Source organism: Nicotiana tabacum, chromosome 10 (assembly GCF_000715075.1).
Source record: "Nicotiana tabacum cultivar K326 chromosome 10, ASM71507v2, whole genome shotgun sequence".
Classification (NCBI taxonomy): domain Eukaryota; kingdom Viridiplantae; phylum Streptophyta; class Magnoliopsida; order Solanales; family Solanaceae; genus Nicotiana; species Nicotiana tabacum.
Genome location: NC_134089.1, coordinates 1,772,991 through 1,845,079, shown reverse-complemented (window position 1 = coordinate 1,845,079; position 72,089 = coordinate 1,772,991). Strand labels below are relative to the sequence as shown.

Sequence of the window (72,089 nt, the reverse complement as noted above, 5' to 3'; positions counted from 1 at the left end):
TCCCAAAGTAAATATGCAAGGTAGGGGGATCTCCCGGAATATCGTTCTGTAGTCCTAAAGTAAATATGCAGTACAGGAGGATCTCCTGGAATACCGTTCTGTAGTCCAAAAGTAAATATGCAGTACAAGGGGATCTCCCGGAATACCATTCCGTAGTCCCAAAATAAATATGCAACGCAAACGATAGAAATACAACTACATCACAAAATTCTTACGATTTAAACTAGGTACCAGTCACGGAAGAAGCAGAAAATTCACTAAGCATGCTGCACATAGTTCACATAAACAATTAATACATGTAGACATGTTGTATTATACTAAACATGATAGCTACACATATTGGAATAACTCAATTAAGAATGAAAATATATTAGTACTCATTAAAATGGTATAGCGCAAAATAACAGGAAAACATGTTGCTGCTCAGTAAGAAAATCGGGTTTTTTACCACAACTAGCCTGTGTACGTACTCGTCACCTCCCGTACACGGCGCTCACATATCACAATAGTTTCAGATCTTAAGGGGATTCCTCCCCCCCCCCCCCATAAAGTTACCTCAAACCAAGCTAAATCAATAAGTAAGAATGCCTTTCCCATGAATATCCGGCTCTGAATGGCCCAAATCTAGCCAAAAGAAATTACATATCATAATTACAATCATAATAGACTCATCTAATTAATTAAATCAATAGTTTAACAAAAATTTCGAAATTCGCCCTAAAATGTCGACACGGGCCCACATCTTGGAATCGGGTAAAAGTCACAAAATCCTAAATCCTATTCACTCACGAGTCTAACCATATCAAATTTACTAAAATCCGACACCAAATGGTCCTCCAAATCCACAATTCAAACTCCCAAATCCCTAGCCTCCACCTTCCAATTTCCACCTTAAATACACACTAACTAGGTGGAAATATACATGGGGAAGCATGAATATTGATCAAAAATAAGCACAAGGGACTTACCTCAAGAAATCTCTCAAAAAGGCTCCCAAACATCGCCCTAAACTGAGTTGCAAAGTCCAAAAATGACAAAACATTGCGAAGCCCTTCGGTTTTAACCACTGCCCAGGTATTTTCGCACCTGCGGAGCCTGGGCTCGCACCTGTGGGTGCGCTTGTGCGGCAAACTGTGTGCATCTGTGCAAATCACTTACCCCCTCTTCCTTCGCATCTGCGACAAAAGCGTCGCACCTGCGGAAATCCCTTCCGCTTCTGCGGACCTTGCGCACCTACGATGACCCCAACACATCTGCGGGCATCGCAGATGCGAAATTCACCTCGCACTTGCGACCCCTGGTACTCCTCCAATTTTCGGCTTCTGCGCTCGCTTCTCCGCACGTGCGATCACGCACCTGCGGTCTCTTCACCGCAGGTGCGAAAATGACAGATGCCTCAAGACTTCAGCAACAACTCAAATCCACTTTTGATGCATTAAGCACTTGAAACTCACCCGAGGCCCCCGGGACCTTAACCAAACATACCAACCAATCCTAAAACACCATACAAACTTAGTCGAGCCCTCAAATCACATCAACAAACGCTAAAATCACGAATCACCCTCCAATTCAAACTTAAAGAAAAACTTCAAATTCCTACAACCGATGCCGAAACCTATCAAACCACGTCCGAACGACCTAACATTTTGCACACAAGTCATATTCCACATTACGGACCTACTCTAACTTCCGGAATCGAAATCGGAATCCGATCCCGATATCAAAATTTCCACTACCGGTCCAAATCTCCAAAAATTTAACTTTCGCCATTTCAAGCCTAAATAAGCTACGGACCTCCAAAACATAATCCAGACACTCTCCTAAGTCCAATATCACCTAACGGAGCTAATAAAACCGACAGAACTCCATTTCGGAGTCTTCTTCACACAGTTCCGACTACAGTCAAAATCCTAAGACTTAAGCTTTTGTTTAGGGACTAAGTGTCCTAAATCACTCCAAAAACCAAAACGAAACCTCCCGGCAAGTCACAATAGCAGAAATAGATATGGGAGAAGCAGTAAATAGGGGATCGGGGATATTACTCTCAAAACGACCGGTCGGGTCGTTACGTCCTTCCCCTCTAAAAACAATCGTTCCTCCTCGAACGAGCATAAAGACATACCTGAAGTGGTGAAATGGTGAGGATAACGGCTACGGATATCCTGCTCGGTCTCCGAAGTCGCCACCTCGACCAGATGTCCCCTCCAATGAACCTTCACGGAAGCAATGTTCTTTGATCTTAGCTTTCTGACATGCCTATCTAAAATAGCCACTAGCTCCTCAACATAAGATAGATCCTTGTCCAATTGAACTGAGTTGAAATCCAACACATGGGACGGATCGACGTGATACTTCCGGAGCATAGAAACATGCAATACCGGATGAACTCCTACTAGACTGGGAGGCAAGGCAAGCTCATAAGCAACCTCCCCAACTCGACGCAACACCTCAAATGGACCAGTGAACCTTGGGCTCAGCTTGCCCTTCTTTCCAAACCTCATAACGCCCTTCATAGGCGAAACCTGGAGCAAGACTCCCTCTCCAACCATGAATTCCACATCTTGAACCTTCCGGTCCGCATAACTCTTCTAGCTGGACTGGGCTGTGCGAAGTCTATCCTGAATCACCTTCACTTTTTCCAAGGCATCCTGAACCAAGTCCGTACCCAATAATCTGGCCTCGTCGGGTTTGAATCAACTCACTGGGGACCGAACTAGTCCCAAGCACCCCAAAATCTATCACACACGCACAAAGCATATCCTCTAATATCTGAATAGTGCACTCGGACTACCCATCCGTCTGAGGGTGAAATGTTGTGCTCAACTCAACCCGAGTACCCAACTCATGTTGTACAGCTCTCCAGAACTGTGATGTAAACTGCGTACCCCGGTCAGATATAATAGATACCGGTACGCCATGAAGCCTGACGATCTCACGAATATAGATTCGAGCTAGCTGCTCGGAAGAATAGGTAGTCATCATAGGAATGAAATGAGCCGACTTGGTCAGCCTATCCACAATCACCCAAACTGCATCAAACCTTCGCTGAGTCCGTGGGAGTCCAACAACGAAATCCATAGTGATCTGCTCCCATTTCCACTCTGGAATCTCTAACTTCTGAAGCAATCCACCTGGTCGCTGATGCTCATATTTTACCTGCTGGCAATTCAGACATCGAGCCACAAACTCTACTATGTTCCTCTTCATTCTCCTCCACCAGTAATGCTGTTTCAAGTCCTGATACATCTTTGCGGCACCTGAATGAATAGATTATCGCGAACTGTGAGCCTCCTAGAGAATCAACTCACGTAAACCATCTACATTGGGCACACATAGCCTGCCCTGCATCTTCAATGCACTATCATCTCTAATAGTGACCTCCTTAGCATCACCGTGCTGGACCGTGTAATTAAGGACAAGCAGATGGGGGTCATCATACTGACGCTCCCTGATACGATCATAAATAGAAGACCGAGAGACCACACAAGCCAATACTTGACTCGGCTCAGAAATATCCAATCTCAAAAATTGGTTGGCTAAGGCCTGAATATCCAATGCCAATGGCCTCTCTACTGTTGGTAGATATGCTAAACTCCCCAAACTCTCTGCCTGGCGACTCAAAGCATCGGCCACTATATTGGCCTTCCCATGGTGGTATAAAATAGTGATATCATAATCCTTAAGTAGCTCAAACCACCTTCGCTTACGTAAGTTAAGGTCTTTTTGCTTCAATAGATGCTTCAAACTCTGATGATCAGTGTAAATCTCACAAGGAACACCGTACAAATAATGTCGCCATATCTTCAAGGCATGAACAATAGCTGCTAACTCAAGATCTTGGACAGGATAGTTCTTTTCGTGCACCTTCAGCTGTCTGGATGCGTAGGCAATCACCCTACCGTCCTGCATCAACACCGCTCCGAGACCAATCCGCGATGCATCATAATATACAGTATAAGACCCCGAACCTGTAGTTAATACTAATACTGGGGCGGTAGTCAAAGCTATCTTGAGCTTCTGAAAGCTCTCCTCACAGTCCTCTGTCCACCTGAACGGAGCACCCTTTTGGGTCAGCCTAGTCATAGGTGCTGAAATATATAAGAATCCCTCTATAAAGCGACGGTAATACCCCGCTAAACCAAGAAAACTCCGGATCTCTGTAGCAGAGGACGGTATGGGCCAACTTTGAACTGCTTCAATCTTCTTCAGATCCACCTGGATCCCCTCATTTGATACTATATGACCTAAGAATGCCACTGAGTCTAGCCAAAACTCACACTTTGAAAATTTTGCATATAACTTCTTTTCTCTCAGGGTCTGAAGTGCAGTCCTCAGGTGCTGCTCATAATCCTCTCGACTCTGGGAGTATACCAGAATGTTATCAATAAACACAATGACGAATAAGTCAAGATAAGGCCGGAACGCACTGTGCATCAAGTGCATAAAAGTTGTTGGGGCATTGATCAGCCCAAAAGACATAACAAGAAACTCATAGTGACCACATCTGGTCCTGAAAGCAGTCTTCAGGATATCCGGCTCCCGAATCTTCAACTGATGATAACCTGAACGTAAGTCAATCTTGGAAAACACTCTAGCACCCTATAACTGATCAAATAAGTCATCAATACGAGGCAATGGATACATGTTCTTCACTGTGACTTTGTTCAACTGGCAGTAATCAATACACATCCACATAGAACCATCTTTCTTCTTCACAAATAAGACAGGAGTACCCCAAGGTGACACACTAGGCCGAATGAAGCCCTTATCAAGCAATTCCTGTAACTGCTCTTTCAACTCCTTCAATTTAGGAGGCGCCAAATGATATGGAGGAATAGAGATGGGCTGAGTGCCCGGCAGCAAATCAATGCCAAAATCAATATCTCTGTCGGGCGGCATGCCCGAAAGATCAGCTGGAAACACATATAGAAAGTCCCTCACTACTGGAACTAACTCAATTGTAGGGGTATCAATACTGACATCTCTCACATAATCTAGATACGCATCACACCCCTTCTCAACCATTCGTTGAACTTTAAGAAAAGAAATAACTCTGCTGGGAGAATACTCTAAGGTACCTCTCTAATCTAATCGCGGTAAACCTGGCATAGTCAGCGTTATAGTTTAGCGTGACACTAAAGAATAGCATAATGGGGCGACAACCAGTCCATGCCCAAAATAATATCAAAATCCACCATGCTGAGCAATAATAAATCGATGTTGGTCTCAAAACCCCTAAGAGAAATCAAACACGACTGATACACGCGGTCCACAACAAGAGAATCTCCTACAGGAGTAGACACATAAATAGGGGAACTTAAAGAATCCCGAGATATGCCCAAATACGGGGAAAAATAAGAGGACACATAAGAATATGTAGATCCCGGGTTAAATAATACCGACACATCTCTATCACATACCGGAACAATACCTGTAATGACAGAATCAGAAGCAATTGCCTCTGTACTAGCAAGAAGTGCATAATATCTATCATGGCCTCCTCCTCTAGGGCGACCTCTATCTCCCCGACCTCCACCTCGAGCTGGCTGAGCAGGTGGGGTGGAAACCAGTGCTGTAATCATAGCCTGGGGACCCAATAGAGCATGTTGTGGATGAGAAGTCTATGGAGGCACACCCCTCCTAATCCTGGGGCAATCCCTTACCATATGACGAGTGTCGCCACACTCAAAACAAGCTCTGGGAGGGCGTGGCTGTTGTGGTTGGCTCGGGCCAAGTCTGCTGGACTAGCCGCTAGCAACACCCCGTGTAGGAGGAACACTAGATACTGGCGATCCATAGTAAGGCTCCTGGGTCTAGAATGAGCTGGAACACCACTGGCGGCTGGAAGAGCTGAATGAACGAGGAGGCTCACATAACCCCTTCCATGGCGAGCTACTGGGGCACGAGCTCCAGAATAATAACCAGCCTCTCGAGACCTCTTGGCCTCCCTCTCCTCTCTATCCCAGGAAAACATGCCCTCAAATCTCCTGGCAATACTCACAACCTGCTGATAAGAAATATCCATCTCCAATTCCCTGGCCATACTACTCTGGTTGCTGGGATGGAGACCCTCAATAAACCGTCTAACCCACTCTCGAACTGTGGCAACTAAGGCCGGTGCATGTCGGGCCAAATCTCTGAAGCGAACTGCATACTCTGACATAGTCAAAGCGCCCTGGTAAAGCTGCTCAAACTTTGCGCGCCATGAGTCCCTAAGGCTCTGAGGGACATACTCTCTCAAAAACATGTTCGAGAACTGAGTCCATGTAAGTGAAGCTGCCTCAGTCGGACTACTCAGCTCATAAGCATGCCACCACTAATAGGCTTCTCCTCTAAGATAGAATGCAGTAAAAGAAACCTCGCTTGTCTCCGCTATGCCCATAGTACGGAGAATATGATGACACTCCTCCAGAAAACCTTTAGCATCATCTGTAGCCAATCCGCTGAAGGTAGGTGGATGGTACTTCTTGTACCTCTCAAGTCTGAGCTGCTCCACCTCAGAAGTTGCTGCCTTAACCTCCGACTAAGCTGGAGCTACCGGTTGTATTGGTACAACCTCCGGAACCTGGTCGACCTAAAACCGCTACTCTGGAGTACCGGCGACTGGAGTCTGTGCTCCTCCCCCGACCTGATATGTGGCAGAAGCAAGTGGAATCAATCCAGCATGATCTAAGGTGCTGAACATGCTCAGAAACTGGGCTAGAGTCTCTTGGAGGACTGGGGCAGCAACAGGTATCTCAGGTGTCTGCCCTCCAGCTTGAGCTACTGGAGGCACCTCTGTAGCAGCTCGTGCGGGTGCTCTAGCTGCACCACGTGGACGTCGTCGGCCTCTACCCCGGCCCGGCCCCGGCCTCTCGCGGCTTTAGTAGGGGCGCAGGTGCCTGGTCATCCGATCCGCTTGTACTTGTCCTCACCATCTGTGAGAGAATAGAATACAGAAGTTTATAATCTTTGAAGTCAACAAATTTTTTGCATGACAAGGAATCGAAGTAGTGAAATTTTCCTAACAGTTTCATAGCCACCCGAAGATTAGTACAGATGCCTCCGTACCGATCCACGAGACTCTACTAAACTGGTTTGTGACTCACGACACCTGTGAACCTAGAGCTCTGATACCAACTTGTCACGACCCAATTTCCCCTCCGTGTGACATCGTGATGACACCTAGTCTCTACAACTAGATAAGCCTAACATTTTGCAAAATAATGAAATAAAAATATAATTTTAATTAACTATTCAAAAATACACAACAAATCCCAAAACCCGGAACATCGTGAATCACAAACTTGAGAAGGAAAAATCTTGTGTCTCTATACATCAAAGTCTAATAAGGAAAATACAGAAGATAATGGACATGAGAAAGAGTAGAAGGGGACTCCGAGGTCTGCGGACGCGGCAGATATACCTTGAAGTCCCCAAAGTTGTCCCGACTCGCTGATAGTGCGGCTGATAAGGTGCACCTGGATCTGCACACGAAAATAAAAACATGTGCAGAGAGTAGCATGAGTACACCATAATTGGTACCCAGTAAGTGCCTAACCTTGATCGAGTTGTGACTAGGTCAGGTCTGGTCCCAACTGGTAAATATATAATAATAACAATATAGAGTGTAATACAACAATAAAATAAAGGCTAAAATTTAACAACAATAAAATCATAGAAGGTAATAGCTTAGTACACAGAAACACAACAGGGGATCTCCCGAGATACCGTCTCGTAGTCCTAAACGTAAATGTGCAGGGGGGTCTCCCGGAATACCGTTTCGTAGTCCCAAAGTAAATATGCAAGAGAGGGGGATCTCCCGGAATACTGTTCCGTAGTCCCAAAGTAAATATGCAGTACATGGGGATCTCCCGGAATACTGTTCCTTAGTCCCAAAGTAAATATGCAGTATAGGGGGATCTCCCGGGATACCGTTCCGTAGTCCCAAAGTAAATATGTAGCGCGAACGATAGAAATACAACTACATCACAAAATTCTTACGATTTAGACTAGGTACGAGTCATGGAACAAGCAGAAAATTTACTAAGCATGCTGCACAGAGTTCACATAAACAATTAAGACACGTAGACATGTTGTATTAGACTAAACATGATAGCTACACATATTGGAATAACTCAATTAAGAATGCAAATAGATTAGTACTAATTAAAATAGAATAACTCAAAATCACAGAAAAGCATGTTGCTGCTTAGTAAGAAAATCGGGTTTTTACCACAACTAGCTTGTGTACGTACTCGTCACCTCACGTACACGGCACTCATATATCACAATAGTTCCAAATATTATGGGGATTTACTCCACACAATTTTAGGCAAGCCACATACCTCGAACCAAGCTAAATCAATCGGTAAGAATGCCTTTCCCACGAATATCTGGCTCTGAATGGCCCAAATCTAGACAAAAGAAATTACATATCATAATTACAATCATAATACACTCTTCTAATTAATTAAATCAATTCTTTAACAAAAATTCCAAAATTCGCCCTAAAAAGTCGACATTGGTCCATGTCTCGGAATCGGGTAAAAGTCACAAAATCCGAAAGCCTATTCACTCACGAGTCTAACCATATCAAATTTACTAAAATCCGACACCAAATGGTCCTCCAAATCCACAATTCAAACTCCCAAATCCCTAGCCTCCAACTTCCAATTTCCACCTTAAATACACACTAACTAGGTGGAAAGATTCATGGGGAAGCATGATTATTGATCGAAAATAAGAACAAGGGACTTACCTCAATAAATCTTTCAAAAATGCTCTCGAACATCACCCTTAACCGAGTTGCAAAGTCCAAAAATGACAAACAATCGCGAAACCCTTCGGTTTTAACCATTGCCCAGGTATTTCCGCATCGGCGGAGCCTGGGGTCGAACCCGCGGGTGCGCTTGTGCGGCAAAATATGCGCATCTGCGCAACTCACTTACCCCCTCTGCCTTCGCACTTGTGATGAAAGGATCGAACCTGCGCGTGCACGCCTGCGAAAATCCCTTCCGCTTCTGCGGACCTTGCGCACCTACGATGACCCCAATATATCTGCGGGCATCGCAGATGCGGATTTCACCTCGCACCTGCGACCCCTGGAACTACTCCATTTTTCCTCTTCTGCGCTCGCCTCTTCGTATGTGCGATCACGAACATGCGGTCTCTCCACCACAGGTGCGAAAATGACAGATGCCTTAAGACTTCAGCAGCAACTCAAATCTAACTTTTGATCCGTTTAGCACTCGAAACTCACCCGAGGCCCCCGGGACCACAACCAAACATACCAACCCATCCTAAAACACCATACGAACTTAGTCGAGCCCTTAAATCATATCAACTAATGCTAAAATCATGAATCACCCTCCAATTCAAACTTAAAGAACTTGAAACTTCAAATTCCTACAACCGATGCCGAAACCTATCAAACCACGTCCGAATGACCTCAAATTTTGCACATGAGTCATATTCAACATTATGGACCTACTCCAACTTCTGGAATCGGAATACGATCCCGATATCAAAATTTCCACTACCGGTCCAAATCTCCAAAAATTCGACTTTTGCCATTTTAAGCCTAAATAAGCTACGGACCTCCAAAACACAATCCAGACACGCTCCTAAGTCCAATATCACCTAACGGAGCTAATGAAACCGACATAATTCCATTCCGGAGTCTTCTTCACACAGTTCTGACTATGGTCAAAATCCTAAGACTTAAGCTTTTGTTTAGGGACTAAGTGTCCCAAATTACTCCAAAAACAAAAATGAAACCTCCCAGCAGTCACAATAGTAGAAATAGATATGGAAGAAGCAGTAAATAAGGGATCGGGGCTATTACTCTCAAAACTATCGGCCGGGTCGTTATAGTTATATACAAAAATTGTACAAATTTGATATACTTTTTCAGCTACCAAATGTAAATAGTTTCTGGTGCAAGCTAAAAGTGATAATACCCCATTAATTTATGTGTATCTTTAAAGTCTGTATCGTGTGGATTGAGCCTTTTATTCTCCGGCCCAAATATTCAATTAAAAGAGGCCCAAAACATCCACTACCTGGCCCATTTGGTGTGGTCTGAGGCCCCATGCTTGGGTCATTTAAAATAGAGGCCCAAACCAAGGATTGAGTTTTTATCTTAAAATTATAATTTTTAGATACACTTGTACGAGTAAAACTTTCATGTGGCGCCTAGTTTTGCCGCACCGATTGAATCTGTATCCACTTTTTAAAAAATATTTAACTGATATACAATTTTTTGATAACTACAGGTACATACACTTTTATCTTATTCTTCATTGTTGCTTTCTTCTTCTTTGTTTTTAAGATTTCTTTTTATTCTTAGTTTCTAAATGAGTTTGTTAAATTTGTTGTTGCTTTGACAATTTGATGATTGTGGTTTGTTTTTTTTATGATATTTGAAAGTTATGTTTCAAATTTGAATTCATTTAGAGTAGATTTGGGTGTTGAATCTTTTGATGGATTGTTGAAATTCGAAGAACAAGTTTATGTTTCAGAACTTCAAATTCAACATCTAAAGTTGCATTAAGGAAAATTAAACTACTTAAAATTCGAATTTCTGTAGTTGCATGTCACGACCCAATTTCACTTATAGGTCGTGATGGCACCCAACACTACAGCTAGGCAAGCCAACTTAATAAATTAGGCATATATTGACAAAATTTAAAACCAAGAAAATAATAAAACACCAAATTCCACCAATGTGTGTGCCAAGACCTTGTGTCACAAGTGTATGAGCATCTAGTAGATTATACAAAACCTTAAATATAGTCTAAAATAAAAATAGACAAAATAAAAAATACAATGAGAGACACTAGTAGTTGCAGAATGGCTCAGAAAGGCAGCTCACCACTATGCCCCTGGATAATGTGGGTGTAAGACAATAGGTCCCCCACTAGTACTTGCCCCAGGTCCTGCACAAAAAGTGCAGCAAGTGTAGTATGAGTACGTAAACAACGTGTACCCAGTAAGTATCAAGCCTAATCTCAAAGTGGTAGAGACGAGATGGCCGACTTTGACACTCACTATGGGTCAATAATAATAATTGAAATACAACTGGAATATTTAAATCAACATGATTCATAGAATTTACAATAATTTATTTAACTAGCGGGAATAATCAAATTCCTTCAAATGCAACAAATCTCAATATATTAATTAAATTCCTTAAATTCAAATAATTTCCAATTTATCAATTAAATCTCATTTACGGGAATAACAATTAATTCCTTAACAAACAGGAATAATAATTCATTAAATTCCAAAAATTCTCAAATTTATCAATTGGCTTCGCAAGCTGAAATAAGCTATTAAGGTATCGTGTGATTATTATTATTATTAAGCACGATTTCTGTCGAGGATGTACGGCCTGATCCAGAGAATCGTGTACACTGCCGAGGGAAGTGCGGCACGATCCATAGATGCATCTATCCTTCCGTGGCGTTCGGCCCGCTCCACAAGAAAGGAGAAAATTTTCTTATGTGCCTCCGGAACGAGAATATATTTATTATAAGATAAATTCGGGAGGAAGAACAATTTCTTTTAACAATTAATTAATTTAAACAGAAAATCAAGCATATATATAAGATTTTCATCCTTTAATATCTTTATCTAACAATTCACAATATATTCATATATATCCATAAATATTAATTAAACAAAGAATACAATGTACACAAGTAATTCATGCTTTGAGTCCTAAACTACTCGGACTTTAGTATTAGTTGTAGCTACGCACAGACTCTCATCACCTCGTGCGTACGTAGCCCCCGCAATTAGCAATAATTATTCAGTTTAATCCCTATAAGGTAATTTTCCCCTCACAAGATTAGACAAGAGACTTACCTCGTCTCAAAGTCCGCTTTCCGATTATCGCGTCGCGTAAAATTCTTGATTCAATGCCAAAAAATCTAAAACTATCCAAAAGTTATATAAAATAATTACTATATGTTCAATAATTCGAAATTCATCTATTAAATAAATTACCCTATCCAAAATGGTAAAATTTCTAATATTCATCCTGGGCCCACGTGCCCGGATTCTGAAAAATTTCGGATGGAAATGTTACCCATAATCTCAAGAACTCAAATATATAATTCCTACCCAATTCCATAACTATTTTCGCGGTTAAAATCTCATTTTTATAAAAACAATTAGGGTTTTCACCTAAACCCTTGATTTCTAAGATTTACTAGTTATAATCTACCTATAATCTATATATTTAACTCAAGGAGTGTGGAAATAACTTACCTTTCAATTGCTAGTTAAAATCTTCTCTCAAAAAGCTCCAAAATCGCCCAAGAATGGAAGAAAATGGGCTCAAAATGATTGAGCCCCGATTTTTAACACATTATACCCAACAATGATTTTTGCACCTGCGGACAGCTTACCGCACCTACGGCTTCTGCACTTGCAGCTTCCGCACCTGCGGAAAATCCTCGCAGGTGCGAGTCTCACTAGCCTCGGCCAAACTCGCATCTGCACACGCTGCTTCGCACATGCGCGATCACAGGTGCGCCAAAATTCCGCATCTGCGGTGATGGCCTCCCCTTCCCTTTTCCGCTTCTGCGAAGAAATCTCGCATCTGCGAGTTCTGCGCCTGCGAGCTTCTACCGCATCTACGAATGTCGCACCTGCGACTGGCCAAGCGCAGGTGCGATTCTGACAGTAGTTGGGAGCTTCAGTTTTGGCTCCCAACTTCCAACTTGGTCCGAGCCTCGTCCGATTGACACTCGGGGCCCCCGGGACCCCGCCCGAACATACCAACAGGTTTGAAATCATAAAACGGACTCGCTCAAACTCTCAGAATGTGTAAAACAACATCAAATCTAAGAATCATACCCTAGACCAAATTGATTCAAACTTAAGAATTTCAAGTTCTTCAATTTACTTCCAATGCGCCGAAATATACTTAAGCTACTCGGAATAACACGAAAATTTGCGTGCAAGTCTTAAATCACTATATGGAACTATTCCCAAACTCTAAATTCCAAACGGACTTTAATTACTCAAAATCCTACTCCAAACTAAATTTAAAGAATTTTAAACCTTCAAATAGTTGATTTTTACTATTAAGCGTCAAACGCTTCCGGGTTATCCAAAACCCGATTCGGACATACGCCCAAGTCCAAAATCATCATACGAACCTATTGGAACCGTCAAATCCCGATTCCGGGGTCGCTTTCTCAAAATGTTGACCGAAGTCAAACTTGGCCTTTTAAGGCTAACTTAAGGAACCAAGTGTTCCGATTTCAACCCAAACATTTCCAAATCCCAAACTAACCATCCCCTCAAGTCATAAATTAATAAAATCATGTTCGGGGAGTTTTATTTTAGGGAAAGGGTTTCTAAAAGTCAAAATGACCGGTTGGGTCATTACATTGCATTTGACGATATAAGAACTTCGATTCGAAATCTAAAGTTGCATTGAAGAGATTGAACTACTTAAGATTTGAATTTCTGAAGTTGCAGTTGAAAGAAAGGAGAACTTCAGATTTGATTTCTAAAGTTGCATTGAAGAAAGCGAACTAATTCAGATCCGAACGGGTACACTTTGCAAAATATTATGTAATGCAGGTAAAATTTTAATGGTACCCCGAAAAGTGGATGTTTGTGAAAATTCCCCCTTGTCCAAGTTTCAATTTCCCTAACCTTTATCTTTTCTGTTTTTTTGTCCCCGTAAATAATACTCCCTTTGTTCCAGTTTATGGGAACCTATTTTCTTTGTGGTCCGTTCCAATAAGAACGTCCCATTTCTAAATTTGAAAATAGTTTAGCTTAAACTAACAATTCTACCCTCAATGAGAAGTTTTTATAACTACACAAATACTCTGAACCCTTTTTTGATTTGTTTAGGACCACAAATTCCAAAAGTCTTTATTTTTTCTTAAACTCCGTGCCCAGTCAAACAGGTTCACATAAATTGGGATGTAGGGAGTGTAAGGCCCCGTAAAACTTTACCTAAAACCTGGGGTTTCGTGGTGCCGAAGTGGACTTAGGTAATGAGAAAAGAGATTCTTGGGTATGGGAGTTGTCCATTATGCATGCATGTACTATCAAGGATTGGGAGAAGAATGTTGAGCTAAATTGGGTAGACTTTGGGTAGTGGGATGGAAGAATTCACCATAGGACGATCTTGAAATTATAATACCCACCTAGTGTTTGATAAAATGCTCAAATGAGCTGGAACCATAAACTCTCTCCTAATTTATGTTCAATTTTGTTATATTTCTAAATAGATCAAAGAGGCTAAGAATTCCATAACATTGTAGTGATTTTAAAAGCTAAAGGCAAGGTATGTTGGCTAAACTCATCTCTTAGAATTGAACTCCACAATATCCTTGTAAGTCCCAAGTTGTTTATTATGAATTGATTATTCTGAATAAGCCTTGTGTTGAAAGATATATGTTCAATATGTGTTCCAATGTTCTTATTATGTTATATTCTATTTGAAAATGTGCTCGAAGCATGGGTTGCATATCCAAATGTTATATCTTTAAGTCATGATTCAAATGAAGGCTGTTATGCCAAATTATGTAAGAAATCTCAATGTGTTTAACATTCTTATTTGCTCAATATGTGGACTTAAAATCTTGAATAGAAATGCTTTGTTTTTGATGATCTGTGATAATGTTCGAATGTGAAAGAGATGAATATGAAGTGTGAAATACGGCCAACGTACCAAGAGTGACATTGTGTTATGGCCATTGGTGCCAATGAAATGAATAGTATATAAAATATAATGAAATGAGTTGTCAATCGTTTAAATAAATAAACACCATGGGAGTATCATTAGTCACCGAGGAAGGGTAGGTTGAAATGACCTGTAATGACCCAACCGGTCGTTTTGACTGTTAGAACCCCGTTCCCTTAAATTAAATTTCCCGTATGTGTTTTTAATATTTTACGACTTGCGGGGATGGTTGGTTTGGGATTTGGAAGTGTTCGGGTTGAAATCGGAATACTTGGTTCCTTAAGTTAGACTTAAAAGGCCAAGTTTGAGTTCAGTCAACATTTTGAGAAAACGACATCGGAATCGGGAATTTATGATTCCAATAGGTTCGTATGATGATTTTGGACTTGGGCGTATGTCCGAATCGGGTTTTGGATAACCCAGAAGCGTTTTGACTCTTAATAGTAAAAATTAACTATTTGAAGGTTTAAAATTCTTTAAATTTGGTTTGGAGTAGGATTTTTAGTAATTGAAGTACGTTTGGAATTCCGAATTTGGGAATAGTTCTGTATAGTGATTTAAGACTTGCACGCAAATTTTTGTGTCATTCTGAGTAGTTTAAGTATATTTCAGCGCATTGGAAGTAAATTGAAGAACTTGAAATTCTTAAGTTTGAATCAATTTGGTTTAGGGTATGATTCTTAGATTTGATGTTGTTTTACGCGTTCTGAGAGTTCGAGCGATCCATTTTATGATTTCAAACCTATTGGTATGTTCGGGCGGGGTCCCGAGTGTTAACCGGACGAGGCTTGGACCAATTTTGGGAAAGTGATCAAGGACCAAATCTCTCAGCTACTGTCATAATCGCACATGTGCTTGGACAGCCGCAGGTGCGAGCTTGCAGGTGCGATTCACCAATCGCGCAAGAGAGGAGCCTGCCCAGCCATCGCAGATGCAGAGTAATTTGGCGCACCTGCGAACGTGCAGGTACGAAGGTCTTGTGCGCAGAAGTGGAGGGATGTGTAGGTGTGAAGGAATGGGCGTACTTGCGTTTGCGGATAAGCGAGCTCTTCTTTCGCAGGTGCGGAACCAGGAAAAGAGGGAAAATGCACACCTGCGAGGAATTTCCGCAAGTGCGAAAGACGCATGTGCGGTACTCCTTCCGCAGGTACGAAACACCTATCTGGGCAGAACCTTAAAACGGACGAAAACTCAGTCCATTTCTTTCTATCTTTCATCCATTGTTGGGCGATTTCAGAGCTTTTGAGAAGGGGGTTTCAACTAGCAATTGAAAGGTAAGTTATTCCACACCCCTTGAGTTAAATACATAGATTATAGGTAGATTATAACTAGTAAATCTTAGAAATCAAATATTTAGATGAAAAACCTAGATTTTTATAAAAATGAGATTTTAACAATGAAAAAAGTTATGGAATTGGTAGAAATTATATATTTAAGTTCTTGAGAATATGGGTAACATTTTCATCTAAAAATTTCCAGAATCCGAGCATGTGGGCCCGGGGTAAATTTTAGGAATTTTATCATTTTGGATAAGGTAATTTATTTAATAAATAAATTTCGAATCATTTAGCATATATTAATTATTTTGTATAATATTTGGATAGTTTTGGATTTTCGGCGTCGAATCGAGAATTCAACGCGACGTGGTAATCGGAAAGTGGACTTTGAGATGAGGTAAGTCTGTTGTCTAATATTGTGAGGGGGAAATTACCCCATAGGAATTAAATTGAATAATTATTTCTAATTGCGGGGGGGCTACATACGCACGAGGTTACGAGAGTCCGTGCGTAGCTACTATTAATGCTAAAGACCGGGTATTGACTTCAGTTAACATTTTGAGAAAACGACAACGAGATCGGGAATTGACGGTTCTAATAGGTTCGTATGATGATTTTGGACTTGTGCGTATGTCCGAATCGGGTTTTGGATAACCCAGGAGTATTTTGACGCTTAATAGTAAAAATCAACTATTTGAATTCTATAAATTTGGTTTGGAGTAGGATTTTGAGTAATTGAAGTCTGTTTGGAATTCTGCGTTTGGGAATATTTCTATATAGTGATTTAAGACTTGCACGCAAATTTTTGTATCATTCCGAGTAGTTTAAGTATATTTCGGCGCATTGGAAGTAAATTGAAGAACTTGAAATTCTTAAGTTTGAATCAATTTGGTTTAGGGTATGATTCATAGATTTGATGTTGTTTCATGCATTCCGAGAGTTCGAGCGAGTCCGTTTTATGATTTCAAACCTGTTGGTATGTTCGGGCGGGGCCCCGATGGTCCCGAGTGTTAACCGGACGAGGCTCGGACCAATTTTGGGAAATTGATCAAGGACTGAATCTCCCAGCTACTGTCATATACGCACCTGCGCTTGGACAGCCGCAGGTGCGAGCCACTAATCGCAGGTGCGAAAGAGAGGAGCCTGCCCAGCCATCGCAGATGCGGAGTAATTTGGCACACCTGCGAATGCGCAGGTGCGAATGTCTTGTGCGCAGAAGTGGAGGGATGTGCAGGTGTGAAGGAATGGGCGTACTTGCGTTTGCGGATAAACGAGCTCTTCTTTCGCAGGTGCAGAACCAGGAAAAGAGGGAAAATGCGCACCTGTGAGGAATTTCCGCAGGTGCGAAAGCCGCATGTGCGGTAATCCTTTCGCAGGTGCGAAAAACCTGTCTGGGCAGAACCTTAAAACGGACGAAAACTCAATCCATTTCTTTCTATTTTTCATCCATTGTTGGGTGATTTCAGAGTTTTGAGAAGGGGGTTTCAACTAGCAATTGAAAGGTAAGTTAATTCCACACCTCTTGAGTTAAATACATAGATTATAGGTAGATTATAACTAGTAAATCTTAGAAATCAAAGATTTAGATGAAAGACCTAGATTTTTATAAAAATGAGATTTTAAGCATGAAAATAGTTATGGAATTGGGTATAAATAATATATTTAAGTTCTTGAGAATATGGGTAATGTTATCATCCAAAAATTTTCAGAATCCGAGCACATGGGCCCGGGGTGAATTTTAGGAATTTTACCATTTTGGATAAGGTAATTTATTTAATAGATAATTTTCGAATCATTTAGCATATATTAATTATTTTGTATAATATTTGGATAGTTTTGGATTTTTGGCGTCGAATCGAGAATTCAACGCGACGTGGTAGAAGTGGACTTTGAGACGAGGCAAGTCTCTTGTCTAATCTTGTGAGGGGGAAATTACCCTATAGGGATTAAATTGAATAATTGTTGCTAATTGCGGGGCTACGTACGCACGAGGTGACGAGAGTCCGTGCATAGCTACTATTAATGCTAAAGTTCGGGTAGTTTAGGACTCAAAGCATGAATTACTTGTGTAAATTGTATTCTTTGTTTAATTAATATTAATTGATATATATGAATATATTATGAATTGTTAGATAAAGATATTAAAGGATGGAAATATCATATGCTTGTTTTTCTGTTTAAATTAGTTAATTATTAAAATAAATTGTTCTTCCTCCCGAATTTATCTTAATAAATATACTCTCCTTCCGGAGGTACATAAAAAAATGTCCTCCTTTCTTGTGGAGCGGGCTGAACACCTCGGCAGGATAGATGCATCTATGGATTGTGCCGCACGTCCCTCGGCAGTGTACACGACACTCTGGATTGGGTCGTACGTCCTCTGCAGAAATCGTGCTTAATAATAATAATCACACGATACCTTAATAGTTTATTGCAGCTTGTGAAGCTAATTGATAAATTGAAAATCTTTGGAATTTATTAAATTATTATTCCTGCTTGTTAAGGAATTATTGTTATTCCTGTAAATGTAACTAATTGATAAATTTTGAAATTTATTGGAATTGAAGGAATTTAATTAATATATTGCGAATTACTGCATTTGAAAGAATTTAATTATTTCTACTGGTCAATAAAATTACTGTTAATTTTGTGAATCACGTTGATATAAATATTTTTATTTCATGATTATTTAATATTATTGACCCATAGTGAGTGTCAAAGTCGGTCATCTCGTCTCTACCTCTTCGAGATTAGGCTTGATGCTTACTGGGTACACATTATTTTCGTACTCATACTGCACTTGCTGCACATTTTATTGTACAGGTACATATATGTCTACGGGCCTTGTTGGCGCAGAGGTGTGGTTAATAATTGTGGGGACGTATGTGAGCTTCTGTATTACGATCCGCATCCAACAGAGTCTCATTCAGAGTTATTATATTTTTCCTATCTGATTTGTATTCTAAACAGATGTTGTATTTTATTTTTAATTTCCTAGTAAATGCTCATGCACTTGTGACACCAGGTTTTGAGAATGGTTGTGAATTATTTAAAAATTTAGTTGCTAAAAATATTTATCATTTACTCTATGAGTTTTATCTTTACAATTTCATTAAAGAAATTTTTATTTCAAAAATACTAAAATGGGTAATTACGTTAATTGATTATGGTTGGCTTGCCTGACAGTGGTGTCTGGCGCCATCACGGCCTTTTTTGGATTTTGGGTCGTGACATGACCTAACCCCAAAACTACACGTGTCGGTGTAGGAGCGAAGTGTGATTGTACCCCTTTATGGGGATGAGATTGATGTGATAAAAACATTCCCCTTTACTGGGATGATATAATTGCTATAAAAGGGCGATGTCAATCCACACGGCATTGTGGTGAGATGGCCTAGCCGGTCGGGTCGTGATCGTACACCATGTTGCACACATGGTGGTGATTGTGTTTGAGATTACGAATAAAACAATGGTTGAGACCGAGTTAATGTGATGACCCAAAATGTTATCTTTAAATTTAATAATTAATTATGTGTTATAAGACCTCGAAAAGCACTATTTATCATTCTTCGACTTGCGTGCGCAGTCCGTAAATTTTTTTGGACAGTTTTAATGTGAAAAATGGATTAAAATATGAATTAGAGCTTTAAAACTCAATTGAGTTGACTTTGGTCAATATTTTGTGCAAACGGACTCGGATTAGTGTTTTGACAGTTCCTGTTGGTCCGTATCGTGAATTGGGACTTGGACGTATGCCCGCAATTAAATTCCGAAGTCCCTAGCCCGAGATATGGAATTTTGATGAAAAATTAAAAGTTTAAGTTCAAATAGTGACCGGATGTCAAATTATGTGCAAACGACCCCCGAATAGAATTTTGGTGATTCCAACAGCTCCGAATGGTGATTTTGGACTTAGGAGCGTCATCGGAATTTTATTTCGAAGTCCGTAGTGGAATTAGGCTTGAAATGCTGAAAGTTGAATTTTGGGAAGTTTGACCGAGGGATTGACTTTTTGTTATCGAGGTCGAAATTTGATTCTGAAAATTTGAGTACCTCCATTATGTCATTTATGACTTGTGCGCAAAATTCGAGGTAAATCGGACGTGATTTGATAGGTTCCGGAGTTATTTGTAGAAATTAGAAATTTCAAAGTTCATTAGGCTTGAATCTATGTGTGATTCGTGTTTTAGTGTTGTTGGATGTGATTTGAAGGCTCGACTAAGTTCGTATAATGTTTTAGGACTTGTTGGTACATTTGGTTGAGGTCCCGGGGGGCCTCGGGTGAGTTTCAGATGGTTAACGGATCAAATTCGGACTTAGAAGAAATAGCTAAAGTTTCTGCCCTCTGCTGCATTCGCACCTGCAGAAATTCTATCGCATGTGCGAGCTCGTAGAAGCGAGCCTGGCAAGTGCAGATGTGCAAATGGACTATGGGGCAATGGTCGCAGGTGCGAGGGAAATTTCGCACCTGCCTGAGCGCAAATGCGGAGGGACGCGCGTATAAGCGACCTGTGCAGGAGCGCAAACAAGCGCACAGATGCAGGCAAAGGCGCAGATGCGGGACTTTTTCCGCACATGCGGTTGGCGCAGAAGCGGCCAAGTTGCCGCAGATGCGAAAATCCCTGGACAGTACAAAAACAGAGGGGTTCCGAGATTTTGCCCTTTTTTTGGGCATTTCAAGCTCGCGTTGGACGATCTTTTAGCAAGATTTTCACGGGAAATCTTGAGGTAAGTCCCTTGTGATCATTTCTACTCTATAATATTGAATTATCATCAAACAATACGATTAGATTACATGTTTTTTAGGTGTAAATCGGGGGTTGGAATTTGGAGACTTGAAAATAAGATTTGAAGGTTTGAGGGTCGAGTTGGGGTCGGATTTTGATAAAATTAGTATGGTTAGACTCGTGGTTGAATGGGCTTTCGGATTTTGTAACTTTTGTCGAGTTCCGAGACGTGGGCCCCACAGGCCATTTTTGAGTTAATTTCGGATTTTTATTGAAAAATATAGTATTTTCTTACAGAATTAATTCTATAATTTTGTTAACTGTATCGAATTAATTATGACTAGATACGAGTCGACCGGAATTGGAAAATCGAGGAAAAAGCATACTACTTTGTTAAATTGGAGCAAGTCGAGGTAAGTGACTTGTCTAACCTTGTGTGGGGGAAATTTTTCCTAGGATTGGTATTAATTATAATGTGATGAAAGTCGTGTAAACGAGGTGACGAGTGTGTACACGGACTAAATGTGAAGGATTATGTTTTTAAATATTGAAGATCACTATTGCATATTAATTAATTTATTAAATCTTGTTATATTCTTCATTATTGATTTGATTTGTATACTTTAAATTTGCTTGACCTTTTCCTGCTAATTGTTTTACCTGTTTGGTTGAAATTTGGTTTCTTTTATTCTGTGCATTATTTGAAATTGATTTTTTTAAAATTAAATATTATTAATATGAAGTATTTGACATTTTAAATTTGGTATTGAAGCAACGTAATAAAGATTTTGAAATATTATTTTGCCAAATTATTTATTCCTGAATATTTTTTGTAAGATTTTTGTACTCATTGTGATGGAGTCGTTGGCTCTTTATTGTGAAAAAATATTATTGATGATTTATGTTGGTATGAGCCGTGAGCTCTTTATTGTGGAAAATATCGTTGATTTATTTTGGCAAATTAAAATATTTGGGCACTTGAGGTGCAAATTGTGATATATTGTGATATTGATATGCATGCGGTAGTATAAGGTCTGAGTATTGAAACGCATGCGGTGAGATAAGGGTGGCTTTATACGCGTGGCTAGTAGGGTGAACTACTAGAAGTCATGCGGTGTGATAAGGATGGCTAAAATGCGGGATGCTATTTTGGGAAAAATATTTTCTTTTAAATAAATTGTGAAGGCTCCCGCGGTGAGATAAGGAAATGAGATATTGTGAATTTATTTATGATTTGGAACTACGAGGCGGTACCTCGGTAGTGCCCTTGTTGATATTGATTTATGGCCATAGTTGTCTTCGATTAATTGTTGTGATTTTCATAAAGTTGAAAGGAATTCTGTTTTGATTCCACGAGATATTATTTGCAATTATTTGGTGTCATTAAATGTGACATACTATTTGATTCATTTCCATAGTCATTTTATCTTATTAAATTGTTTAAACATTTTTTCATGTCATTATCTATTCTCCAGTAGGGCGTGACCTGACCTCGTCACTACTCTACCGAGGTTAGGCTTGGCACTTGCTGGGTACCGCTGTGGTGTACTCATACTACGCTTCTGCACATCTTTTTGTGCAGATCCAGGTACATCTTACCAGTCTAGATGTCAGTGAGTTACATGCGCACGGAGATTTCGAGGTATATCTGCCAGCGTCTGCAGACTCCGAAGTCCCCTTCTATTATTTTATGTTGCTTCCTTATTTTTCTTTAGACCTTGATACATAGAAACATTGAGAATAAATTTTTAGAAGTTTGTGACTTATTTCTACTGGATTTTGGGAGTTGTAATTATTTGAATTGTAGTTTATTTATTTCAAATATTTATGATTATTCCGCATTGAGAGGCTTACCTAGTCTTAGAGACTAGGTGCCATCACGACCTCCTACGGAGGAAATTTGTGGTCGTGACAGTTAATGACTGTGAGTGTGGTTGATATCTTTGGGTGAGACGGCCTAGCCGATCGGGCCCTGATCGGACTCCGTGCTCAAGATCACAGTGGTATATCGGTGCTAAGATCTCTCGAACTTAAAATATGAAAATTTACTTGAAAGCTTGTCTTGCTCCTAATTTGAATATATACATTATAAATTCTCCCTTACTTGAAAGCTAATCCTTAAATGCATTATAAATTATGAATATATTTTAAACAACAGGTTTAAAAATGGCTATTGGTGCACTTCGCTTCCAGCGATTTTTATTGCAAAAGATAATTCTTTTAATTATTTTCAATGGAAAACTCAAAACTAAAATGACGAAGTTTAGTCAGACGATGGGTCATTTTAATACTAGGAACAATTACATTAACAAAAATAAAATAGTTTGTAAACCAGTGAGGTGTAAAACAATACTTAAGGGAATTTTGGTTGCACTGATGCATTTAAGCAAAGCACTCTTAGCATAAAAGAACTTTTCCTAGTAAACAATTAGAACTGCTTCTAATTTACTATGAAATTTTGAACAAAAAAGAAATTCTAGTAAAAACTTCAATTTGGAGTTTTTGAAACTGCTCATCAGTCATAACCTAATTAATTTGTACCTTTTGAAAAGACAACTTATTAACTACTTTCCTCTCCAAAAAGGAAAGTAGAACAAAGAACAACGACTTTTGTGTATTAGATTTGGAAAGTGAACAATGACAAAATTGAAAAAATAAACCATATTTTATTTATCACTACTTTAATCGAGTCAATTCATTAATTTTCATGTAAACCGTCAAGTCCTTTGAAAGCAAGTTGTATGTAAAAATGACCTATTTTACATAAGTTTGATATATACATTATCATATTACTTTTATCTATCGTATTTTCAAGATTATAAATTTTCACAAGACTTATCTGTAGAAGATATTCTTTAGATAATGACCTAGTAATATAAAAGCTTATTTACACGTATTAATAATATATAGCCAGGGGGCCGATCCATATTGAAGATTGCGGGGCAAGTGAGCCCATCCCCGCATATGATATCTAAAGCTTTTAGCTTGGATTTCTTTTATTTTTCCATCATATATATTGCATTTTTGAGTTTTTTTACACACTTGATTCTTTTTTAACTATTATTTAAAAAAAATAGCATCATTTATTATTTATTCCATAAAGAGCATTTTTTTCATTATTAGCATAGTACAAAAATTAAGCCCAAAATTCATTCATCTTCTTCACTCCATTTTTTAAAATCTGATGCATATGTGAATGCCACCTAAATTCAAGATGTATTGATTTATACGTCTTTTATACTTTGTATATCAAGTATCACTTTAATTCAAAATATATTTTTATGTATATAATTTTTGTATATTTATTTGTGAAGTGCCATCTTATTTTAAGATGTATTTTTAATGTATATTTCAAATATATTTTATATGTCAAGTGACATTTTAATTCAGGATGTATTTTTTATATATATGTTTTTTGTATATTTATATTCTATCTTAATTAAATTTAAGATATATTTTTTTTATGTATATTTCACATGTCTAAGTGTCATCTTAATTAAAGATGTATTTTTTATGTATATTTTATATGTGTTAATTCAATATATTTTTTTTATATACGTTTTGTATATATTAACGTATATTATTATCGAAGTAAGATCTTTATGTTAAGAAAGAAAGAAAGAAGGAAGAGAAAAATTTAAGAAAGATAATTAAAAAGAAAACGAATGGAACAAATTTAGAAAATATATTGGGTTCGGTAGAAAATAAAATTAAGAAGATGAAGAAAAATAAGGAAAGCTAATAGATAAAGAGAAAAAAATGCATGATTTTTATACAAAAAATTATTGACTTTCCATTCAAATTGTTTATGTTTAGAGATTAATAATTAATATTCCTATTTTAATGGAACTGTGTGCTACAAATATAAATATTTTCCTGCCACAACTGTAATATTGGATTTCATGCTACGAATTTGTTATATTTCTTTTAAATTGTGACAGTTATGTAAAGTTCCCATATATTTTTCTCTTTTATCCTTTCTTATCATTTTTTCCTTTTTTATTCTCCTTAATTACATCCAACCCGATTAATTTTTCAAGAGTTCATGGTAAACAATAAATTAAGAATTTGGAGATTAACTATTGATTACCTCTATTTGAGATTTGTCTTTTCTACTATAAATAATTTATGTAAGTATAAGATCTACTCTAAGTTGCACGAAGAGACTTGCTTCATTATTTCTATTTCCAAACAAATTTTTGCTTAATCATGTTTTTACTCCTATCAAATTATTGAACTTTTATCTCCAATTTCTTTTGAACGTAATGTAGGTTTCTTTTTTTGTTAAGCATTTCACATATAAAGAATGAATCTGTAAGACTTTTTGATATTTTCGTACTTCTTTTTGCCCTAAAACTTGCACAAGTGTTCAATTTTTATGGCACCAAAATTTAATTAGCATTCTACTTTTTTTAAAAAAAAATTGATGGTGAAAACAAAATAGATTTAAGACGAACATTATTCAATAATTGTATAAATTGTAAATGATAATATAAATGAAAAATATTAACAAGATTATATTGATTACTTTGGATAATATTAATGCTGACAAGCATCAATTTTATGTTAAAGTCAAAGGTGCATCTATAATCTTAAATTCTAGACCCGCTTTTGTATATAACTTAAACGCTTTACATAATAATTTATGCATGATCATTATGAGGGGGGAAAAGGGTCATATATACCCATCTATTTACAAATATTGTTTACATTTAATCTCTATTATATTATCCGGTCAAATTTACCCCTACAATCAGCACACTTTTAAAAATTACCCCTCAGTTCGTCGGGTGACCCAGAATCTTCCAAATTATTTTAATTAAGTCACTGATTCTTCTTCTTGGTCCACTATTTTTAAAATAATTGACATTTACATACTTTCTGAATTGGAGAAAAAATATTAAATAATACAACCGTTAATAAACAAAGTATAGTAAATTGAAGAATCTAAATTAGGTAGCTTGTCTAAATTCTAAAAGTATTTACAACATCTCAATTTTAATGAATTCGTTGCACCAAATGTATGGAGACTTTGCAAGTATTAGTGATTGAAGTTGAAGTTCCTCGGAGACTTTACATTGTCGAATTCAACTTCGGTTTAATCAAATGTTTACACATTGTGTACTCTTAAGTAAGTCGATCGAACTTTATAATAACCAGACAATGACAAAATATATTTGAATATACATGTACATACATGATGATCAGCTGCATATAATACATAATAAATAGACTTACTGAATTCTACAGTGTGTATATGGTTGAAAAATAAATAAAATTTTAAACCAATTTCAAACTCATTATTACAAGAAGAGAAGTGGGTGCATTGGTAATTAAAAATATTCATGAATAATTTGTATAGTCTAGTAACTTTAGCATTCACATCAATAGTAATTTTTGAAAATAGTGAAGCAAGAACAACAACAAGTGATTTAAATACAAGGAATTTGGGAGATTTTGGATTATTTAACAGATAAATGAGTAATTTTTAATGTTTGATGATGATAAGGGTAAATTTGGCCAGATAGTATAACGGTATAGGTAAATTTGGCCGAATAGTATAATAGAGGTTAAAGCTAGATAATATTCGAAAGTAGAGGGGTATAATTGGCCCTTTTCCCCGTTAAGAGGTGATGTACTTCTATATTTCCCTTAATCCTCAAGTCTAACTTCAAAGGCTCCTCAGCAACTCGCCACCCGCATCATTGCTAATGATGTTGCTTCATGGCGTATATAAATAACAATTATAAGTAAAATGTAATTCCAGAAAATTAAGTTGTTCTTTATCTGCAGTGGCTTAGATAAGAGTGGGTTGCTCTAGTGGTGAGCACTCTCCACCTCCGACCAAGAGATTGTGAGTTCGAGTCATCCGAAGAGCAAGGTGGGGAGTTCTTGGAGGGAGGGAGCCGAGGGTCTATCAGAAACAGTCTCTCTATCCCAGGGTATGGGTAAGGTCTGCGTACACACTACCCTCCCCAGATCCCACTAATAAAATTATAGTGGGTTGTTGTTGTTTATATGCGGTGGCTGCTGAACTCCTTGTAGGTCTGAAGTTGATTGCTTTTGAATCAGCTTTATCTTACAGATGATATAGTCATAGAACTCGAGCTCATTTTGAACGAGACATATCTTATCTTATTTAATGTTCACATTTGATTTTAATTCTATTACAATTATATTTTATCTTTAAAAGATGAGTGAAATTTATTGTACGGGTATAACAACACTTCACTATAACGATTAAGTTTTTTTTTAAACCATTTTTCATATTATTTTGTTTTCTATATCAGTACTTCACTATCTGAAAAAACAAGTATGTTATAGAAATATTTAATTGTATATTTTGTCGTTATAGAAAAAACAAGCCAGAAAAAGAGGGGCAGAAATAACTGAGTTTTTAACGGCCCTTATGTTTGTGAATTGCGACAAGTCTATTTTCATCCCTATTATATTACCTGAACACATATAATCCTTCAAAATTGCAAAAGTTGAGCATTTTTGGTCTAATTGATGGAATTCCAAAATGAATCATATAAAACTATGTCATATGTCTTCCATGTGACCAATCTAAATAGCAAATGTGGTCACTAATTTCTTGCCCAATTTCATTTTCTCTTGATTGCAGTTTATTTTTATTACTACGGACTTCTTTTTGACAGAACTTTTTTTATATATTTTGCTAGTAAATAATATCAAGAGTCTTTTTTTACTTTAATCACGTGGAAAACACGTAATATTTTTGTGAATTTTAATGGGCCTTATGACTGAAGTGCTCAATTTTTAAAAACTTAAAGGACTCAAGATAATATAATACGGTACAACAATTGCGATGTATAAGTCGCATTGCGCAATAGCTTAGTCGCATTTGGCAAGCGTCATTTAGAAAGAGCGATTTATGAGTCGCATTTGTAAATAGCAATTTATAAGTCACATTTGATAATTGCGATTTATTAATCACATTAAATCACATTTAGATATTCATTTTACGTTATATTTTCTGTACTCGAAATAAAGTGCCTTGAAAACCCGATCGAATTTTATTCAAACAAATTGGAACTTGTTTTTGCTTATTGCGTCCGGCTTGGTCGACTTTTGAGTTTAATCGGATGCTTAGGTCGGAAAACAGCTATTTTTAATAGTGTAAAGAAAAGAAGTTTAATATCTATAGTGTAAATTAAAGAAATTTTACACTATCAAATCACTTAAAATAATAACTATAAGTAAAATGTTATATAAAAATATAGAATGTCAGATCAATAAGCTAAAATTAGCTGGATCAACAAAAAAAATTGATAAAATAACTTATTAATTAATTCTATTAACTATTAATCACGGTAAAAAAATTAATGCAAAGGAAAAAACAAAATTATATGAACTGGAAATTCGAAAATTGTAATAGCATAAAGCAAAGACCGGTAAAACTAAAATGCCAGAATGTATATATATTACCAAAGGCTGCTCACTGGGTTGTTGTTGTAAAATATACAAGTCATACATGGTAAATCCCAATAGTTGCGCTAGAGAGTGCATATATACAATGTTAGTCGCCACTATAACCAATCCATGGTCTAACACAAAATATTTAACTGAAGTGAACTGTTAATACAAATAACACAACATGGAATAATAACATACTGAATCAATAACAATGCGAAAAGTGAGTGAAGTTCCCTGTTGGGTTTAAGCAACATAGGACACTCTTGTGGGATGTATCATGCCATTTACTTTTACCAACAGAAGTCGCAGATTCGATGAGGATGTCGATGAAACATCACTGTCCCACGGGACATCTTTCGTCTCTCTAATAAGAGAAGAAACTTTGAGCCTCATAGCTGGTTTCCTATCCTGTGAAATTATCCAGGAAGAAAGCAGTTCAGACAAATTTGACCTCTCTAACTTGGTTGTGAAAGAGCTGAACAAATTGCAGAAAGTTCATTTGTTACAGAGGCATTAGGAAATTAAACTATTGAAAAAGGGAGAAAACCTCACTCCTTAAAGAGCATAAGTTGCCTGTAAATAATCCACAATATCTGCACTTTCAAACATTTGTACTCCAGTATTTGGATCTTCTAAGTATGGGACCTAAAAACAAAGTCATTATTAGTTTTCCACATTATTTATGGAAGTGTGCATAACACTTAACAGACATCCGAAAGGTAGAGCTAACATAAAGCAAAGCATAACCTGGAAATGTCCAACTCTTTCGTATAATACTTGGCGTTTGGGGCTACCACGAGCACAACTGCACCATTTGGTTTAATGCAGTCAGAGAAAATCAAAAGCATTGAAATTGTTGTCGGGTATACAGGAATAGACATGTCACCTTTATCCTAATTTTTGTTTTTAAATGAGTAAAGAAGAAAACTAGATAAGAAGAATCTCATTCTTGAAACCAGTGGCAAAGTGCACTTTTGACAATAAATAAATACTTTAAAAGACAAGTGAACTAAATGGATTCAGATACTCCTGTTTGGGGTGAGAGAAGGATCCTCTATCCACCCCTTCGAATGAATGTCAAATCACTTCTATGTCGTTTAATCTAGTTCTCGGACAAAAACATTATAAGAATAGGTCTTGATAATTGAAGCAGCAAGTTAAATTCTTTGAGCAGAAACCTACCAAATCAAATGTATGAACTTATAGAAGACTTCATATAATATAAGCTTTGATGGTATTCTCCTAAAAGATAATTTAATCAGCTTATCATTTGATGCCAACGGCATCCTATATTGCACAGTATATAAATTTTGTTCATCATCCATTTCATAGTAACATGTACCTGTGAAGTATGTGGGGAAGCTCTAATTCTACAAGCACCTCACGTACAACTTTGCAGAATGGAGAAGGCTGGAAAAATGACACAAGTGCAAGCAGGTCATGTAATATGGATATACTATTCAGCAAGAACTATTTTTACATGATGATTGAAAAAATCTAATAGAATTGTTAACTTAGATTCATTTAAACCAAACTAACAGCAGAATGCTTTATAAGTAAGCATGCGCTAACCTCGTATGCCCATATCTCAAGTGGCTTCGGTGGCAGTTTAGATGGCCGATAGGAAGACCCCTGGAAAAATCACAGCAAATCAACTTGGTGTCCTCTTCTCAATATTAATAGTTTTCTACCAACTCTATACACTGAAGTCTAAATCTGTGAACAAAGTTATGTCCTCAGGAAGTCTTTTAACTTTTGGAGATAAAACTGTATGGACGAGAAGTCATAGAACCAAAAGCACATACACTTATTAGCAGAGAGGAAAGGCATATACCTTTCCCATTCGACCAATCATGGCAAAGCCTGCAGTAAGTGTCTGAGAGGACAAGCTCCAACATTTAATAAATTGTACATCTATTAAACACTCTTTCTATTAATCTAACTCATTGATGACCATAAGTTTGTTTGCTTACAGTGAGAAGACCAAGGGACAACATAAGTGGGACATTTCCATCACCTGCACAAGGAAATCAACCTAATTAATGCACTCACTAAGAATAGATTTTACCAGAATGATGGAGAAATAGTACGAAGATCAAATGATCTTAAATGGGTCAATTGGAATCAACTGTCATTCCTGTCAATCCTAAATCTAAACGTTGCTAATTTTTTAACAATAAGAAACTACATGGGCTCCAATATATAGATTAAATGCACTAACAAGAATTTAAAATAGTAATTTTAGGAAGTAGAATTCAGATGTCTTTTCAATATAAGTTGGCCATTACAGCTGCGTACCATACTTTCTAACCAAATAATTAATAATCTCATCTGATTCATACATTGCAACTCCAGTGTTTGGATCAACCTGCAGCAGAATAACACAAATGATTAGACGCCATAATGTTTTGATAGACATGATCAACGAATAGAATAAAAAATCATATTATTTTTGTTAGTTTACAGCATGTATATAGTGTAGTATTGTCCCACATTGGTAGAAGAGTAGTATGTCCTTGTATAGTATAGCTATAAATAAGGACCTCTTGTATTGTATTGTTAATCCAATATCAATAACATAATCCAATATCAATAACATATTTTCTCCCGTGCCTTCTCACATGGTATCAGAGCAATTGTGAGAGACTTATCGCTGTGCATAAATTCCAGCGATTCCGGGAAAGAGAAATCAGTATTTTTTAAGGCTGTTTTCTATCTGCTTTATTTCTGTCAGTGTTGTGCAAAATCCAACACTATCACAAGAGTCGTCACTGTCCGGCGACCAAACCCCAGTGAAAAACTCCGGCAGTAGCCTCCTCACGCATCTCCACGCGCCACCAGAAGCTCACGCGCCGGTGCGTACGACCACTTCCGGCCATTTTTTGAAAATCTTCCTTCAGAACAGTTGGGTCGCCTGGTAATTCCGATCCTACCCCTACTGTTTTCATTTCATTCCGACAACTCTGAGTTTTTTTCCGGCAGCTACAGTACTATTCCGACAGCTATAGTAGATTCCGGCAGCTACAGTTTTTAAGTATTCTGTTTCTGTGTTTCCGTACACTGTTTTAGTGGATTACAGTTGATTCTTTCTCCTATTTGGTAATAATTTGCAACAATGTCTTTGGGATTTGATGCTTTTGGGTCTAGAAACATGAGTTCTGGAAGCTCTAGTGCTATTATTACCTCGGAACCTTTAATGGGAGGTTCAAACTACTTAGCTTGGGCTTCATCTGTCGAGTTATGGTGTAGAGGTCAAGGTGTTCAAGATCATCTAATCAAACAGTCTAGCGATGGAGATGAAAAGGCAATAGCACTTTGGGCAAAAATCGATGCTCAGTTATGTAGCATCTTGTGGCGATCTATTGATTCCAAGTTGATGCCATTGTTTCGTCCATTCCAGACATGTTATTTGGTTTGGGCAAAGGCACGCACCTTATACACTAATGACATATCTCGCTTCTATGATGTGATATCACGGATGACAAACTTAAAGAAGCAGGAATTAGATATGTCTACTTACTTGGGTCAAGTACAGGCAGTCATGGAGGAATTTGAGAAGTTGATGCCAGTTTCTGCTAGTGTGGAAAAACAACAAGAGCAGCGACAGAAGATGTTTCTCGTTCTTACCCTCGCTGGACTTCCTAATGATCTTGATTCAGTACGCGACCAGATTTTGGCTAGTCCGTCTGTCCCGACAGTTGATGAATTATTCTCTCGATTACTCCGCCTTGCTGCAGCACCAAGTCCACCAGTGATCTCATCACAGATACTTGATTTCTCTGTTCTTGCATCCCAGACAATGGATGTTCGGGCATCTCAAACTATGGAGCATAGACGAGGAGGAGGTCGTTTTGGAAGATCTAGACCCAAGTGTTCTTATTGTCACAAACTTGGACACACTCGTGAAATGTGCTATTCCTTACATGGTCGTCCACCCAAAAATGCTTACATTGCTCAGATAGAGACTCCAGGTAACCAAGGATTTTCTTTATCTAAAGAAGAATATAATGAGCTCCTTCAGTATCGAGCAAGTAAGCAGACATCTCCACAAGTAGCCTCAGTTGCTCAGACTGATACTTTTGTTTCTGGTAATTCTTTTGCTTGTGTTTTCCAGTCAAGCACTCTTGGCCCATGGGTCATGGACTCCGGCGCTTCTGATCACATCTCTGGTAATATATCACTTTTGTCAAATATTGTATATTCACAGTCTCTTCCCACTGTTACTTTAGCCAATGGATGTCAAACTAAGGCAAAAGGAGTTGGACAAGCTAATCCCTTGTCTTCTATCACCCTAGATTCCGTTCTTTATGTCCCTGGCTGTCCTTTTAGTCTTGCATCTGTTAGTCGTTTGACTCGTGTCCTCCATTGTGGTATATATTTTATTGACAATTCTTTTATTATGCAGGACCGCAGTACGGGACAGACAATTGGTACAGGACGTGAATCAGAAGGCCTTTACTACCTTAACTCACTCAGTCCTTCCAAAACATGTCTAGTTACAGATCCTCCAGATCTAATCCACAGACGTTTAGGACATCCGAGTTTATCTAAACTTCAGAAGATGGTGCCTAGTTTATCTAGTTTATCTACATTAGATTGTGAGTCGTGTCAACTTGGGAAACATACCCGAGCCTCCTTTTCGCGTAGTGTTGAGAGTCATGCAGAGTCTGTCTTCTCCTTAGTTCATTCTGATATATGGGGTCCTAGTAGAGTCAGTTCATCCTTGGGATTTCATTATTTTGTCAGTTTCATTGATGATTATTCAAGATGTACTTGGCTTTTCTTAATGAAAGATCGTTCTGAGTTATTTTCTATATTCCAGAGTTTCTGTGCTGAAATCAAAAACCAATTTGGTGTTTCTATTCGCATTTTTCGCAGTGATAATGCCTTAGAATATTTATCTTCTCAATTTCAGCAGTTTATGACTTCTCAGGGAATTATTCATTAGACATCTTGTCCTTATACCCCTCAGCAAAATGGGGTTGCTGAGAGAAAGAATAGACACCTTATTGAGACTGCTCGCACACTTCTAATTGAATTTCGTGTTCCGTTGCGTTTTTGGGACGATGCAGTTCTCACAGCTTGTTATTTGATTAATCGGATGCCTTCATCTCCTATCAAGAATCAGATTCCGCATTCAGTATTGTTTCCCCAGTCACCCTTATACTCTCTTCCACCTCGTGTTTTTAGGAGCACGTGTTTTGTTCATAACTTAGCCCCTGGGAAAGATAAGTTAGCTCCTCGTGCTCTCAAGTGTGTCTTCCTTGATTATTCTCGTGTTCAGAAGGGATATCGTTGTTATTCTCCAGATCTTCGTAGGTACCTTATGTCAGCTGACGTCACATTTTTTGAGTCTAAACCTTTCTTTACCTCTGCTGACCACCATGATATATCTGAGGTCTTACCTATACTGACCTTTGAGGAGTTTACTATAGCTCCTCCTCCACGTTCGACCACAGAGGTTTCATCCATACCAACCGTTAAGGAGTCTAGTGTTGTTCCCCCTAGTTCCCCAGCCACAGGAACACCACTCTTGACTTATCATCGTCGTTTGCGTCTTCCATCAGGCCCAACTGGTTCTCGTCCTGCACCTGACCCTGCTCCTAGTACACCGATTGCACTTCGGAAAGGTATATGGACCACACTTAACCCTAATCCTCATTATGTCAGTTTGAGCTATCATCGTCTGTCATCTTCCCATTATGCTTTTATATCTTCTTTGTCCTTGGTTTCCATCCCTAAGTCTACAGGTGAAGCGTTGTCTCATCCAGGATGGCGACAGGCTATGAGTGACGAGATGTCTGTTTTACATACAAGTGGTACTTGGGAGCTTGTTCCTCTTCCCTCAAGCAAATCTACTGTTGGTTGTCGTTGGGTTTATGCAGTCAAAGTTGGTCCCGATGGACAGATTGATCGACTTAAGGCTCGTCTTGTTGCCAAAGGATATACTCAGATATTTGGGCTCGATTACAGTGATACCTTCTCTCCCGTGGCTAAAGTGGCTTCAGTCTGCCTTTTTCTATCCATGGCTGCGGTTCGTCATTGGCCCCTCTATCAGCTGGACATTAAAAATGCCTTTCTTCATGGTGATCTTGAGGATGAGGTTTATATGGAGCAACCACCTGGTTTTGTTGCTCAGAGGAAGTCTCGTGGCCTTGTATGTCGCTTGCGTCGGTCACTTTATGGTCTAAAGCAGTCTCCTCGAGCCTGGTTTGGTAAGTTCAGCACGGTTATCCAGGAGTTTGGCATGATTCGTAGTGAAGTTGATCACTCTGTGTTTTATCGGCACTCTGCTTCAAGTCTCTGTATTTATCTGGTAGTCTATGTTGATGATATTGTTATTACTGGCAATGATCAGGATGGTATTACCAATCTGAAGCAGCATCTCTTCCAGCACTTCCAAACTAAGGATCTAGGCAGATTGAAGTACTTTCTAGGTATTGAGGTTGCCCAGTCTAGCTCAGGTATTGTTATTTCTCAAAGAAAATATGCTTTAGACATTCTTGAGGAGACGGGGATGATAGGTTGCAGACCTGTTGACACTCCGATGGATCCGAATTCTAAACTTATGCCAGGACAGGGGGAGCCGCTTAGCGATCCTGCAAGCTATAGGCGGCTGGTTGGAAAATTAAATTATCTCACAGTGACTAGACCCGACATTTCTTATCCTGTGAGTGCTGTAAGTCAGTTTATGAATTCTCCCTGTGATAGTCATTGGGATGCAGTTGTCCGCATTATTCGATATATAAAATCGGCTCCAGGCAAAGGGTTACTCTTTGAGGATCGAGGTCATGAGCAGATCATTGGATACTCAGATGCTGATTGGGCAGGATCACCTTCTGATAGACGTTCTACGTCTGGATATTGTGTTTTAGTAGGAGGAAATTTGGTGTCCTGGAAGAGCAAGAAACAGATTGTAGTTGCTCGGTCTAGTGCAGAAGCAGAATATCGAGCAATGGCTATGGCAACATGTGAGCTAGTCTGGACCAAACAATTGCTCAAGGAGTTGAAATTTGGTGAAATCAGTCGGATGGAACTTGTGTGCGATAATCAAGCTGCCCTTCATATTGCATCAAATCCGGTGTTCCATGAGAGAACTAAACACATTGAGATTGATTGTCACTTCGTCAGAGAAAAGATACTTTCAGGAGAGATTGCTACAAAGTTTGTGAGGTCGAATGATCAACTTGCAGATATTTTCACCAAGTCTCTCACTGGTCCTCGTATTGGTTATATATGTAACAAGCTCGGTACATATGATTTGTATGCACCTGCTTGAGGGGGAGTGCTAGTTTACAGCATGTATATAGTGTAGTATTGTCCCACATTGGTAGAAGAGTAGTATGTCCTTGTATAGTATAGCTATAAATAAGGACCTCTTGTATTGTATTGTTAATCCAATATCAATAACATAATCCAATATCAATAACATATTTTCTCCCGTGCCTTCTCACAATTTTGAAGAAGTCAAGTTCAGTAGAATTACAGCATAGATAGTCATTTTCGCATTTCAAGAATGGGCAAAAAGTAAATGCAACATGAGAGACACCAGTGCCCAGGGAAGAAACTACTTAGCATGTCTTGAACCATCTGGAGCCATCAAATAATTGCATTGAGTAGATTCCAAAAGAACCTTTCTTATAAAGATTTCAAAAAAAAAAAAAAAATTAGCGACCAGAGAGGGATGCTCAAGTGATAAGCACCCTCAACCTCCAACTCTGACGTTGCAGGTTCGAGTCACCAAGGGAGCAAAGTGGGGAGCTCCCGGGAAGGAGTAAGAAATAAAAAAGAACTTTTAGTAACTTATTTCAAAGTATCTACTGTATTAGATATTCTTATTTGGCAGGTGAATTACACCTGGTGCTCTTTGATTCACATTTAATAACATATTGGTTGATTTTTAGTGAAGGAAAAAAGGCAAGTAAAAAAAATTATTTCATTTTAAAGCTTGCAATAAATTTGTGGTTGTGTGAGCTTCTGACTGCTAATTTTCTCTACAGGGAGCAATAGGATAAGTTATCTAACCATATAGGGGAACTGCTGCTTTCCACCCATCTGACCAACTTTGGGACGGAAGTTCGGACCATTTCTTGGGCAAGGATAAAAGAGGACATCAAGGTCTAAAACAGCAACTATTTCCCTAACCTGCAATAAATTGACACCTTTTAACAAATCAGGGACAAAACAAAAGAAAAAGATCAAATGAGTAGTTCAATGTGTATAATGTTCAAAAGAAAATATAGTACCAGTCTGCAGAAGCAGAATGTCACAAGATTCTTTTTTCTTTTCCTAAAGCTCCATAGAGTTGGTAGGCTAATTAAAGTTGAAAGCATAAAAATATAGTAGTTCTACACATATTATTTTTAAAGTAGTTCTACATACATTAGTGTAAACTTCCATTAATCAACAATTTAACAATTGAAAGAACTTCCCATATATGCAGGCACGTTGGAAATGCTTGATAACAATAACTGGGTTTATATAAATAAAAGCTTGTTTCCGTCTGTTCTAGCTTTAATGCACATAACAATAGTAGAAGAGTAGATTACAGCTATGAACCTTATCAGAAGGAGAAAGAAAGAGTAAATGCATCTGCAGTTACCTTCCTACAAAACGGGCAGCTGAAGAAATCCCCACATGTTCCATGCCAGGCAACATAAGAGAAGAAACAGGTGAATCAAGTCTATAATAAAGTCTAAAACTTGGATAGGAAATAGGAAAAGCTAAAAGGAAACACGCATAAATTTGACATTAATAGATGTTGACAGTTGAATGTAACAGTGATCATTAAAATACTTCCCCAGCAAAAATACCTTTCAAACTCATATATCTCGATTGGCTTCTCAGGTCGAGGACCTACTTTTGAACTTTCCTTCACCTTGAAGCCTATTATAAACATCTCAGTTTCAGAAAAGAATTATTCAAGCCATATACTCTAAAAGTTCAAATTAAATGTTAGTCAATGCCTTTAATAGGAAAACTTGGGAAGGATATTTCCAGCGACCAGCAATATATCCAAAAATTTCCTTTGGTATTGCTGAAACTAGGGGATTTCCAACAATGACAAAATAAGATATAGCAGTAAAGTGGTTAAGTTTAACTTCCTGACAGACCAACACATATAATAAGATACAAATAATCATGGTCTTCTATCGCTTAACTAATAAAACATATCACATATTTAACTAATGAACAACAACTTGGAGCTTCGCCTGTACTTCTATTTTCTTATAGAATGAGGTCTTGATTCATTTTTCTTTTTCTCCTCGGGAGTGCGTTCAGATAAGTAAAGGTTATACTCTTAATACTTCCGCTTTTTGGAAGTTTACATGTTGGCTTCTCTACTTTCTGATATGCACATGACCTGTATCTGTATCAAGACTTGCTGATAATTGTTGTAAAGTCTAATAACTGATTCCAATTCCCCTCAACACCATCCTAACAAGTTTTGGATGAAAATGAATAAGGAAAAAAGTGAATGATAACAACCAGCAATTCCAAGTGCATACTGGTCAGCTGGAACCTCATTTTTGGAGACAAAAGATGCTGAATACCTGCAGTTGTACATAAGGAATAAGCATACCAAATGTATCAACATCAGTATTCAGAAGAATAAATACAAAGGTCTTCAGAAAACCCAAAAGAAAGATGTCATTAAGCTTCGACTCATCATTCCTAAGACTAAAATGTTACAGCAAGTAGCATTCTGACTTCCATTTAAATCATATCAGGAATAACTATGTACGCCACTTATGAAGATAACTTGACACTCCAATTCAGTTTTTGCACATCTTGAAGCAGCACCTTGAATTGTCTCGTACAGCTATTTAGTAGTTGAACTTTAGAAAAGTATCATTGACTGTAACTTTGTAAGTGTGCTTCTTCATTTATCCCAATTACTTTTATCACATAAAAGCATATTGAATTTCACTTCTCTCAAGCTATATATACCCCCACCAGATGCATCTCTAGGATTTGACTCATGACTAATTTCACCAAAAACAGAATCTTCTCTCGCTATCTACTTACTTTTGGTTATTACCTTCTGCAAATAATTTGATATCCCATTTCTTCCCCTAAGTAAGTACAAAAAAAGAAAGAACCAAAGGTCTTCTTATTAACTCTAAAAATAACATGCTTGTGCTGAAAATTCCACCAGCCACTCCAGACTCGTACTATAACTATCAATACCCCTACATAGGCCACATGTCATTCTTGATTAACTAATGAGTTCCATTAAGTTTGTTAAGACAAAATGCTTCTCAACTAAATAAAGGATCACATTTTAATGAGATCCAAGGACACTTAACTAATCGCCTCTCTACTCCCTCGGGGTAGGGGTAAGGTATGCGTACACACTACCCTCCCCAGACCCCACTTGTGGGATTTTACTGGGTTGTTTTTGTTGTTGTTGTTGTTGTTGTATTTTAATGAGATCCACATACACTTAACTAATCGCTGATTGTTCTGCATAGAAAATTAACATTTAGCAGATTGTTTATTTGTTTCGTTGTAGCCAGCTTTATTTGCTTTCCTCATACCACAAGCCATTTTGGACTTCTATACTACAAGCAACATGCCTTCCAATTTTCATGTTCATGGGTTTTTCTTTACTGTTGTCATGTGAACAATATATTTATAGTCAACCAAATTAAGTAATAACACACAGAAATCTGTAGTTCTAAATACAGATAGATAGCTGCGCCTTACTGCAAATTGGTTTTAAGAAGGGATGAAGATGTTACTCTCGTCAATAACAAAAAAGAAAAGGAATGTTGAATTTTAATGCCTGGCTTGCTGAAGGTATGAGTAATTAAATAGCAGACTTCATAAAATGTCATCAGAAAATTTTATTCAAAACTGTATATCACAAAAGCTGACTCTCATTTTTCCTTAACAATTTATGTCCTCTTCTTCACAAAAATGTCATATTAGAAAGCAGATCTGCTGTACTGGGTGTGCTTTGCTTCCCATTATGGAAGTCCAGTCATTTGGTGGTCAGAAGAATTAACTGCCTCGCTACAAATTACTTCATCAAAAAAAAAAAAGACTTAACTGCCTCGCTGAAGGTACAAATAACTGAAATGAGAGAATCATATTCTCACTTTAAAGTTATACAGGACATTCTTTTGTAGTAGCTAGTCAGTTGCAGTCTGCTTCCAAGAAGAATGATAAGTTCTTGTAAGATACAGAGATCACAGTGCCTAATAAATTATATCAATGCTTATACCTTGCGACTACTTAGCTCCAGACATTGTACTCCTTAAACTCAAGTTAAACTAAAAGCATGCAGAAATTTTTTTTAACAATAATTCTCGACAAAACAAGTCTTATAATCCTTATAAGTCATTCCAATTTCAGAAACACTATTCCCAAGTGATCAGAAAACTTGAATGTTCCCCAATTCACAAATACCGCTACAATTTAGAATCATATGCATATCGTCAATCATACAAATCAATAGTCTAGCCTAAATCCCAAATTATTTAGAGTCAGCTATAAGAATTCTCTGCATCCATTCATATTCAGATGATTCATTATAGTTACTATTTTGGATTTAAGTTATATACACCGGGAATATAAAAGCTTTTTTTACACTAGGAGTGAATTTTAACTTGTGATAGCATGTTAGTTACAATTTTTTTATCATATTACGAAATAATGCTAATCAAGGAATTTAACTGTAATAAACTAATTATTGACTTGATTGTATAAATAATTTTCACACAGTAACTTAAACTCTACTGTTTTTTACTACTACAACACTCTTTCATTTTATTCGAGCTAGGAACTAACTACACTCTACCAAACTTACATAGGTGGAGTTTATTATCTCATACAAACACAAGATCAACTTTCTAAAAAATTGAGGTAATTAAAGATGAAATTAAACTGAATGAAGTAATTGAGCAAAAAGCATTACCCAGAAACAAGAGCACCAGTACCAAGGCGAAAAATCAAAGCAAGAGAAGCACTTAATATGTCCAAAATCTTATCAGTTCTCGGTGTAAATGGCTTAGGCTTCGGCGCCTTGAAATTCGGCGGCGCTGAAAATGAAAAATCCGATTTGGATTCCTCTTTAGTGCTCACAGAACCATTTGAACTATCTGAAGATTGAGCCATTGATTTTACTAAAAAGACTCTGTTATTTCTAGAGAGTTTGTGAACTGAAATTGGCCGGAGAATTGGAGCCGGTGAAACGTTCAGAACTCCGGCCATGGTTTTCCGGCGAAGTTCAGAAACGAGTATGTAGTATATGTTGGTGTGGCCAAAAATGAAACAGGTAATTCCGTTAAGAAGTTTATGGAGTATTTATTTTGTGAACTGTTTTTAGGTAAATTATTATTTTATTTCTTTTATTTATTTGCCTTTTTTCTTCTTTCTGTTTTTAGTAACTAGAAGATATTTATAATAATTACATCACTGAAAAATTAAATAGCACCCTCAATATATTCTTTTCATCCCCTTTTTGAATTTTACTGATTGGACTAATTTATACTCGCATCGATAAATTCCTACCAAGAACAATAATAATAATAATAATAATAATAATAATAATAATAATAATAATAATAAGTTTATATTTAGTTTCTTTTACTGATTGGAATTCTAATAATTGAATAGTAGTTACTGTTAAGAACTCGGATTTTGGTAATTGCCATTTTAAATTTATAAATAAAATTTATTTATTTTTGGTACAGAATAAATTTTAGTTTTGATACTCAACTTACAAGTCTTATTCTTCTTTTTTCTATAAAACTTAGTGGGCGTTTGGACATAAGAATTGTAAAATTTTTTTAAAAAATAATTGTTTTTCAAGTGAAATAGTATTTAAAAATTAGAGATGTGTTTGGATATGAATATAATTTTGGATATTTTTGAATTTTTGTGAGTGATTTGAGTGAAAACTTTGAAAAACGGGTTTTTGAAGTTTTTCAAATTTTCGAAAAATTCCAAACTTCATTTTCAAGTGAAAATTAAAAATTTTATGGCCAAACTGATTCGAAAAAATCTTATGTCCAAACGGGCTCATAGTACCACCATTATTTTCCTTTTTTCTTTTGTCAAACAGAAATAAGATTAAAATTTTACCATTTTCTTATTCTGTGTCCCAAACAAGAGTAACACATTGAATATGAATTACCTCATATCACTTAATAATATTGGTGACAGACCACATATTTGGAAGGTGGAAAGCATAATATGAGGAAACAAATTCAAAACTAAAGCTTGTGTATTGCTCAATTTCTTTATTGAAAATTAACTAAACAATTCAAAATTGGAATGAAGTGTTGTTTGACAAAATACTAGAAACTAACTAAACAATTCAATTAAAACGACTAATAAATATTGTGGTGGAATGATAAGTAGTCTTTATCTTTAACTAGAAGCATCAAATTCGAGATTTGTGTATAAAATCGTCTTTTATTAGTGAACGTTTTATCTCAAATATAAAATTTTCAGCACGAATTTGAACTTAATGAAGCTTGAAAAAAATTTAAAAAGAAAGGTTGATTAAAACAATTATGAATGACTTGACAATAAAAAGCAACAGACATAATTTCGATGCTAAACTCTTATCTTTCTCAGAAATTTAACAGACAACTACTCGAGGATTATGTGGTAATGGTTCGTTTGACTAGAAGGACATTAATAGAAAAGGAAACCCCTAAAAGAAAGCTATTTTTTTCAATTTTGATCTTGCTAACCACCGCTCGAAAAGTATCATCGATTCAAATTTTAATTTTTTTTTTCAAATTTTGATCTTGCTACCTTTCACTTAATGAAAACATAAATGAGATAAAGAAAATTTAGTCCAAGTGACATTTTATTTTTGAAAGCAATACAAAATTATCGGTCAAAAATTATGGTAGGGAGCATTTTCTTTTTTAAATGGGTTTTACATTGCGCGAATACGAATTAGTCGAACCACTGGTGGATACCTGAGTGGAAAACCAAAAAAGTGCAAAATTATAAATAATTTATACTATATTACAAACTATTTTATCTGGTTTAACTATATTTTACTAATTACTAAAAGTACCTGTATCTTTTTTTTTTTTTACAAATTATCAGTTTCTAAACCTTTATTTTTCAATAATAATTATTTTTATAATAATATGAGCGAAAATATTATCCTTAATTCAAAACTCATTTTAGTTCGCTATCTAAATGTGATGACCCAAAATGTCATCTTTAAATTTAATAATTAATTATGTGTTGTAAGACCTCGAAATTAGAGCTTTAAAACTCAACTGAGTTGACTTTGGTCAACATTTTAAGCAAACAGACTCGGATCAGTATTTTGACAGTTTCGGTAGGTCTGTATCGTGATTTGGGACTTGGGCGTATGCCCGGAATCAAATTCTGAGGTCCCTAACCCGAGATATGGAATTTTGATGAAAAATTAAAAGTTTAAGTTCAAATAGTGATCGGATGTCGAATTATGTGCAAACGATCCCGGAATAGAATTTTGATGATTCCAACAGCTCCGTATGGTGATTTTGGACTTAGGAGCGTGATCGAAATTTTATTTGGAAGTCCGTAGTGAAATTAGGTTTGAAATGGCTAAAAACAAGAATTTAAGTTTGGAAGTTTGACCGGGGAGTTGACTTTTTGATATCGGAGTCGGAATCCAGTTCCGAAAATTTTTATAGATCCGTTATGTCATTTATGACTTGTGTGCAAAATTTGAGATCAATCGGAGTTGATTTGATAGTTTTCAACATCGAATGTAGAAGTTGGAAATTCTAAGTTTCATTAAGCTTGAATTGGAGCGTAATTCGTGGCTTTAGCGTCGTTTTAGGTGATTTGAGGTTTCAGATAAGTTCGTATGATATTTTAGGACTTGTTAGTATATTTGTTTGAGGTCCCGAGGGCCTCGGGTGAGTTTCGGATGGTTAACGAATCAAAAGTTGGACTTAAAAGCTGCTGCAATTTTTCCTCTTTTGTTGGATATTCTGGGCTGTGATCGAACCCAGATATCGAGCCCAGGTATCGAGCCCAGGGTTAACAAGGCTCAGGCTCGAGCTTGAGATCGAAGCCACGATCGAAGGCACATGCTCGATGCCCTGATCGAAGGCCCAACCCCGATGCCCTGATCGAAGGCCCAACCTCGATGCCATGATCGAGGCCATGACCAAGGTTTAGGCTCGAGCCTCTGATCGAAGCCACTATCGAAGCCACGATCGAGATCCGACACCAAATGGTCATCCAAATCCCCAAAGTTCACCCTCTAAATCCCTAGCCTCAAACCCCCAAATTACACCTCAAAAACACACCATCTAGGTGGAAACATCAGTGGGGAAATATAATTATTGAAGCAAAATGGAAACAAGGATCTTACCTCAAGAATTCCACTTGAAAAGCCCTCTCAAAAGCGCCAAAATCCGAGCTCAAAATGATGAAATGAAGCCAAAATCACGAAGTCTCGCATTTATAGACTCTGCCTAGGCCTTCCGCACCTGCAACAACTTGGCCGCTTCTGCAGTCTTGTAGGCGCGTCCCCATAGTCTGCTTCTGTGCCAAACTCCACACCTGCACCCCATTTTTCTGCACCAGTGCACTCGCTTCTGTGAGACAAACCTCCGCTTCTGTGGAGTCAAGCTTCAAGGCCAAATCCGCTTCTGCAGCCCTTCCGCCGCATCTGCGGTCGCGCAGATGCGGGAACACCATCACACCTGCGACCTTCTGCTGCTTCACTCCCTAACCACTTCTACGGATTACCTCCCGCTTCTGCGGGCATGCACCTGCGATAAGACTTCCGCAGGTGCGATTACACTAGCTGAGTCCAAACTTCAGCAGCCTTACAACTTCAAAGTCTCGCATTTATAGACTCTGCCCAGGCCTTCCGCACCTTTGGTAACTTGGCAGCTTCTGCGGTCTCGCAGGCGCGTCCCCATAGTCTGCTTCTGTGCCAAACTCCGCACCTGCACCCCATTTTTCTGCACCAGTGCACTCGCTTCTGCGAGACAAACCTCCGTTTCTGCGGAGTCAAGCTTCAAGGCCAAATCTGCTTCTGCAGCCCTTCCGCCGCATCTGCAGTCATGCAGATGGGGGAACACCATCGCACCTGCGACCTTCTGCTGCTTCACTCCCTAACCGCTTCTGCGGATTTCCTCCCGCTTCTGCGGGCATGCACCTACGATGAGACTTCCACAGGTGCAATTACACCAGCTGAGTCCAAACTTCAGCAGCCTTACAACTTCAAATCTTGACCCGTTAATCACCCGAAATCAACTCGAGGCCTCCAGGACCTCAACCAAACATACCAACAAGTCTTATATCCCAATACGAACTTAGTCGAATTCTCAAACCATCTCAAACAACATCAAAAATACGAATTACACATAGATTCGAGCCTAATTAACTTCAAAATTTCCAAATTCTACAAACGATGCCGAAACCTATCAAATCACGTCCGATTGGCCTCAAATTTTGCACACAAGTCACAAATGACCCCACGAACCTACTGCAACTTCCGGAATCGGAATTCGAACCCGATATCAAAAAGTCCACTATCGGTCGAACTTTTCAAAATTCCAACTTTCGCCATTTCAAGCCTAATTCTACTCCCGACCTCCAAATCACAATCCGTACACGCTTCTAAGTCCAGAATCACCTAACGAGGCTAACTAAACTATCAAATTTCAAATTCGAGGTCCTTTACATAGAAGTCAACATCCTGTCAACTTTTCTAACTTAAGCTTTCAATTAAGAGACTAAGTATCTCAATTCACCCTGAATTCTCTCCGTACATGAACCAACTAACCCGATAAGTCATATAACAACTATGAAGCACAAATGGAGCAGTAAATGGGGGAACATGGCTACAACTCTCAAAATGACCGGCCGGGTCGTTACATCCTCCCCCTCTTAAACAAACGTTCATCGTCGAACGGGTCTAGAAACATACCAGAGTCTCAAATAGGTGTGGATATCTGCTCCGCATCTCCCGCTCGGTCTCCCAAGTAGCCTTCTCTACGGGCTGACCTCTCCACTACACCTTCACTGAAGCTATATCCTTTCACATCAACTTCAGAACCTGCCAATCCAAAATGGCCACCGACTCCACATCATAAGTCAAATCGCCATCCAACTGAACCGTGCTGAAATCCAAAACATGAGACGGATCGCCGATATACTTCCGTAGCATAGAAACATGAAATACTGGATGTAGACTCGACAAGCTAGGTGGCAAGGCAAGCTTGTAAGCCACCTTCCCAATCCTCCGAAGTACATCAAAAGGCCCAATGAACCGAGGGCTCAACTTGCCCTTCTTCCCGAACCTCATAACACTATTCATGGGTGAAACCTTTAGCAAAACCTTCTCCCCCACCATGTAAGATACATCACGGACATTCCTATCGGCATAGCTCTTCTATCTGGACTGCGCCGTGCGAAGCCTCTCCTGAATCAATTTAACCTTATCCAAGGCATCCTAAACCAAGTCAGTACCCAGTAGTCTAGCCTCTCCCGGCTTAAACCAACCCACCGGAGATCTACACCATCTCCCATACAAAGCCTCATACAGAGCCATTTGAATACTCGAATGGTAGTTGTTGTTGTAGGCAAACTCCGCGAGTGACAGAAATTGATCCCAAGAACCCCCAAAACCAATGACATAAGTGCGTAGCATGTCCTCCAATATATGAATAGTGCACTCGGACTGTCCGTCCGTATGAGGGTGAAATGATATGCTCAACTCAACCTGAGTGCCCAACTCTCGCTACACAACTCTCTAAAACTACGATGTAAACTGCATGCCTCTATCTGAAATGATAGAAACTGGTACACCGTGAAGGCGAACAATCTCCCGGATGTAAATCTCAGCCAACCGCTCTGAAGAATTGGTAGTACCAATTGGAATGAAGTACGCAAACTTAGTCAGCCGATCCACAATCACCCAAATAGCATCGAACTTCCTCAAAGTCCGTGGGAGTCCAACTACAAAATCCATGGTGATCCGCTCCCACTTCCACTCTAGAATATCTACCCTCTGAAGCAATCTACCCGGTCTCTGATGCTCATACTTCACCTGCTGACAGTTAAGGCATCGAGCTATAAACCCCACTACATCCTTCTTCATTCTCCTCCACCAATAATGCTGCCTCAAGTCCTTATACATCTTTGCGGCACTTGGATGAATGGAATACCGCGAACTGTGGGCCTCCTCAAGAATTAACTCACTTAATCCATCCATATCGGGCACACAAATTCGACCTTGCATCCTCAATACCCCGTCATCCCCAATAGTCACATCTCTGGCATCACCGTGCTAAACCGTGTCCTTAAGGACAAGCAAATGAGGATCATCATATTGGCGCTCTCTGATGCAATCATATAAGGAAGACCAGGAAACCATACAAGCTAGAACCCGACTAGGCTCCGAAATATCCAATCTCACGAACTGGTTGGCCAAGGCCTGAACATCAACTGCAAGAGGTCTCTCCCCAATGGGAATGAAAGCAAGACTACCCATACTCACCGCCTTTCTACTCAAGGCATTGTCCACCACATTGGCCTTCATGGGATGATACAGAATGGTGATATCGTAGTCTTTTAGCAGCTCCAACCATCTCCGCTGCCTCAAATTTAGATCTTTTTGTTTGAACATGTGCTGGAGACTCCGATGATCCATAAACACCTCACAAGACACACCGTAGAGATAATGCCTCCAAATCTTCAATGCATGAATGATGGCAGCTAACTCCAAATCATGAACATGGTAGTTCTTCTCATGAGGCTTCACTGGCGCGAAGCATAAGCAATCACTCTACCCTCCTGCATCAACACACACCCAATGCCGATCCGAGAAGCATTACAATACACTGTATAAGAGCCTAAAGATGAAGGAAAAACTAGAACTGGAGCTGTGGTCAAGGTAGTTTTGAGCTTCTAAAAACACTCCTCACACTCATCCGATCACCTGAAAGGAGCACCCTTTTGGGTCAGTTTGGTCAAGGGCGATGCAATAGACGAGAAACCCTCATCAAAGCGACGATAATAACCAGCCAAGCCGAGAAAATTTTGAATCTCCATAGCTAAGGACAGTCTGGGCCAACTCTAAACCGCCTCTATCTTCTTCGAATCCACCTGAATACCTTCACTGGACACCACGTGCCCCAAGAATGCCACTGAATTGAGCCAAAACTCACACTTGGAGAACTTGGCATAAAGCTTCTCCTCCCTCAACCATTGCAACACAATCCTCAAATGCTGGGCATGCTCCTCCTGGCTACGAGAGTACACTGGGATGTCATCAATGAACACTATAACAAATGAGTCAACACAAGGCTGAAACACACTGTTCATCAGATGCATGAACGCTGGTGGGGCATTGGTTAACCCAAAAGATATCACAAGGAACTCATAATGACCATAACGGGTCCTAAAGGCTGTCTTCAGAATATCCGAGTCTCGAATCTTCAACTGGTGATACCCAGACCTTAAATCAATCTTGGAGAACACCCTCACTCCATGAAGCTGGTCAAACAGATCATCAATACCCAGCAAATGATACTTGTTCTTGATTGTAACTTTGTTCAACTGCCTATAATCAATGCAAATTTTCATAGTAACATCCTTCTTCTTCATAAACAACACCGGTGCACCCCAAGGTGACACACTAGGCCTAATAAACCCTTTATCAAGGAGTTCCTGAAGCTGCTCCTTTAATTCCTTCAATTCAGCTGGTGCCATGCGATATGGTGGAATAGAAATGGGCTGAGTGCCCGGCACCAAGTCAATACCTAAGTCAACATCCCTTTCAGACGGCATGCCCGACAAGTCTGCAGGAAACACATCCGGAAATTCCCGCACCACCGGAAAAAATCAATCGTAGGAGCATCAACACTAACATCCCTCACAAAGGCCAAATAAGATAAACAACTCTTCCCAACCATCCGCGGGGCCTTCAAATACGAAATCACCCTACTGGGAACATAGTCTAGAGAGCCTCTCCACTCAATCCTTGGCAATACCGGCATCGCCAATGTCACAGTCTTAACGTGACAATCTAGAACAACATAACATAGAGACAACCAATCCATACCCAGGATCACGTCAAAATCAACCATGCTAAGCAATAAGAGATTAACTCTAGTATCCAGACTCCCAATGGTCACTACACACGATCGATATACACGGTCCACAATGATAGTATCGCCCATCGACTTAGAGACTTGAACAGATGAAACTAAGGACTCACGTGGCATATCTAAATAATGAGAGAAATACGATGATACATATTAATAAGTGGAACCAGGGTCAAATAGTACAGAGGCCTCCCTGTGGCAAACTTAGACAATACGTGTGATCACTGCGTCTGAAGCAACAACATCTAGTCTGGAAGGAATAGCATAGAATCGGGCTTGACCGGCACAAGTGGTGAAGTGGTGAAGTAACTGGAGCTGGAGTCGTACGCTGACTCCTCTGCTGAGCTAGACCTCCAATAAGGCGGGGACAATACCTCTTGATGTGACCCATATCTCCACACTCGAAACAACCCCTCCCTGCAAATGGCGGTAGGGACCCCCGAGCCTGGTGCTGATGAGACCTGAACTGAAGGTGCATGGGATGAACTCTGAGCTGGTAGGGCACTAAGAGATGACTAGACCTGATGATAACTATATAAACCATGGATGGATGATGCACCACGATGAACTGGACGACCCGTCTGAGCGTGCCTGTAAGGACGACCCCTGCCGCGGTAAACCTGACCCCCTGAAGGAACACTGCTGAAATCACCTAGTCCACGAGGCCTCTTGGCCTCCCTCTCTCCACGGTCCTGGCTACGGACCATCTCTATCTGCCGGGCAATGTCGACAACCTCATAAAAAAAGCACCAGATACCCTCTCCTTAGTCATAAGCAACCGCAACTGATATGTGAGGCCATAGATGAACCTCCAAATCCTCTCCCTATCAGTGGGAACTAGCCAAACTGCGTGATGATCCAACTCAGAAAACCTCATCTCGTACTACATCACAGACATGCCATCCTAACGAAGCGCTCAAATTGTCTATGCAGCTCCTCTCTGCGAGACTGCAGCACAAACTTCTCAAAGAAGAGAACGGAGAACTCCGGCCATGTAAGTGGTGCTGCACCGACCGGCCTGCACCTCTCATAAGCCTCCCACCACCTGAAGGCAGCCCTAGAAAACTAAAAATTAGTGAACGAGACCCCACTAGTCTCCAGAATACCCGTTGTCCGAAGCATCCGCTGGTACCTATCTAGAAAGCCCTGAGCATCCTTTGACTCAACACCACTAAATGATGGAGGTCGAAGCCTCCCAAACCTCTCAAGCCTCCTCTTCTCATCGTCTGCCATAACGGGGACTACCGGGGCCTGAGCAGCTGCAGCCAGCTGGGCTGGTAATGCCTCCGATATCTGAAGTCCCTGCACTACCTGATCTGGAGTACGGGCAACAGGGGTATGAGTACCTCCACCGGCCTGAGAAGTGGCAGGTGTGGCCTGAGCCGAAACCACCTGAGCAAGGCCACTGCAAACTGTCAATATCTGGGTCAAAGCCTCCTGAAGGTTTGGAATCACAATGGGCACAGCTGGTGCCTGAGCTGGCCCTACTGGCTTAATTATATCGGGTACCTGCTCCTGAGCTGGAGCGACTGGTGGGTCTGCAGGTGCTGCCTTAGCTGGTGGTACCGGTGGCTGTCCATCCTGCCCAGTAGTACGTGTCCTCACGATCTATGAGAGAATAGAATAACAGAAGTTTAGTTAGCAGAACCAACAATCCGCACGACAAGAATACAAGAATGTAAAATTTCCTAAGGGTTCGATAGCCTCTCAAAGATAAATACAGATGTCTCCGTACTGATCCGCAAGACTCTACTAAACCTGCTCATGACTCGAGACCTATGTAACCTAGGCTCTGATACCAACTTGTCACGACCCCAAAACCAACCGTCGTGATGGCGCCTATCGTGGAACTAGGCAAGCCAACTACTCAACCAGATCACCAAGTAGAAACTTTGAAAATAAAATGGAAGCAGTTAATATTTGAGAAACCATTTAAAAACCGAAATAAAACCACAACGCAAAATAAATCGCTCCCAAAAATCGGGGTATCACTGAGTACATGAGCATCTATACAAGGATACAGTCTACTACAATGTCTGAGGAAATAAGAACTGAAATATAGATAAAGAAAATAAAGGAGAGTCAAGGCTTGCGAACGCCATGCAACTACCTCGATAGTCTCTGAGATCTCGACTCCTCACTCAACGGCCGCCATAACCCGACGTACCTGGATCTGCAAATGAGGTGCAAGGTGTAGTGTGAGTACAACCAACATAGTAAGTAACAATCCAAAACTGTGGACTGAAAGTAGTTACAAACTCAACTGGCATAGTTCAATACAGAAAATAACAGTGTAGAAATGTAGATATGCTTTGAAGTTCGGTAGATATCTTAAAACAGTAAAAGGGGTCAAATCTGAATGATATGAAGAATATAACTCCCCTACTTCTACCATGCCAATGCTCATGTTGTATGTGATGCACCATGCTGACAACCTCATGTGCTCACGCTCTTAAATGCTCAATCACTCGGTACTGTATAATTGAGGACTAACTTATATGATTTCTAACTTTGATATTATTTCAAATTTTCAAGGAACAAACTTATATTTATGCTGAGGATAATGGTGTGAGAAAGAATCCATATAAATTGTACAATCAAAAAATCAGTAGCAAAATGTTCTTCCTTGAGCTTTTAGATAGTAGTTATGTACTTGATGATAAGGTTTGATAGTTTACAAGGCATTTCAGTTCTTTCTTCTTAATTTATTATTTTTTAATTATTTATGACTGATGGATTTTTTCTTCTTCTTTTTTGCCTTTTTATGAAGCATATTGACATTGCCTTGTATTTTTTGAGAAAGAAGGAATGCTACCACCCTTACACCCATCCATTTCGTTGCACAACTACAGATATAATTTTACATAACTATATGCTACTTGTGTATACGGAATTCAATGAAGATGCTTCAAATGAGTTTTGGTGTGGTGATAATCAATTATTTCTCACACCATATGTGGGGTGAAAATCAGAGATGTGGAATTTCTTGGATAGAGGTTGATAAAATCTTTTTTCCATGTCGGCTACCTTCAGAAGATAATAATGATGTGACGCATTTTCTTTTGGGGGTATTGGACTTGAATGAGAAAAATATTAATGTGTACGATTCCATATATAGTGAACCATATAAGGATGGATTGAAACACATTGAAATGTATGCGTGCATGATCCCCCGCTTGCTAAAGTTCTCACAGTTTGAGAAAAATTATAAGTTTTTTGAAAATGCATTCAATAAATTTGATATTCAGTGGCAAAGATCACCGAAGCAAACTTGATCGTAAGTGTTGTCATTTGCTATATAATTAATATATTTTTTAGATTTATTTATTAAAGATATTATTTGATTGACTCCCTATCTTAAAATATTTTTAGGACTGATTGTGGTGCATTCCTAATCAAGTATGTCGGGTTGTTGATGATAGGAAATGATGTGGAGAAATTCCATTCTGAGGACATATCAAACTTTAGAAAAGAACTTACAGCAAATCTTTGGGCACATGGAGAGTGAAAAAAAAATTCTGGTTATAAAACACCACCAGAAAAAGTCGGTGATGACTATGATAGTGAAAATGAAACTTCTTGCCCGAAGGAGCTGTAGTATAGTAGTATAGTAAGTCAGATATAGTGGAATTACTAGTAGTATATATTTCTCAAACTACCTATAAATTGTTCATAAGCCACTTTATTTTGTTTGCATAACAAAATTTATTGGTCGCAACTTTGACAAATAATAGTTTGTATATATTGCTGCTGGTCAATGTGAGCTTTTTGAATTTTTAATTATTGAAACTGGTCAATGTGCCCATTTGAGTAGCTACTGTCTAGGTAAATTTCTGCTTATCTTGTGATCAATATTTTTGATAACTGGTTTCTGATTTTTGAGTTGAACCTTGTGAGTTTTTTTGAGCTCAACTTGTAGTATTTGGGAGGAATTCTGCACTTTTAAGTAGTAATTCTGCTTTGTTTAGCTGTCTTTCTGAAGAGAATTTGAGCAGAAATTTCAGGTTGTTAGCAGGGTTCCAAAGTAGTTATTGATTTCTAGTTTTTTGGGAGGATATTAAGATAGCACTTGTGGATTGAATTGAAGAGTTTAACAACTGCACTTGCCTCGACAGATCAGTTGTGCACAATTGCAGTTTTGTCTAGTATTTTTTTCAGAAGTTCTGCCAAGTTTTAATGAAATCTGCATCTTGATAATTGACAATTTAATTAGTCCAATTTGGTTATTTTTGTTTACTACCAATCTGTCCATTTTTATACAGTTTCAAACTGCCATTGTTTGATTAAATTGTCCAGATGTTTTTCAGATTTCGTCCAGAATTTCGTTGGTAGTGCAGGGTAGTTACATTTCCAAGATGGAATAGACAAAGCAACACACATTGATTGTTGTAGAACTTCAGGACATAATGTTCATAAATGTCCTGATTTGTTGAAGGATAAAAATGATATTCAGGACATATTTTTCTGAAATGTCCTGAACTTCTGGAAATCTAGACACTAAACTGACATTTCCAGAAGTTAAGGACATTTTAGAAATTTATGTACTTAATATTAGATTCACACTTCAAACTTTCAGGATGTTTCGAAAAATTATGTCCTCAAGTTTACTTGTACCAATCTTATTTTCAAAATAAGATGTAGCAAGCTGTAGGCATCAAGTTTTACAAAGAAAAGGACTTTCTTGTTTACTTACGGCAAGAGTATAATCACATAAACAATAATTGGTCCGACAAAGGAAACTTAAACTCCCAACAAAAGAAAAAAAATAAAGAGTTTGATAAACTCCCATCTGCTAAAGCTTACTTGCTCAAATAAAAACAATCTAAATGAATCCAATTTATAGCAAAAATATAAAAGACTACATAAACATAAGTGGATATATTTATAATTCTCTATGCTTCCTTGAAAATGGGTGGACTGCCGGAGAATATATACAAGATTTTCTATTATGACCAATTCTTCTGCAACGTCCATATTTGAACGTTATTTTTGATGATTCGGTAGCTGGAATATGCCTTTCCTTCTGCCTTCTACCTGGCGAGACCTTGAAATATGGAGGTTTAATAATTTGTGACTTAACACTCTCTGGTACAATCCAAGAATCCGTATGTCCTACAAGATGTATTTGTCTTTCATATGTTTTAAGCCAAGATTCCTTTAAGTACCAGTCTGAATAGAAATTGGACTTCTTGATGTTTCTCTTCTCGATAACTGCAATTACATGTATACATGGTAATTCATCAAATTGAAACTGAAAACAATCACATGTTCTTTTGTTTAAGTCCACCAAGAAAGTATTTCTTCTTCCTCAACTCTAGAACGTCATGAATCAACATGGAAGACCTTCAAAGTTGAAAAACTATAAGTTAGTACATTATGTTAAATTATCATTAAAATAATAAGCTAAACTAAGAACATAATACTTACATTTAAAGTAAAAGCTAAATCTATCTTTTTCTTCAATCCCTCTTCTACCCAACATAAAACATCAAAAAAAGTTCCTTTCGCTTCATTTCATTTTTCATAAAACCAACGTTGTAGCTTCACTTGGATAAAATCCATCATTATCAAAATAGGCAACTCCCTTACTTATAATATCACAAAATTCATTGACTCAACTATGTTTGTTGTGAGCATGTCATATCTTTGTCGTGGACAACAAGAACGTGCCCACCTTTTCGGTGGTTCTTCCATCAAGTAGTCAAAAGTTTTTTTATCAACTTTTTCTATCTCTGACATGTAGAGATCAAATTCTTTGCGCCTGTATACTCTTGCAGCACTTTCAAAACATTTTATGATCTCACTTTTCACTTTTCTTCGCTTTAGGTTCTGCTCCAAATGATAGATACAAATCCCATGGTGGCTTTCAGGATATACTTTTGCGATGCCATGTGCAATAGATTGATGCCTATCCGATAAAAAAAATTAAATTATCACGGCTCCCAATTGCATTGTGAAGCTCACTAAAGTACCACTCATAGGAGTTGTTATTTTCAGATTCTTCAATGCTAAAGGCTAGTGGGAATATTTGATTATTTGCATCCTTTGTAACTGAAGTTATTAAAACATCACGATATTTTGAATTCAAAAAAGTTGCATCAACAACAATTACCGGTCTACAATGATTTCAACCAGCTATTAATGATCCATATGCATAAAACATATAAAGAAACCTGAAAAAATAAACCAAAATTCAATTATAAAAATTTAGGACTGCACACATCAAAGTTAAGGACAACATGCCCTAAACATTTACTCTGCACACATCAAAGTTAAGGACACCATGTCCTTAATATTTACACTGCACACATCAAAGTTAAGAATACCATATCCTTAATATTTACACTGCACACATCAAAGTTAAGGATACCATGTCCGTAATATTTATACTGCACACATCAAAGTTAAGGACACCATGCCCTTAACATTTACACTGCACACATCAAAGTTAAGGACACCATATCCTTAACATTTACATTGCAGACATCAAAGTTAAGGACACCATGTCCTTAACATTTACATTGCATACATCAAAGTTAAGGACGGGATGTCCTACAATTTAAAACAGACTAATAAACTCTTTTTGATTGTTTACCTGTTGTTGTCGTCTGTCTTTATGTTAGTGTATGTTCCCAGATTTTACTTTTCATCATATACAAGTAAGAAGACAATAATTCATAATTCTCTTCAGGAGTTCCTCTTATTAAAGCTGAAGCACGTTGAATAGCACGCCGCCTTGTGATACCCAATGTCTAGTCCATGCAATTTTTGCATTTCGGCCATGACAAAGGCTGGTGTAACTTCAAACCTTGGGTCTCGAAGATTGTCAATAATGTAACCACTAATCAACTTTGAAGTTGCATGCCTTTGATCAGCTTTCATAGTGTTAACTGAGCAGTAATGATTTTTCTCAACCTTTACTATCTTGAATAATGTTGAATCTTTAATTCTGAAAGCACACACATACCACCCACACTTTTCATCATTGCATTTAGAAGAATATCTTGTTGAGCTTGATCTAACAACCTTGAATTCAAAATGTCCTTTAATTGCTATATTCAAAAAATAGTTAATTATACTCTTTTTTTGTCAAATATTGATCCCACTTTTATTTCATCCAACGAAGCATTTTCTCTCAATATTGTACTTGTGGATTCTTTTTGTTTCGACTTTGACCTTCGTCTAGTTAGTTGAGTAGATGATTTTTCAGCAACTTCTTCAATTATTGGTGCACTCTCTAAGATTTGAATACCCAAAGCTTGTTGTTTGTCAATCTCTATAATGCTTTGTCCTTCCACTTGAATTGAATTAAATGTTTGAAGCATCTCTTCAATTATTGGTTCAGGTTCAACCACATCTATTTTCATTATCAGTTGACATTTGTCTTGATTGTCTTGTTGAGTTTCTATGTTTATATGTTCAAAGGTTCTTGTAGAGCCAAAAACTCTTTCCGAAACATCAACAATGAAACGACAGCCCTTGAGGAGTGAATGACTTTTTAGTAACTATATACATGTGTGAAGATCTAAATCTTTGGATACAAGCATTCCCTTGCTTGTTCCCAGGTTGATATCAAACCATATCATTGCTTCAAACTTGTATCTATCCAATTCAATAACTTCAAAGACCTGGTTGACGAAATCTTCAAATCGAATTGCCTCAGGTACTAGAACAAGCTTTGTTTGATTATCCAGATACTTATAGTCTTTGGTCCATCTTTCATTGAAAGCAACTATAATACATGTTGTATCCATCCTGCAAGTCAAGAAAAGGAGAAATTCAGGACACTATGTCCTAAATTTTATCATTACAAATTGCAAATACAAGACACTTTATCCTTAATATTTATACATCAGTCATGAAGTTAAGGACACGATGTCCTAAACTTTATCAATATAAGTTACAAATACAGGACACTTTGTCCTAAACTTTATCAATACAAGTTGCAAATACAGGACACGGTGTCCTTAATATTTACACATCAGTCATGAAGTTAAGGACACGATGTCCTAAACTTTATCAATACAAGTTATAAATACAGGACACTTTGTCCTTAATATTTACACAACAATGATGAAGTTAAGGACACGATGTCCTAAACTTTATCAATGCAAGTTGTAAATACAGGAAACTTTATCAATACAATGCAATCCAGAAAAGGAAAATAATAATATCAAATCCCTTGCATCTTATTCTCCAGCAACCAAATAAAAATTCACACAAACATATAAAAGCATATAGAGATATCTGAAATTTTAGAACTTACTGTAATTTAATGGTGACGGTTAAAGTTATTGTAATTCACACAAACACACAAAACCGTTTGAAATAGGAGGAGAAAGGAGGAGAAAACATTCTGTAATTTGGACGATCAAAGTTTGAGCGAAGGTTTCTCTCAACTCTCTGCACGTAAATAAATTGAGCGAAGGAGCGAAGGTTTCTCTCAACTCTCTGCACGTAAATAAGCTGAGCAAAATAGCATAGGTTTAGGAAAAATACATTATTATAGTAAGGGGTATTTTCGTCTGGGCGGGTAAAAGTTTATTAAAGCAGCGGCTAAAGACTAAAGACATTTTAAAAAGTAGCTTAAAAATAAATACATCTCTTATTAGTGGCTAATTGTGCACTTTGCCCGTCAAATTGTGATGTAGGTTATTTGAATCATGTGCAAATTCATACCTTAAAATATAAACCTCTCAGATAAAAATTATATAAACATTAGATATTAATTAAGAAGCAAGTTATGAATTTATTGTTCAAATCTCGTAGTGGACAATCTATTTTTTTTCTTCTATATCTGTAGCTATCACGAGCCAAAATCCAACTAGCTGTGACGACACCTAACCTCACCCGCTAGGTAAGCCAACTAATAATAATCTGATTCAATTAATATTTAACAAACTCTAATACACTCCCCAATGACTGGTAGTATAAATCATGATCTTCTAAGATTTAGAATTTGCAAAGCTGATATGAGATAAAATACATCATCTGTTTGAAATATACATGAACAGATTAATACTTCTAAAGCTACCAAGAACAAGAGGCAGCTATGACCGGATTGCGAAAACATCTTCAATGCCAGCTCCCGTCATACACCGCAACGTCAGCATCCAAAATCTGCACACAAGGTGCAGAAGTGTAGTATGAGTACAACCGACCCTATGTACTCAGTAAGTATTTTGTCTAACCTTGTCGAAGTAGTGACGCGGAGTTTTAGTAAAATGATACTCACTGTTATAACCTGTGCAATATACTAAAAATAGAAACAATTATAGAACATAACAGATAAGCGTATAATGAAAAAACTATATGGGGCAGAAAAGGATTACTAGGAGAAATCACAAGAGCAAATTTATAATTTTTCTGGTATGAGAAATATATTCAAGATATCACATTGAATGGTACGGTGATACCTTCGTGCACTTGTCTCATTCTCACCCAATATATATATGTAGATCAAATCAATTGGCACGGTAACACCCTTCGTGCATTTATCTCTTTCTCACCGAGCAGACATATAACGGTACCGACTAGGTGGGAGAAATGCCAATAACAATGAAAGAAATAAAGTGGGAGGCACACATGAAGCAATAACGAACAAAGCAGTACATATGGACCACGGAAACAGGCTGGGAAAAAGGGGCATAGAAATTATGACAGTAATCAGGAAAGAAAAAAAAATGAATTTCACTAATTAGCATGGTCGAAGGCTTAGATGCAAATATAACAAACAAGAAGAAAATCATAATATTTGCAAGTTAAACAAATAGAAGGCATGGATAACACAACACCACTTGGGGTACAGAACACAGAAAGAATAACGACTACAAGTCACAGAGAAAATATAGGTGCACAATAACAACTCAAGATAAAGGCATAAATGTATACACAACGAAAAGATATCACAATATAATGTATGTCTATTGTTCTTGCCTGCACGGAAACACCCTTCGTGCCATGAACATATGATAATATAAAAATAATGGCACGACATCACCCTTCATTCTTTTACTCTCATCCTCACATGATAATGTAAATGAAATGGCACGGTATTATCCTTCGTGCATAATAATGTATATGAATGGCACGACATCACCCTTCATGCTTTATACTTTTCCTCACATGATAATATATACGAAATGGCACGACATCACCCTTCGTGCTTTACACTCTTTCTCACATGATAATGTATATGAAATGGTACGACATCACCCTTCGTGCTTTATACTCTTCCTTACCAAGCACATGTATATCATTAACAAGCAAGGTAGAAAGTATAAATAACATCAAGGAAAGTGTTTAAATGAATGTTCCAAATTCAACATCAATCACGACTTTCAAGCCAATAACAATTCAATAAACTTCAAGTACTTTATTATTCTAGTATTTCAACAAGTTTAAAAAATGATCTTCAACTCATGTATAGAATTCAAAATCTCAATAATAACAGTCATAGAGTCGTATTTAGGATTAAATATAATAACGACCGAATTTAGCACATTAGTAATTTTCACAAAAATCCGTAAGATTTTTAATCAAATTATATTAAGCCAAATCATAGTTTCTAGCATTTAATGTCATATTCATAGAAATCTAGAAGTCAAAGAAAACATGAAACCAGAGTATCACATAATTCTACAAAGCACAATAAATCGTATAATTTACCCCCGAGCATGATTAACCCTGGCACATGCATATATGCCCATCACCTCATATATGTATCACCCCCGCATGTAACTGTCACGACCCAATTTTCCCCTCCGTGAATCATCGTGACAACACCTAGTCTCTACGACTAGGTAAGCCTAAAACTTTGCGAAAATGAAACAAAAACACAAACATTAACTACTAACTGTAACAATTATCTAATAAGCAACTGAATGCCATTCGGCATATACAATTAACACCACTGTAAAATGTACAAAACAATTTCCCCAAACCCGGAATACCGTAAGTCACAAGCTACTAGGAAATCTTAACTGTTCTATACATCATTTCTACAGAAAGAAGGAAAAATGAACATAGGGGGACTCCGAGGATCTGTGGGCGCGAGCAAATGTACCTTGAAGTCTCCAATAAGCAGCAGCGACTGCAACTAGTGATGAGGCTGGTAAGATGGACCTGGATCTGCACACGAAAAACATATGCAGGAAAGGGCGTGAGTACACCACAACGGTACCCAGTAAGTGCCAAGCCTAACCTCGGTCGAGTAGTGACGAGATCAGGTCAGGGCCCTAATGGTAAAAATATAATGAAGTAAGGCAGAATGAAATATCGCAGTAAAATAAATATGGAAATCTAGCAGGAATAGAATCAAATGAAAGGCAACAACTCAGAATACAGTGATATTAACAGGGGATCTCCCGAGATACCGTCTCGTAGTCCCAAACGTAAATGTGCAGGGGGTCTCCCGGAATACCGTTCCATAGTCCCAAATAAATATACAAAATAGGGGGATCTCCAGAATACCGTTCCGTAGTCCCAAAATAAATATGCAGTACAGGGGGATCTCCCGAAATACCGTTCCGTAGTCCCAAAGTAAATATGCAGCGCAATCAACCGAAATAACAATTACAACAGGAAATTCTACAGTTTAGACTAAGTTCAAGTCAAGGAAAGCAGGAAATTTCACTAAACATGCTGCACAGAGTTCAAATAGGCAGTTAAACAAGTAGGCATGCTATTCCAGTCTGAACAGGATAGTTACATATGCTAGTGTGTTTCAAATAAGGAGAAAACAAGTTATGACTTAGTGAAAAAAATAGAGTTTTACAACAAATAGCCCGTGTACGTACTCGTCACTTCACGTACATGACGCTCACATATCAAACAGTACCAAATCCTAAGGGGAGTTTCCCCCATACAAGGTTAGGCAAGCCACTTACCTCGAACCAAGCTCAAATCAATCTGTCACAATGCTCTTTCTACTAATATCCGACTCCGAATGGCTCAAATCTAGCCAAAACCAATTACATAACATAAATATAGCTACAAGAAACTAATCTAGCTGGCAAAATCAAAGCTAAGACAAGAAATTAGAAAAAATCCCCAAAAAGTCTCCCCGGGCCCACGTCTCAAAATCGAGTAAAAGTTACCAAATATGAACACCCATTCACTCACGCGATCACTCGAACCAAAATTATCCAAATCCGATGTCTAAATCTCACTCAAAACTCAGAAATTTGGTTGGGAAACGTTTCCCCCATTTTCCCAACTTTCTCACTCAAAATCCTTAATTAAATGAAGAGAACAACGATAGATTAATGAAATACAACCAAAAACAAGTTAGGAATCGTTACCCCAAACCTTTCTCTGAAAATCCCTCAAGAAATCACCTTCTCCCGAGCTCAAAATTAAAATTTGTGAATATGAACCTCAACCCTCGATTCTGCCCCTTTTTTGCCCAGCGATTTCTGCACCTGCGGACTTACTATCGCACATGCGATGTCACACCTGCGACGCTGCACCTGCGAAAAATCCCTCGCAGGTGTGGATATGACTTAAGGGGGATGGGTCCACATCTGCGACATTGGGGCCGCACCTGCGCGTGCCTGCCTGCGGAGCACTGTCCGCTCCTGCGGTCTTTCTCCGCACCTGCGAATCCTTGGGCGCATCTACGAGCATCGAAGATGCACAACTTCCTCGCACCTGCAACCCCTGGTCAAGCCTCCAACTTTCACATCTGCGCCTGGTTTTCCGCATGTGTGAGTCCGCACCTGCGGTCTCCCCTCCGCAGGTGCGAAACATCAGAACCAGCAGAACTCAGCAACTTTCCTAAGTCCAAAATTCATCCGTTGAGCATCCGAAACACACCCGAGACCCTCGGGACGTCAACCAAGCATACCAACCAATCTTAAAATACCATACAAACTTAGTCGAGCCCTCAAATCACATCAAACAACGCAAAAATCATGAATCACCCACCAATTCAAACTTAAAGAAACTTGAAACTTCCAAATTCGACAACCGATGCCGAAACCAACCAAACCACGTTTGATTGACCTCAAATTTTGCACACAAGTCATATTCAACACTAAAGACGTACTCCAACTTCCAGAATCAGAATCCGACCCTGATATCAAAATTTCCACTACCGGTCCAAATCTCCAAAAAATCGACTTTCTCCATTTCAAGCCTAAATAAGCTACGGACCTCCAAAACACAATCCGGACAGGCTCCTAAGCCCAAAATCACCCAACGGAGTTAACTGAATTGACAGAACTCCATTCCGGAGTCGTCGTCACACAGTTCCGACTACGGTGCCCATCCTAAGGCTTAAACCTGCACTTAGGGACTAATTGTCCCAAACACTTCCAAAAACCAAAATGAAACCTTCTGGCAAGTCACAATAGCAGAAATAGATATGGGAGAAGCAGTTAATAGGGGATCAGGGCTATAACTCTCAAGACGACTGGCCGGGTCGTCACATCTTCCCCCTCTTAAAATAATCATTCATCCTCGAACGAATATAGAGACATACCTGAAGATGTGAAAAGATAAGGATAACGGCTGCGCATATCCTTCTTGGTCTCCCAAGTCTCCTCCTCGACCAGCTGACCCCGCTACTGAACCTTTACTGATACAATGTTCTGACCTCAACTTCCGAACCTGCTTGTCCAAAATAGCCACTGGCTCCTCAACTTAGGATAGATCCTTGTCCAACTGGATTGAGCTGAAATCCAACACATGAGATGGAACGCTGTGATACTTCCGGAGCATCAAAACATGAAATACCGGATGAACTCCTGCTAGGCTGGGAGATAAGGCAAGCTCATAAGCAATCTCTTCAACTTGCCAAAACACCTCAAAGGGGCCAATAAACCTTGGGCTCAGCTTGCCCCTCTTTCCGAACCTCATAACGCCCTTCATAAGCAAAACCCGAAGCAGGACCTGCTCTCCAACCATAAATGCAACATCGCGAACCTTCCGGTCCGCATAGCTCTTCTATTTGGACTGGGCTGTGTGACGTCTGTCCTGAATCACCTTCACATTCTCCAAGGCATCCTGAACCAAGTCTGCACCCAATAATCTGGCCTCACCCGGCTCGAACCAACCCACTGGGGACTGATACTGTCTACCATACAAAGGCTTATATGGTGCCATCTGAATGCTGGACTGATAACTGTTATTGTAGGCAAACTCCGCAAATGGCAAGAACTGATCCCAAGAACCTCCAAACTCCATCACACACGCACATAGCATATCCTCAAGAATCTAAATAGTGTGCTCGGACTGCCCGTCCGTCTGAGGGTGAAAAGCTGTGCTCAACTCCACCCGAGTACCCAACTCCTGCTGTACGGCTCTCCAGAACCGTGATGTAAACTGCGAGCCCCGGTCAAACATGATAGATACCAGTACGCCATGAAGTCTGACAATTTATGAATGTAAATTCGAGCCAGCTGCTCATAAGAATAGGTAGTCATCACAGGAATGAAATGAGCTGACTTGGTCAGCCTATCCACAATCACCCAAACTGCATCAAACTTCTGCTGAGTCAGTAGGAGTCCAACAACAAAGTCCATAATGATCCGATCCCATTTCCACTTCGGAATCTCTATCTTCTGAAGCAACCCACCCGGTAGTTGATGCTCATACTTCACCTGCTGGCAATTTAGACATCTAGCCACATACTCTACTATATCCTTCTTTATCCTCCTCCACCAATAGTGCTGCCTCAGGTCCTGATACATTTTCGCGGCACCCGGATGAATGGAATACCGCGAGCTGTGAGCCTCCTGGAGAATCAACTCACGCAAATGTCTATATTGGGCACACATAACCTCCCCTGCATCCTCAATGCACCATCCTCCTCAATAGTGACCTCCTTAGCATCGCCGTGCTAGACCGTGTCCTTAAGGATAAGAAGATGTGGGTCATCATACTGGCGCTCCCTAATACGATCATAAAGGGAAGATCGAGAGACCACACAAGCCAATACTCGACTCGGCTAAAAAATATCCAATCTTACAAACTGGCTGGCTAAGGCCTGAACATCCAACACCATAGGCCTCTCTGCTACTAGTAGATATGCTAAACTTCCCAAACTCTCTGCCCGACGACTCAAAGCATCGGCTATCACATTGGCCTTCCCGGGATGGTACAAAATGGTAATGTCATAATCCTTAAGCAGCTCTAACCATCTCCTCTGACGCAAATTCAGATCCTTTTGCTTGAACAGATGCTGCAAACTCCGGTGATCAGTGTAGCTCTCACAAGGAACGTCGTACAAATAGTGCCTCCAAATCTTCAAGGCATGAACAATAGCTGCTAGCTCAAGGTCGTGGACAAGATAGTTCTTTTCATGCACCTTCAGCTATCTAGACGCGTAGGCAATCACCCTACGGTCTTGCATTAACACCGCACCGAGGCCAACTCGCGACGCATCACAATAAACTGTACAATGCCCTGAACCTGAAGGCAATACCAATACTGGGGCTGTGGTCAAAGCTGTCTTGAGCTTTTGAAAGCTCTCCTCACACTCCTCTGTCCACCTAAACGGAGCACCCTTTTGGGTCAGCCTGGTCATAGATGCTGTAATAGAAGAAAATCTCTCAATAAACCGACGATAATACCCCGCCAACCCAAGAAAACTCCGGATCTCTATAGCTGAGGACGGCCTGGGCCAACTCTGCACTGCTTCCACTTTCTTCAGATCCACCTTGATCCCCTCACTCGATACAATATGACCCAAAAATGGCACGGAGTCTAACCAGAACTCATATTTTGAGAACTTTACATACAACTTCTTTTCTCTCAAAGTCTGAAGCACTGTCCTCAGGTGCTGGTCATGATCTTCCCAAGACCGGAAATATACCAGAATGTCGTCAATGAACACAATGATGAAGGAATCAAGATAAGGCCTAAACACACTGTGCATCAAATGCATAAAGGCGGCTGGGGCATTGGTCAGCCCAAAAGATATGACAAGAAACTCATAATGACCATATCTGGTCCTGAAAGCTGTCTTCGGGATATCTGGCTCACGAATCTTCAACTGATGATAACCTGAACGCAAGTCAATCTTGGAAAATACCTTGGCACCCTGTAGCTAATCAAATAGGTCATCAATATGAGGCAAAGGATACCCGTTCTTCATTGTGACTTTGTTCAACTGGCAATAGTCAATACAAATTCGCATAGAACCATCCTTTTTCTTCACAAACAGGATAGGAGCACCCCAAGTTGACACACTGGGCCAAATGAAGCCCTTATCAAGCAACTCCTGCAACTACTCCTTCAACTCCTTCAACTCAGGAGGATCCATACGGTATGGAGAAATAGAGATGGGCTGTGTGCCCGGCAATAAATCAATGCCGAAAGCAATATCTCTGTCGGGCGGCATGCCCAGAAGATCAGCCGGGAACACATCTGGATAGTCTCTCACTACTGGTAGTGACTGAACTGTAGGGGTATCAATACTGACATCTCTCACATAAGCTAGATATGCATCACACCCCTTCTCAACCATTCGTTGAGCTTTAAGAAATGAAATAACTCGACTAGGAGTATACTCTAAGGTACCCCTCCACTCTAATCGCAGTAAGCCTGGCATAGCCAGCATCACGGTCTTAGCGTGACAATCAAGAATAGCATAATGGGGTGATAACCAGTCCATGCCAAAGATAACATCAAAATCTACCATACTGAGTAATAATAAGTCAGCTCTGGTCTCAAAACCACTAAGAGCTATCACACACGACCGATACACACGGTCCACAATGAGAGAATCTCCAATAGGAGTAGATACATAAATAGGGGAACTCAAAGAATCCCGAGATACGCCCAAATGTGGGGCAAAATAAGAGGACTCATATGAATACGTAGAGCTTGAGTCAAATAATACCGACGCATCTCTATGACAAACTAGAACAATATCTGTAATGACAGTGTCGGAAGCAACTTCCTCTATACGAGCCGGAAGAGCATAATACCTGGCCTGGCCTCCCCCTCTAGGGCAACCTCGACCTCCCCAACCTCGACCTTGAGCTGGCTGAGTAGGTGGGGCAGTAGCTGGTGCTAGAATCATGGCCTGAGGAACCGGTGGAGCACGTGGTGGCTGAGAAGTCTGTGGAGGTCCAGCCCTCCTAAGTGTGGGGAAATCCCTCGCCATATGGCGGGTGTATCTACACTCAAAACAACCCCTCATAGGGCGTGCCTGCTATGACTGAATCGGGCCAGGTCTCCTGGACTGGCCGCTAAAAGTACCCCGATCAGGAGGCACACTAGATACTGGCAGTGCATAATAAGGCTCCTGGGGCCTAGAAGGGTCTGGAACACCACTTGCGGCTGGAAAAGCTGAATGAATGGGGCGACCCACATAACCCCCACCATGGCGAGCTGCTGGGGCACGAGCTCCAGAATAAGAACTAGTTTCTCGAGACCTCTTGGCCTCTCTCTCCTCTCGGTCCCGGGAAAGCATGCCCTCCAATCTCCTAGCAATACTCACAACCTGCTAGTAAGGAATATCGATCTCCAGCTCCCTGACCATACTAATCCTGATATTGGGGTGGAGTCTCTCAATAAATCGTCGAACCCTCTCTCGAACTGTGGCAACCAAGGCCGGTGCATGTCGGTCCAAATCACTAAAACGGACCACGTACTCTGACACAATCATAGCATCCTGGCACAACTGCTCAAACTCCGCGCGTCATGAGTCCCTAAGGCTCTAAGGGACATACTCTCTCAAAAACATGTCCGAGAACTGAGTCCATGTAAGTGAAGTTGCCTCATCTGGACTACTCAACTCATAAGCACGCCACCACTGATAGGCTGCTCCTCTAAGCTGGAAAGTGGTAAAAGAAACCCCACTCATCTACGCTATGCCCATAGTATGGAGAATACGATGACACTCCTCCAAAAAACCCTGAGCATCATCTGTAGCCAATCCGCTGAAGGTAGGTGGGTGGTACTTCTGGTACCTCTCAAATCTGAGCTGCTTCACCTCAGAAGCGGTTGTCCTAGCCTCGTGCTAAACCGGATCTACTGGCGGCATAAGAATGAACTCTGGGGCCTGATCAACCTGGACCCTCTGCTCAGGAGTATGGGCTACGGGAATCTATGCCCCTCCCCCGGCCTGAGATGTGCCGGGAGCTAACGGAATCAATCCAGCCTGAGCTAAGGTGTTAAACATGGTCATGAACTGGGCTAGAGTCTCCTGGAGGGCTGGTGCAGCAATAGGAACCTCTGGTGCATGCCCTCCAACTGGAACTGCTGGGGGCTCCTCTGTCGCAGCTTGTGCGGGTGCTCTGGCTGTATCGTGTGGCTGTACTCTACCCCGACCCCGGCCTCTCGCGGCTCTAATAAGGGGCGCGGGTGCCTGTTGTCAGATCCTCCGGTACAGGTCCTCACCATCTGCAAGAAAGAATAGAATAGAGAATTTTTAGAATTTGATGCCAATAACTCGCACGACAAGGAATCAAAGAAGTATGTTTGTTCCTAACAGTTCCATAGCCTCCCGAAGATAAGTACAAATGTCTCCGTACCGATCTGCGAGACTCTAATATACCGGCTTGTGACTCACAATTCCTAAGAACCTAGAGCTCTGATACCAACTTCTCACGACCCAATTACTCCCTCCGTGAACCGTCGTGACGACATCTAGTCTCTACGACTAGGTAAGCCTAACACTTTGCGAAAATAAAATAAAAACACGAACATTGACTACTAACAGTAACAATTATTTAATAAGCAACTGAATGTCACTTGACATATACAATTAACACCACTGAAAAATGTACAAAATAATTTCCCAAAACCTGGAATACCGTAAGTCATAAGCTACTAAGAAGTCTTAACCGTTCTATACATTATTTCTACAAAAAGAAGGAAAGATGAACATAGGGGGATGGGGGGGACTCCGAGGATTGCGGGCGCGAGCAGATGTACCTTGAAGTCTCCAATAAGCAGCAACGACTGCAACTAGTGATGAGGCTGGTAAGATGAACATGGATCCGCATACGAAAAACATGTGCAGGAAAGGGCGTGAGTACACCACAACGGTACCCAGTAAGTACCAAGCCTAACCTCGATCGAGTAGTGATGGGATCAGGTCAGGGATCTACTGGTAAAAATATAATGAAATAAGGCAGAATGAAATATCATAGTAAAATAAATACAGAAATCTAGTAGGAATAGAATCAAATGAAAGACAACAGCTCAGAACACATTGATAATAACAGGTCTCCTGAGATACCATCTCGTAGTCCCAAACGTAAATGTGCAAGGGGATCTCCCGGAATACCGTTCCGTAGTCCCAAAATAAATATGCAAACAAGGGGATCTCTCGGAATACCGTTCCGTAGTCCCAAAATAAATATGCAGTACATGGGGATCTCCCGGAATACCGTTCCGTAGTCCAAAAGTAAATATGCAGCGCAATCAACTGAAATAACAATTACAACAGGAAATTCTATAGTTTAGACTAAGTTTAAGTCAAGGAAAGCAGGAAATTTCACTAAACATGCTTCACATAGTTCAAATAAGCAGTTAAACAAGTAGGCATGATATTCTAGTCTAAACAGCATAGTTACATATGCTAGTGTGTTCAAATAAGGAGAAAACAAGTTATGACTTAGTGAAAAAATAGAGTTTTACAACAAATAGCCCGTGTACGTACTCGTCACCTTACGTACATGATGCTCACATATCAAACAATACCAAATCCTAAGGGGATTTCCCCCACACAAGGTTAGCCAAGCCACTTACCTCGAACCAAGCTCAAATCAATCCGTCACAATGCTCTTTCCACGAATACCCGACTCCGAATGGCTCAAATCTAGCCAAAACCAATTACATAACATAAATATAGCTACAAGAAACTAATCTAGCTAACAAAATCAAAGCTAAGGCAAGAAATTAGAAAAAATGCCCCAAAAAGTCTCCCCGGGCCCACGTCTCAGAATCGGATAAAAGTTACCAAATATGAACACCCATTCACTCACGAGATCACTCGTACCAAAATTATCCAAATCCGCATGTTTAAATCCCACTCAAAACTCAGAAATTCGGTTGGGGAACTTTTCCCCCATTTTCCCAACTTTCTCACTCGAAATCCTTAATTAAATGAAGAGAACAACGATAGATTAATGAAATACAACCAAAAACAAGTTAGGAATCGTTACCCCAAAGCTTTCTCTGAAAATCACTCAAGAAATCGCCTTCTCCCGAGCTCAGAAATCAAATTTGTGAATATGAACCTCAACCCTCGATTCTTCCCCTTTTCTGCCCAGCGATTTTCACACCTGCGGACTTACTGTCGCACCTGCGATGCCGCACCTGCGATGTTGCACCTGCAGAAAATCCCTCGTAGGTGCGGATATGACTTAAGGGGGCTGGGTCTGCATCTGTGGCAATGGGGCCGCACCTGCGGAGCACTGTCCGCTCCTGCAGTCTTTCTCCGCGCCTGCGAAACCTTGGGCGCATCTGCGGGCATCGCAGATGCGGAACTTCCTCGCACCTGTGACCCCTGGTCAAGCCTCCAACTTCCGCATCTACGCCTGGTCTTCCGCACGTGCGAGTCCGCACCTGCGGTCTCCCCTCCGCAGGTGCAAAACACCAGGACCAGCAGAACTCAACAACTTTCCTAAGTCCAAAATTCACCCGTTGAGCATCTGAAACACACCCGAGGCCCCCGGGACCTCAACCAAGCATACCAACCAATCCTAAAATACCATATGAACTTAGTCGAGCCCTCAAATCCTATCAAACAACGGCAAAATCATGAATCACCCTCCAATTCAAACTTAAAGAAACTTGAAACTTTTAAATTCGACAACCGATACCGAAACCAACCAAACCACGTCTGATTGACCTCAAAATTTGCACACAAGTGATATTCAATACTACGGACCTACTCCAACTTCTGAAATCGGAATTCGACCCCGATATCAAAATTTCCACTACCGGTCCAAATCTCCAAAAATTCGATTTTCGCAATTTCAAGCCTAAATAAGCTACGGACCTCCAAAACACAATCCGGATATGCTCCTAAGCCTAAAATCACCCAACAGAGCTAACAAAATCAACAGAACTCTATTCCGGAGTCGCCTTCATACAGTTCCGACTACGGTGCCCACCCTAAGGCTTAAACCTCCACTTAGGGACTAAGTGTCCCAAACACTTCCAAAAACCAAAATGAAACCTCCCGGCAAGTCACAATAGTAGATATAGATATGGGAGAAGCAATTAATAGGGGATCGGGGCTATAACTCTCAAGACGGTCGGCCGGGTTGTCATAGTAACAAATAATGGCAATTAGTAGGAAAAATCCCCTAAACAAAGTTAGGCAAAACACTTACCTCAAACATGCCGAATTCATTGCCGAGTAAGCTAAACAATACTCCAGAAATTCCATTCCGCGCGTACCAACCTCCGAACGCCTTCCTATCTACTCAATTCCAAGCCGAACGATTTGAAACTAGCCAAACAACGTGCAAATTAATCAAAATATACTCCAGTGCTTGCAATTTAACAATTTATAAATTTCTCAACTCCACTCGAAAAGTCAACGGTGGGGCCCACGTCTTGGAATCCAACAATAATTACAAAATCTGAACCCCCATTCAACCACGAGTCCAACCATACCAAAATTACTCAAATTCGACCCCAACTCGGCCTTCAAATCCTCAATTAAACTCTATGAAAGTTTCTACCATTTTCAACCCAAAACACTAATTTAATGATGAAAACAACAATATATTCATGTAATTTAACCAAACTGAGTTAGAATCACTTATCTCAATCCATATGGTGAATATCGCATCAAAATTCATTTTAATCCGAGCTTCATAGCTCTAAATATGTTAAAATGGCCAAAACCTCAAAATATAGCTTCTGTCCAGGCATTTACTCTTTGCGATCGCGAAGCACAAAATTTTTCAGCCCAAAATTTGCCCTTCGCAATCGCGAAAAACCAATCGCGATCGCGAAGAAAAAACTCCCCAACTCTTCCAGATATCCTATAGTATAATGGTCATAACATTTTGTACAAAAATCCAAATGTAAAATGATTTGACATTCTTAAAATTAGACATCAAGGGCTACAACTTTTATTTTTGGATCATCTCCAAATTCCTTATAGATTGCAAGATATAAGCTTTCAAAGTCGGGTCAGTGCAACAGAGATTTTGTTCTACGCGATCACGAAAAGGCTTTCGCGCTCGCGATTCACAAGGCCCCAAACTGTTGTTTGCCCTTCGCGAAAGCGACCAAATGTTCGCAATCGCGATGCACACCTCTGTAGCCAAAAAATCAGCAGTTAAAAATGGCTTAGAAATGGTCTGAAACCACCCCGAGACTCACCCGAGCCTCTCGGGACCCCGTCCGAACATACCAACAAGTCCCAAAACATATTAAGGACCTACTCGAGGCCTCAAATCACATATAACAATATCAACACGACGAATCGCACCTCAATTCAAACTTAATGAACTTTAAATCTTTCAACTTCCAAATCTCGAGCCGAAACATATCAAATCAATCCACATTGAACTCAAATTTTGCGTACAAGTCATAAATGACATAACAAAGATACTGAAATTTCTGGAATCACAATACGGACTTGATATAATAAAAGTCAACTTCCGGTCAAACTTCCAAACCTTAAATTTCTTACTTTCGCCATTTCAAGCCAAATTCAACTTTGGACTTCAAAATAAATATCCAGACACACTCCTAAGTCCGAAGTCACCATACAGAGCTATTGGAACCATCAAAACTCTAATCCAAAGTCGTTTGCACAAAAGTCAAACTCCAGTCAAACCTTTTCATTTAAGCTTCCAGCATGAATTTCATTCATCCGAACTAATCTTGAAGCACCTGAAAGCCAAATCCGATAATACACACTAGTCATAATACATCATATGAAGCTATTCAAGACTTAAAATAGTTTAAAGGAGAGTAAATACTTAAAACTACCTGTCGGGTCTGTCACACCCCGAGCCTGGGGGGCGAGCCCGACACCCGGTGCCTCACCTATCCTTGCGTACCAACTTTCGACTAAGGGACTCTAAACATATAATGTCATACTTTTGCCATGGGCCACATTGCAAGACAATTGTGAATGCTGACTAAACATCAATATAAAGCTGGGCCGACAAGGCCGTCATAACTACTACGGCTGGCAAACCAACTAAATATACATAAAAGGCCAACAAGCCCAACATACTGTACTAAGTGAAAAGATATATCTACAAGCCTCTACTGATTAGATATACTGTGATCGGAATAGGGCCCCGACCTACTCATAACATATATACACAAGATGTACATAAAGCTCTAGACCCGACAACTCCGAAGGGCATGGAGCTTACCGATCAAGCTGAACTCGGGCAACACCAAATGAGGAGGTCTATCCGTCTGTCTGTCTGAACCTGCACGCATGAAATGCAGCGCCCCCAGAAAAGGGACGTCAATACGAAATAATGTACCGAGTATGTAAGGCAATATACTGAAAGCTAAAACTGAACTGATAATATAATAACTGAAAGTAATTGGGAGTCATAGATAATCTGAAGATATGCTTACCTGTTGATACTGACTCAATTCTCTCAATATAGTAAGTAAAATAGCTGTCCGGATCTATAAGGCTCGGTATATATATAACTACTCTGTCGTAGTAGGCTCGCTCATAGGCGCTCAGCCATACTAGGCTCTGTATCTCGACCAACTGGGCTCGCTCATAGGCGCTCGACCACAGTAGGCTTGGTATATAACTTACCATCTGATCAGAGGTTGCCCAATAGGGGCCTGCCCATCGATTATAGCTCGATGGTAATGAAAATACTGTAATATTGTATATATAGACTCTCAACTATCTTGACTGTAAGAAGACAATACTCAATTAAATATGAAG

The 72,089-nt window shown here is 39.2% G+C and overlaps 1 protein-coding gene across 3 annotated transcripts; it reads right to left on the bottom strand.

Moving 5' to 3' along the window:
* Nucleotides 1-28,118: 28,118 nt before the first annotated feature.
* Nucleotides 28,119-40,438, bottom strand: LOC142164574 (uncharacterized). Of its 3 annotated transcripts, none has more exons than XM_075222471.1 (13): nucleotides 40,063-40,438; nucleotides 37,629-37,693; nucleotides 36,953-37,025; nucleotides 36,742-36,760; nucleotides 36,165-36,284; nucleotides 30,438-30,507; nucleotides 30,113-30,156; nucleotides 29,974-30,015; nucleotides 29,712-29,771; nucleotides 29,482-29,549; nucleotides 28,887-28,944; nucleotides 28,687-28,784; nucleotides 28,119-28,547 (listed from the first exon to the last, which is right to left on the bottom strand). In XM_075222471.1, exons 1-12 carry the CDS (start codon nucleotides 40,356-40,358, stop codon nucleotides 28,695-28,697), a joined length of 1,005 nt encoding a protein of 334 aa, XP_075078572.1. In that variant the 5' UTR covers nucleotides 40,359-40,438; the 3' UTR covers nucleotides 28,119-28,547; nucleotides 28,687-28,694. The 3 variants fall into 3 exon arrangements, with proteins under 3 accessions (XP_075078572.1, XP_075078570.1, XP_075078571.1); XM_075222469.1 differs by having other exon boundaries at nucleotides 28,692-28,784; nucleotides 40,063-40,437; XM_075222470.1 differs by having other exon boundaries at nucleotides 28,199-28,614; nucleotides 28,692-28,784.
* Between the last annotated feature and the right edge of the window lie 31,651 nt (nucleotides 40,439-72,089).

What these genes read in the sequence shown, in the direction of transcription:
- LOC142164574 (XM_075222471.1), bottom strand. Translation starts at nt 40,358, where the DNA reads ATGGCCGGAGTTCTGAACGTTTCACCGGCTCCAATTCTCCGGCCAATT. An exon ending in TTATTTGGTTAGAAAGTATG is followed by an intron (nt 30,157 to 30,437) that starts GTACGCAGCTGT and finishes TTCCTTGTGCAG; the next exon opens with GTGATGGAAATGTCCCACTT. An exon ending in AAAGAGTTGGACATTTCCAG is followed by an intron (nt 28,785 to 28,886) that starts GTTATGCTTTGC and finishes CTTTGTTTTTAG; the next exon opens with GTCCCATACTTAGAAGATCC.